At 33.8% G+C, this 72,089-nt stretch overlaps 1 protein-coding gene and 1 long non-coding RNA gene across 2 annotated transcripts; both read left to right on the forward strand.

The window, feature by feature from the left end:
* Positions 1 to 8,205: 8,205 nt before the first annotated feature.
* On the forward strand, positions 8,206 to 38,854 carry LOC148946632 (neuroglian-like). The gene is made up of 7 exons (XM_089096374.1): positions 8,206 to 8,300; positions 14,862 to 14,980; positions 16,579 to 16,778; positions 18,367 to 18,472; positions 27,382 to 27,569; positions 31,957 to 32,136; positions 38,846 to 38,854. The coding sequence occupies exons 2-7, from the start codon at positions 14,920 to 14,922 to the stop codon at positions 38,852 to 38,854; spliced, it is 744 nt and encodes a 247-aa protein (XP_088952500.1). The 5' UTR covers positions 8,206 to 8,300; positions 14,862 to 14,919.
* Positions 38,855 to 41,139: 2,285 nt separating this feature from the next.
* Positions 41,140 to 47,309, forward strand: LOC148946633 (uncharacterized). The gene is made up of 2 exons (XR_016142438.1): positions 41,140 to 41,210; positions 44,761 to 47,309. It is a non-coding gene; the product is annotated as an uncharacterized LOC148946633 (long non-coding RNA).
* The last annotated feature ends 24,780 nt before the right edge of the window (positions 47,310 to 72,089 follow it).

Raw genomic sequence — 72,089 nt, forward strand, 5'->3', positions numbered from 1 at the left:
AAAACAAAAACACACACACATAGACTAACACACACACAAAAACACAGACACAAAAACACACACACACACTCACACACAAACACACACACACACAGACACACCATGCACAGAGACGACACACACACACACACACACACAGAGTCCACTCAAACAGAGAGAGCACAAACACACAGAGACGACAGACACAAAGAGACGAATCACTTGCCTTTCCTTGGCACCTTTCCAAACGAGCGGGGATTCCTCACTGATTCCTACACATCGTAAAAAAGTGACCAGCACGAAAACTCCACGTTTTCAACCAGACTGGTTTTTGACACAACACACAACCAGAGTCATAGTGAGAGAGATATCCAAAAAGTTGGGGTTAATCTAGGTTCACTTAGAGTGGCGCGCCATCTGATGTAGTCACGGCTATGTTTGATCAAGAAAATATCTGAATGCATTTAAGGTATAGCGTGAATGGCTTGCAAAAAAAAACACGAAAATACTACTACTAGTAACAACACACTGCACTACAAAACCATCTGATTTAGTCACGGCTATGTTTTATAAAGAAAATATATGAAAGCATTTAAGGTATAGTATGAATGGCTTGCAAAAAACACAAAAGTGCTACTACTAGTAACAACTCACTGCATCACAAAACCATCTGATGTAGTCACGACTATGTTTTATTAAGAAAATGTCTGAATGCATTTAAGGTAGAGTAAGAATTGCTTGAAAAAAACAATAAAATACTAATACTATTAAAAAATAACTGCACAACAAAACCATATGATTTAGTCACGGCTATTTTTTATCAAGAAAATATCTGAATGCATTTAAGGTATAGTATTAATGGCTTGCAAAAAACACTAAAATACTACTACTAGTAACAACTCACTGCACTACAAATGCATCACAAAACCATCTGATTTAGTCACGACTATGTTTTATAAAGAAAATATCTGAATTAATTTAAGGTATAGTATGAATTGCTTGCAAAAAAACACTAAAATACTACTACTAGTAACAACTCACTGCACTACAACTGCATCACAAAACCATCTGATGTAGTCACGACTATGTTTTATCAAGAAAATATCTGAATGCCTTTAAGGTATAGTATGAATTTCTTGCAAAAAACACGAAAATACTACTACTAGTAACAACTCACTGCACTACAAAACCATCTGATGTAGTCACGGTTATGTTTTATCAAGAAAATATCTGAATGCATTTAAGGTATAGTGTGAATGGCTTGCAAAAAACACGAAGATACTACTACTAGTAACAACTCACTGCACTACAAAACCATCTGATGTGATCACAACTATGCTTGATTAAGAAAATATCTGAATGCATTTAAGGTATAGTATGAATGGTTTGCAAAAAAAAAAAACGAAAATACTACTACTACTATTAAAAACTCACTGCAATAAAAAACCTTCTTTTTTATTCAGGGATATTTTTTATAAATAAAATATATGAATGCATTTATGTTTTTTTATTATTGGCTTGAGAAAAAAAAACATGAAAATAAAACAACAAGTAACAGCACACTGCACTACAAAACAATCTGATGTAGTCACGGCTATGTTTTATCAAGAAAATATCTGAATGCATTTAAGGTATAGTATGAATGGCTTGCAAAAACACGAAAGTGCTACTACTACTAGTAACAACTCACTGCATCATAAAACCATATTATGAAGTCAAGACTATGTTTTATCAATAAAATATCTGAATTCATTTAAGTTATATTATGAATTGATTGCAAAAAAAACAAAAATACTACTACTAGTAACAGCTCACTGCACTACAACTGCATCACAAAACCATCTGATGTAGTCACGACTATGTTTTTTAAAAGATACAAAAACTACTTATTTAACACAAACTACTAGTAACAACTCACTGCACTAAAAAACCATCTGATGTAGTAACGGCTATGTTTTATCAAGAAAATATCTGAATGCATTTAAGGTATAGTATGAATGGCCTGCAAAAAACACGAAAGTGCTACTACTAGTAACAGCTCACTGCACTACAACTGCATCACAAAACCATCTGATGTAGTCACGACTATGTTTTATCAAGAAAATATCAGAATGAATTTAAGGTATAGTATGAATTGCTAGCAAAAAACACGAAATAATACTACTACTACGTAGTAACAACTCATTGCGCTACAAAAACATGTTATTTATTATAGTCTTTTTTTGATAATGAATATATTTGAATGATAATGATGTTGATCATGACTTTCCTTCAAAAAACACGAAGATCCTGCTGCACGTAAAAAATCACTTCAAAAAAACACACCATAACTATATCAAAAATCATCGTTATTAATAAAATATATGCATTATTTTATTTTATTTAAGTTATTTCTTGCAAAAAAAACCGAAAAAAATAAAACTATTAAAAGAAAAAAGAAAAAAAATCTACTAAGTTTGATAATTAATATGTTTTGAAGATTAATAACATTTAATTAAGTTAATTACTATAAGTAATGGCTTGGAAAAAACACGAAATAGATACTAATATTAAAAACTCACTGCATCACAAAACCATCTGATGTAGTCATGGCTATGTTTTATCAAGAAAATATCTGAATGCATTTAAGGTATAGTATGAATGGCTTGCAAAAAAAAAAACACTAAAAAAATAATAATAGTAACAACTAACTTAACTAAAAAACCATATTATGTATTCACGACTATGTTTTATCAAGAAACTATATGAATGAGTTTAAGGTATATTATTTCTTGCTTTAAAAAAACACAAAAGTGCTGCTACTAGTAACAGCTCACAGCATCACAAAACCATCTGATGTAGTCAAGACTATGTTTTATTAAGAAAATATCTGAATATATTTAAGGTATATTCTGAATTTCTAGCAAAAACATGAAAATACTACTACTAGTAACAACTCACTGCATCACAAAAACATCTGATGTAGTCACGACTATGTTTTATCAAGACTTATTTAACACAAAAATTTCGTTTTTAACGACCATCACGTAAAGAAAAATCACACTGAATTAGACAACTGAGACTCTCAATCCGCGAAAAGATCATTTAAAAGATAAAAAAACAACTAATGTAAAAAAAAAATATAGATTTTAATTACCACCAAGTAAAGAAAATTCACACGGAATTAGGCAACTGAGTCTCTCAATCCCCGTAAAGATCTTTTAAAAGATGAAAAAAACTACTTATTTAACACAAAAATTTCGTTTTTAATGACCATCAAGTAAAGTAAAATCACATGGAATTAGCCAACTGAGTCTCTCAATCTCCGTAAAGCTCTTTTAAAAGATACAAGAACTACTTATTTAACGCAAAAATTTCGTTTTTAATGACCATCAAGTAAAAAAAAAAAATTTTAATGACTATCACGTAAAGAAAAATCACACGGAATTAGGCGACTGACTCTCTCAATCCCCGTAAAGCTCCTTTAAAAGATACAATAACTACTTATTTAACACAAAAATTTCGTTTTTTAATGACCATCAAGTAAAGAAAAATCACATGGACTTAGGCAACTGAGTCTCTCAATCCCCCGTAAAGATCATTTAAAAGATACAATAATTACTTATTTAACAATAATAGTTCGATTTTAATTACCACCAAGTAAAGAAAAATAACATGGAATTATTAAAATGACTATAACAAACCCCTTTACTTAATTATTATTTTTGCAAAAAACTACTTAAATAACACAAATTGTTCGTTTTTTTTTTGTATCTCGTCAAAAATAATCACACGGAATTATGCGTCTGACTCTATACATCCCCATAAAGTTACTTTAAAAGTTACAAAAAACAAATACTTAAAAACAAAAATTAAGAATTAAATTACTACCACGTAAAGAAAAATCACACGGAATTAGCCAACTGAGTCTCTCAATCTCCGTAAAGCTCTTTTAAAAGATACAAAAACTACTTATTTAACGCAAAAATTTCGTTTTTAATGACCATCAAGTAAAAAAAAAAAATTTTAATGACCATCAATTAAAGAAAAAACACACGGAGTTAGGTGACTGACTCTCTCAATCCCCATAAATCTCCTTTAAAAGTTACAATAACTAATGATTTAACAAGAAAATTTCGTTTTTTAATGAGCACCCCGTAAAGAAAAAACACACGGACGTAAGCAACTGAGTCTCTCAATCCCCGAAAAGTTATATTAAAAGATACAAAAACTACTTATTTAACACAAAGAACCCCCATGTAACTGAACCCCTGTATAACTGAAACCCTGTACAACTGAACCTCCGTGCTAAATTTCATTACGTTTAATATCTAGCCACCAAATGCTCCAAGCCTCAGAAGAAAAAGGGATTTGGAAAACAGGGGGCCCGATTTTTTAAACAAAGGGATACCCCCCGAGCCACTGAACCCCCCTGGTCTAGGACCCCGTGTTTTACCTTAAACCTTCATGCCACTGGCTCCCCTGGAACTGCAACCGAGGTCCACACACCCATCTCTTCCACCCACCCCCCTCAACCCACAGTTCAGCCCTTTATTTTTAAATTTACAATATTTTTAAAGAGTTACTTACGTATTATACAGACCACAACGGCGAGGTAAAGCTAGGTCAAGTCACAATGTCATTCTATCGTTACTTTTCAATTAAGCTATTGAATACTTTCTAGCTCGTTTTTAATGACCTTCAAGTAAAGAAAAATCACACCCAATTAGGCAACAGAGTCTCTCAAAAACAGTAAATCTCTTTTAAAATATACAAAAACTAATTATTTAACAAAAAAATTTCGTTTTTTATGACCATCAAGTAAAAAAAAAAATCACATGGAATTAGGCAACTGAGTGTCTCAATCCCCGTAAAGTTCTTTTAAAAGATACAAAAACTACTTATTTAACTCGAAAATTTCGTTTTTAATGACCATCAAGTAAAGAAAAATCACATGGAATTAGGCAACTGAGTCTCTCAATCCCCGTAAAGCTCTTTTAAAAGATACAAAAAATACTTAATAAAAACAAAATTTTCTTTTTATATTACCATAATGTAAAGAAAAATCACACTTAATTATGCAACTGAGTCTCTCAATCCCCTTAAAGCTCTTTTAAAAGATACAAAAACTACTTATTTAACACAAAAAACCCCCATGTAACTGAACTCCCTGTATAACTGAAACCCTGTACAACTGAACCTCCGTGCTAAATTTCATTACGTTTAATATCTAGCCACCAAATGCTCCAAGCCTCGGAAGAAAAAGGGATTTTGAAAACAGGGGGCCCGATTTACGAAAAAAAAAAAGGGGTACCCCCCGTGCAACTGAACCCCCCTTTTTACTGAACCCGTGTATAACCGAAACCCTTCATGAAACTGTATCCTCTGTAACTGAATCCACGGGCCCCGCACTCCTAGAGGCAACCCACCCCCCTCATAACCATGGTACTACCAGTTTTTTGAAATTTTAAAAAATTTTAAAAAGTTAATTAATTATTTTAAATAAAAAAAACGAGAGGTAAAGCAATGTCAAGTAAAAAATTAATTATATTGTTACTTTTCAATTAAGCTATTGAATACTTTCTAGCAATGTCCCTTGTAAGCGTCAAATCTATTAAATATCTGAGCTTATTCTTTTGTATTGTTGATGTAAGCATCTCATTCTTTAATTACCCTTGAGGCACATTCTTAACTTTCGCAATACCTTTACGCAAATATCTTTTCGCAAAAAATTCGCAAATCTCGTGAACTAAAGAAGTAATTACCCTTTTCATAAACATTAGTCCTTCTATTAATGAACCCATGAAGCGAAACCAGTCTTATAGCATCACACAATCTCGCTCCTAGTTCCAAAAATGGAATGCATGTAGCGTTCGTAGTAATAGGTTTAAAAACCTATTAGCCAAGTTTAAAAAAAAAAAAAACCTACTAATCAACTTACTAAAAACCTGTAGACTGAACTTTGAAATTGTGTCATTCCCAGAGTGTAAAGACCTATAGACCTGTTTGTACGGGGGCGTACGCAAAGGCTCAGAATAGCATAGGAAGGAACGTAAAGTAGTAGAATAACATGGAAATTGCTATATGTCTGCGCAAATAACATGGAAATTGCTATATGTCTGCGCAAATTCAAAAGAAGCAATCTACTCCTAATTTTGTGTTGTCCTATCAGCTGAATATAGGAAAAAAAGTTAATTTGTAGGGCTGTTGAAAATAGTCACGTCAATGTGAGGGGGCACATGCTCCCCTTAGATTTAAAAATACATTTTCTGGAGTGTTTTCGTTGAAAAATGCCTCGTTTTGTATTTCCATTAGGAAAATAGAAAAACACTAGTTTGCCCACCCCCCTCCTGATTTTGAAAATGCATTTTGCCCCCCTCCCTCCATCCCAAGTTTTTTGTGAATTGACACCACTGAGGTGAACAACGATAAAAGGCAATATATGAACGATCTCTCGCAAAATATAAATGCTGGAAGAATCGAATTACCTGTAGACCCGGTTGGAGCTGAGCTACCAAAAAAGAAAAAAATGAAAAAAAAAATCTTGGAAGGACTCTCAGAAGCTTATCAATGTTCATTTGTAGGGCACTGAGGTCGGATCGCATTCAAAATCTTCAACCATATATGGCAACAATAGATCCCCTGATCAATCGCTTTAATCCCCCTTCCTCCTTTAAAGCCTTTAAAAGGGCTCTAAACTGTCAATGATTGTTTACATCTAATGCACTGAATCAAATAGTTCGTGGTAACGATCTGTATATAAGGAGCGATGCGGCTCAGTAGTAACCGAAACTAAGAAACAGAGTTGTGATAACAGCAGATACATAAAAAGAATCGAATTTCGATGCTTATTCCAATTATTTAAAATTTTTCAAATTTATTGGCTCCCCATCAAACGTTACGAGCCTGAGAATATTTGCGCAAATTTTGAAAAAAGAGGGGAAACACACCCAAAACCTTACGTGATCTTAATGAAAATCACTGCATCCAATTCAGCATACCAGAGAACCCTACTGTAGAGGTTTCAAGCAGTGGTGGATCTAGGCCCCCCCCCCCTTACATAGTCTAACGTAGTGTAATTTACTTAATTAACGCAAGTCTGCGTTAATTAAACTTGCTCCTAGCGCAAGTTTATCGTATCGGCCTATTTTGCCCCCCCCCCCAAAAAAAAAGAAAATCCTGGATCCGCCCTTGGTTTCAAGCTCCTATGTACAAAAATATGGAATTTTGCATTTTTTTTTTCCCAGAAGAAAGATCACGGATGCATATTTTTTCGGGAAGACGTCATAACATCTAACCGTCAGGAGCACTACAAAATCTGTCATAACATCGACAAAAAAATCCGTCAGAACCACTAACCGTCATAACATCTAAAATTTTAAAACATTAGTTTTTTGGGGTTTAGAGGGGGGGAGGTACCTAGGTTAGGTTACGTATTTAATATATGCTATGTTATACCCCCTCCCCCCTGATGTGCAAATATATAGCCGAAGTTTGTTTCTAAGCTATTATATACTTATTACTATTATATAGACTTATAAAAAAATTTAGATGTTATGACGGTTAGTGGTTCTGACGGATTTTCCATTTAGATGTTATGACGTTTAGTGCTTGTGGACGGTTAGTCGAAATGGTAGCACCCCGTTTTTTCAGGGGTGATCATATTGAACCAGTGATCGGAAGAGATCGAGAGAGGGCTCATTTGATTGGAAATCAAAGGTTCTAGTGCCCTTTTTAAGTGACCAAAAATATTGGATGGCAGATAATCCCCCTACCACGCTTATTTTTCCCCAAAGTCACCCGTCAACATTGTTGAAATAGCCATTTTGTTTAGCATAGTCGAAAAATTTAGCAAAATTTTTAGCAAATATCCTCAACTCTTTCGTGGATTGGCGCCATTAATTCAGAGCTACTCTGTAAAAATAACAACTTATATGGTCATTAGCTCTCAAGAAAAAGTAGCAATAAATTGGACTTGGACTGGAAAATTGGAAAGGATTTTTAGGTAAATTGCTATAAAAACAAAAAGTCGCTATTTTAAAAATATTGTCACTAGATGACATAATAAACACTGTTCCATACAAAAATTTGAAATAATAAACATCCAAAAATTCTTGTTGCAATCATTGTTTGGTGTTTGCTATTGAAGTTTTGCAATATATGACGCAGAATACATAACCAATAGAAAGATCGAGAACATTCCAGAAATCCAATGAAAATTACGTCAGAAGAATAATTCTGGCTATAAAAACCGCCATTTTGAAAAATTGATCATTGTTTGGAAAACTGTTAAGACTATTGAGACGTGTTGATAAAGGATATCTTATATTTGAGCTTCGAAGGTAATTTTTTACGTTTATGAAGATTGATTTATGAGTCAATGAAGAATGCTTTTATTTTTCTGTAGACTGTGGGCTAGGCTCTGTTTGGTTTCCACTGAATTAGCCTAGGCTACCTGAAAACAAATTAAAATTATTTTCTCTTATAATCTATGCTAACCCAGGATTGTGGACAAGTAACATTCTAGTTTTAGGAGCTTTTTCGCTATCTTGGAACGTGAATGGGTTATGAAAATGAGATTTTCAGGCAGATCTATGGTCTAAAATAGGCCTAGGCTATGCCTAGCCCATGTCATGGGAAGGTATTTGGGTAAACATTAAGCAGTTAATATTATTGACCTTCAAAAAAGTGAGCATAGGCCTAACACTAGATGCTATTTTTATGTTCTCTCTGAGTAAAATAATCACTTCCTTCTAGAGGGAGGGAGGACTGGAGGAAGGTAGGCTACATCAGAATAGGCTACCTGTTAAATTTCAGCCCCCCCATATATACAAATTCAGGGTATATATTTCTACAGCCTAACCTAACCCTGAATTGGCATATATAGGGGGGGGGGCTGAAATTCATTTCTGATAGAAATGATTAGGCTATCAGGGTATTGGCTATTGTAAGAACTCAGTTTCACCACCACTGCTATATAGGCTAGGCCTAATGGTAAATTTTTGCAGTTCAAATTATTGACTTAAAAATATAGTAAACATAGGCTACCACTCAATGCCTTTTTTTATGTTCTTTCAAAATATAATAATCATTATTGTCCGAACTCAGTTTCACCCCCACTGCTATATATACCAATTCAGGGTAGCCGAGCAGGTAAATATCTACCAAATCATATTATTGAGTTAGGACAAAAGTGAATACACCATTTTGATGCCTTTTTTATTCTGATTACAAATATAGCCTAATAATCATTTCTATCAGAAATGAATTTCAGCCCCCCCCTAAATATGCCAATTCAGGGTTAGGTTAGGCATATAGGTCAATATCTACAAAATCATATTATTGAATTAGGAATAAAGTGAATACACCATTTGATGCCTTTTTTATGCTGATTACAAATATAATAAGCATTTCTATTGGAAATGAATTTCAGCCCCCCCCCCCTGTATAGGCTATACCTAACATAACCTAAATCTGAATTGGCCTATATAGGGGGTGGGGGGCTGAAACTCATTTCCAATAGAAATGCATATTATATTTGTAATCAGCATAAAAAAAGGCATCAAATGGTGTATTCATTTTTGTCCTTACTCAATAATATGATTTTGTAGATATTGACTGGTATATAGGGGGGCTGAAATTCATTTCTGATAGAAATGATTATTATATGTTGACAATTCATGAGGAAAAGAATTGAGGACATACTCTGGATAGGGTAGGCTGCCTAATAAGTGTCAAGTGATGACCTTTAGTCCTAGTTCTTATTTCCCACCAACAGTGGGAACTAATGCTGGGAGTATATTAGCCCTATTTAACTTATAATAGCATCACCTCTTTTTCTCCTGTATATAAGTGTTGGGAGTTTCAGCTTTGCAGTTTCCACAAAGGAAAGTTCCTATATGCCAGATATCACTTTGGTGTCTTCCAGCACTTTTGTCTTTTAAAATAAGGGGAGGCTAGAGACATTCTAACTTCAAGCTCAGGATGCACAAGTCCCTTATGCAGAAGACTTATGACTTTAGGGGAATAAGTGGAATTTTACTTAGTACTTAGGTCCTCTTGAGCCATCTGGGGCACATAGGGCATTGACAATGCCTTGGTAAACATCATGTATTGGTACTGTGGCAAGTACAACCTCCCACTGGGGTTCTAGTGATGTGTAAGCACTGGGTAAATCATGATCAATTAAGTAAAAATATTATGCTTAATCAGCCCCATGGTTGAACTAGCACCAGCAGCAGACTTCTTAGCATGAGTGCTGAATTTTAATTCATTATCAATAGCTAGCATTTACAGAGAAAAGTAAAATACCTGAGAAAAAATAAGAGTGACCAGGATTCATTTTGCCATAGTGAATGACATGGCACTTGACAACATTAAATTTAAGTAAATTTAGTTAATTTAAGAAGGATTTGAACTCATGCTTTCCACTTCTTGTTTATTTATGTTACACCTAATATCTCCAGCTTTTCAAAAATTTGTGCCAAATTTCTGATAGTAATAAAGAAAATGACAAAACAAATGAGAAAAATGAATAAGGGAAAGAAAAACAAAAGATATGACCAAAGTCCACTAAAAACTGGGTTGAGTATAATGTGTCTGTAAGAGAATACTTATTGAAGCTGTGCTCATAAGATTACAGTAAGAATTTTGCTAATATTGTTGCTAATTTAGAAGGGAAATGTTCCAATAAAGAATTGTTTGATTTGTTATAAGTAGTGGAGGAAATAATGATGTAGTTATAGTGGATATAGAGGTACATCATTGATTGGTATATAAATCTTCTTTTTGTTATTGGCTTTCTGTTGAAATTTGACAAAAATTATGAAAAGTATTATGCAAGGAGTGATTACTATCCCTATATTCTAGGGCCCTGTTGTTTAACCTTCTATCTTAACAATAGTCTAACTAAGGCTGTTGCACACAATATAGTCATTGTCTAAAGTCGATTTTTGCCATCATATAGGCTCACTCCATATAAAATTAGAATTTTCTAGACTTTGGAAAAATACCTTCTTATTTCTATTTCATAGCTATTTTCCATTTTAGCTATATACTATATGAAAGCAGTAAGACTGGCTAACTGGTCATTTTTACTTCTCACCCCTGTGCTTTGTTTTTTCACAGCTATTAAATAGCAACTGTACTGCTAAAACTGCTAAAATCATGTCAGGTCAAAACACAAATTATACCATTAAAACCTCCGTGTCCATATATTGAAAGCATCTTTTTTCTTGCTTCTTCTTTTCTGTTGCTAGCAGGACACTGAAAAATACTAAAGAGCTGTTTAATGGCTCTTTCTAAAGGAAATTGCTATATAATGGGCTCTTTGTATTTAACAAAAAAGTTTTTAGAAATAATTTTGATAATTGTTATAGTGGTAGTTGCAACCTTGTAAATTGTTGTATGATTTGCTAGCTGCTAATTAACATAATCAAAATCTATTGGCTACTGTATTCATTACAAGAAATTTAAAATCCTTGCCCCCTCCGCCTTATGTTTTTGTGAATTGGCACCACTTTCTGATTCTAAAGAAGGTGTTTCAGACCCCAATAGTGGTATGCAGCTTGATGACAGACTTGTGTGCCTCCTTGTGTTCTCTTGCAATTTAGTTGAATTCAGATTTTAGTTTGCAGACTATTTATTAGCTTGTGTGTTTTTAGAACACTAAATGCTTGTTTGGTGCAGAACTCTGGCCTCACTTTGACTCTTAAAGCATTAAGCTTAAGCATATCCAAAAGTAAGCATGCAAAATTATTCTAGAAACCCATCCTGTGAGCATAGTTTCAGGGTAATATGTCTACCAATCCTTTAAGAAAGAAGACATGATTTGAAAATAAAATTTAGCTTGAAATGTCAGTTTTTGGAAACTTCACAAGATTTCCCCTCTAATTATCTGTCTATTTCACATTTGAACAACCAAACAGGAACCTGGAATAACCAAACAGTTAGGCCAGTTGGCTGGTCTTCTAAAAACTAAGTCTGTAACCTGTTCATTTAACAGACCAATACTTGTCTGTCTTCTTAAATTACAATGTGTATAATTCTGACTCTAATTATTTATTAGTTAATGTAAAGTTAAAGTAGATGGTGCTAGACTCCATTGTCCAAACTAGTGGTGCTCATCTGTTTCATATTCATTAATGTGTTCTGAGGCTGCCTTATCCTTGTTCAGTGCTGGTGCAGCTGTGATAGAGCCTTAGTCAAGTTTAGTTCTAAGAAGAGCTCTAATGGCTTAGTCAGGGCTACTGGACAATGACTGAATATTTTGCATTTTGTAATATCAAGGCCACAGGTGGCAGTTCAAGCACTGTTTTTTTTGGGGGGGATGCTATTCCATAGCCCCTAAGTTTCTCTATATATGATGCAGTTACATTATGGATCAGCTTGTTACTACTTGAAATTGTATGAATAAGCCTGGGGGTTGTCTTTGTGTTTTCTTTATGAAAAGCTTTGTGCTTCAAGTTTTGGGAGAGAGACCCATATTTGGTCATTAAACATTCATTTTCAGTATGGTTACTTTATAGCCCTCTAAGTTTCTTTGTTTTCAATAAGGTTATTTTTATAGCCCTCTAAATTTCTTTGTTCTCAGTAAGGTTACTTTTATAGCCCTCTAAATTGCTTTGTATCTTTAGATGGGGCAGTTCCCATCTGATTTCTTAGAAAATTTTTGGAACAACTTTCTACCATAAAATGATGATCTATTGTTCCCCATGGATCATTATTCACCAATAATGGTACATATAGAGCAAATGGGATTTATATCATGTTAGAAATTGGGAATTATTTTTTAGAAGAAAACCTTTAAATTCACCTAGTTGAATTAACAATAAATTTTTGGCTTTCATATTATTGACTTACAAATAAAGTAAAAATACCACTTGATGCCTTTATTATGCTCTTTCTAAATACATTAATCATTTTACAGCAAATGAATTTTGCTCCCTCCCCTATATATACCGAATTAGGGTATATATTTGCACATTAGGGGTTGGGGTGTGTGTGTAAAATTCATTTCTGATGTCAATGAGAGGTCAGTTGAAACTTCACAATGAGAGGTAAGTTTATAGCTGTGATGTGGGGGGGGGGCACAGGAATATATTTTAGAATACATTTTCTTAGGATTAAGTTTATTTTTCAACAAATTTATAAAAAAAAATGCTGAAATAAATAGAGTAACTGAATTTGCATGCAAAGTGAAACAAAACTCAGCGAATTTTAAACGGTAAAGATTCTTGGCAAAAGGATAAATCAATTTAATCTATAATGTATTTAATTCTAATATATTATGTCCAAACCCTAGTACAAAAGAGGATCAGACTCAATCCAAAATTATGGAAAATTCATTGTATCACAAGATTGCAACAGGTGTAGACTAGTCTTTATGTAATTTTCTAAGCCTTAGATTAAGCTACAGAAGGAGTAGAGACCTTACAAACAGCTTCCAGGGGATATTTTAGCCTCTGATTTCAATTGTTGAAATTTCATTTATCTTTCCTCAATCAACAGACCTCTAAGATCTCAAAAGCCTATAAAATGGAGTTTTGCTAAGTTCCTCCCATATCCAAGGGCTTTTACTAAAAACTCACCCTGCCTGCAGTGATACCATACTTTGATTTTATAATGACATTGTTGAATATACCTCTTTTATAACAGGACAATTCCTCTTGTCAAATTGAAATTCTTTATATCTCCAGACATTTGAAAAAAGTTACAGAACAGGAAAAGAACTAAATTTAAACTTAAAATTCAAGTGTCAAATAGACCCTCTTTTTTGGTACTTAAATTCAACTGAATAAAATGAGAACATTTAAATAAAATTGTTTGTCCCAAGAGCATCTTGTCAAATAGTCTGTTATTAAAAAAACTACAAGCAAGGGCATATCTCTACATTGATCGTACCAGAGAACTCTACTGTATATTCTTCAAACTCCAATCTACAAAATGTGGAATTTTATATTTTTTTCAATAAGAAAGATTTTGGATATATGTTTATTTGATAAGTTTTACTCTCAGGGATGATTGTAAAAGCAAGTAATCTTAATGAAAATTACTTGATTAGATTCATCCCTACCAAAGAGGTTTCAAGCTGCTATGTACTAAATGTGGACTTTGGCTTGATTTCAGAAGAAATATTATAGATGCATGTTTGTTGGTTGTTTTTTTTTTTGGGGGGGGGGGGTGATTGTGTCAAATCAATGGCCCTAGAAAATTGGGAAAAGTCACCATAAAGATTGTGCCACAGGAAAGTGCTATTTTTCTGCCATTTTATTGCACTAAACTTTGAACTTTTCTTCAAAGGGGACCAATTTGCAATCAATTTAAAATTTGAAGAAACTAATTGATTTAAAGATGCTAAAAACTATATTTAATGCTCCCCAGCTGCATAGGAAGTAATGCTACATAGTCAAAGTAATGGATTTAACTAGTTGATTCACTATTTTTCACAAAATTACATTTGGTGATGTGTTCGCAGTATACTAGCGAACAGTTGTTTGGTAGTATCCGTCGATGGCAGTTCATATTTTTTTGGATTTTGTGCAAATCGCGGATATTGGCGAATAACTCGCTTTTATGGTTGTTTGGTAGTTGGTTTTAATTCTTTTAATTTTTGGCTTTTATTAATCCATCGTTTCGTTTCGCGCTGAAGAAGAGAGGCGTTTGTCCTCTCGAAATATTTGCTTTGTTTTTTCAGTATCTTCATTTGGCCTATAAAAACCCCATTTTTGCTCGATTTTCTTTCTTTATGTGATGTCAGGCCAATGTGGTTTAAGAAATTATGTGTCTGTTGGTTGCTAAGTAGTAGTCAGATATCAACAGCTAATTGTAATCAATAACTGTCTCTTCTCTAAATGCCTCTTAAAACTAATATATGCACTATTTGTAATCGAGTGATTTTTCAGAAATTTTCAAACGTCAAGAAATAATAGGAACCACCCATTAAGTTGAGCCATCTGGAGTATGAAGGGGCGACAATTGTTGATTGTCTTTATCTCCATTTGTACCGCATTTTTTGGAGAAGGTAAGCAGAGTTTTAAGTCGTAGTTCTGTTGCTTTTATTTTTTCTTTTGAAACTTAAGCTGCTTGATAAGGTTGTGACTCAACTTAATATCTGCTAACTGAGGAAACTAAGCAGGGAAAACCAAAAAGACCAACTCTGCAGTACCTAACAGTCCAGAGCACCCCTACTTGTTTAAAAAATATGAAGAAGTTGTTGTAATCAATAGTGTTTTTATGCGATTTGCCTTTTTGCATATGTTATTGTCAATTTACTGATAGTTAAGATTTGTTCGGAAGCCTGACTTGGTTTGTCAAAGAAAAATTAAGTAATGGAGACAATCTGGATCAATAATCTGTAGGCAAACAGGGCATGCGTCCTGAAAATCAGATCATTGGCCTCTTCTTTCTTGTTTGGGCTGACAATGTCTCCCAATCTTTGAATGTTTCTTCTTTTCTCAGGATAAATACTTTTCTTCTTAAAACCCTAATCCATTCTTGAGATAGACCCTTTTGACAAACTGTATCCACGTGGTAGTTTGTTCGGACTTTGAGTTTCATAATATTAGCCTTAGTAGTACTAGTATAAAGTGGTGGTAGTAGTAGTACTAACAGTAGTGGGTGTAGGAGGAGTAGTAGAAGTAATATTCTGTATTTGTAGTTGTAGTAACAGCAGCAATAGTAGTATTCATATTTCGCCTTTCGGTAAGAAGAATATTTCCTTCATGATGCCCTGAAAGTTTCAGCTTGACATTGTTAGCCGATCTTGACATATTGCTGATATGCCCATTTAACAATCTATATATACACATCACATGTTTACCTCGTCCCTCAACATTTATTCAAAATTTCATTTCAATATCTTCAGCCTTACTAGTAGTTGCTACAAAAGTAGTTCCTTGTAGTAGCAGTAGCCGTCTGCAAATATTTCCTTTTTGGTCAATCCTTCTCATCATTCCGTGAAATTCCAACTTAACACCCTCAGATATTCCAAAGTTGTGCTCTTTTGGCAACCTCTATGCACATTGGGTTTTGATTCGGTTCAACACTCGCCGTAGTAAATTATTATTTGATGTACTGGGGGAAGTAATGGATCTGAAAGGGGGGAGGCGGTTGCCCTCCATTCACTTTTGATTCTTAAAAAAGGCACTAGAAATTTCATTTTTCAATTAGCTCTTTTCATAATTTCTGCAATAAGCTCCTCTATATGGAAATGTGTTGGCGAAAAAGACTTTTTCTTAGAATTATTTTTTTATTGATTCGTTAAATTTAGTTCTTCTTACATTAACTTCCGTATATCTGTACACAAGGTGAGAGATAAGAAGGCGGCCCCTATAAACCGATACGAAGGATCCCTTCCTAGAAAGCTAAAAACTAATTTGCCTAAAATGCACATCTTGTATCTTGACTTTGTCCAATATTAATTCGGTTATGGAAAATAGTTTTATTTTTACTTTTTGAGTTTCTGTGTTGTATTCAGTACAGTCGTAAACACTGCAAATAAAATAGTTCGGGTTACCTAGCTTCGTTTCCGGAGTAATAATAATAATGTAATTTATACTTCAGTGGTGGTTTTAAAGCAACATGCTTACAAGTAAATAATATTTTGTTTTATATACATAGATCGGACGAAGACTGACATAAAGATCAAGCAATACTACGAAGTTAATGCTTCGTCTACAATCATTTTAAAGTGTCCATTTGAAAGGATCCTGGAGAATGAAGGAGATGATGGGGGATTCCATCTGATATTGTGGAGGAGCAACAAAAACCAGACCCTGCCACCAGACCAACCAGACATACAGAAATATTTCCAGGGAACGGTATATGTAGAAACAATTTTCTCCCTCAATGCTACTCTGTATTTTTATTTTAATTTGATTTAATTTTTGTGTCTCTGGGTGACCTGTGTCAGCGATATACTTTGGATCTTGGGCGAGGGAAGAGTAAAAACCAAAAAGGAAAATATAGAAACAACGCGTCATATTATGATTTTTTTCCTCTTTTTCCTTGGGTATAGAATTCTTTGTTTCATTTTATTGATATTTTTGTGTGACTTTGCTGTTTGTTCTTGTTTTTCTTCATATGCTAACATGGCACAGATACTTCAAATGCAGCTAGTATTTTCATCATTGTTCATAAACTGAAAAGATGTATCTAATGCTATTATGAATCCACCAGCAATAAATGACATAATTAGACAGCAATGTTTTAAAAAATCAACAGACAACTGAAAAACTTAATTGTTATGTAATTCAAAATTACATGTGGTACTCTTGGAGCTAAAGGTAGAAACACACTTTTTGTACCAATCTTGTTTGGTCTCTAAGAAAATAAAAGAAATAAAAATAAAGAAATAAATAAAAGATGGTCTTTTATTCCTTCATCATTTACAGTGGCAAAGGCTATGATGATAATATACCCTCTTATTGGTTTTTTGTTCCGAGTTCAAGGGGAGAGGTGAAGTAAATTTAGTGAATTAAAAAACAAGAGCGAAATTTTATTTTTATATATTATTGAAAATAGAAATTGCTAAAATAGCTTTAATAATGCAGTGAGTGTGAGGTTAATGAAAGAATGTGTGGCTCGATTTAGTAAATGTGGTGTGTACCAAAGTGTATGGGTAACTTCTAAGATCGGAAACTAGTACCAACGCACAAAACATCCACACTTAATGTTTCTTGCATTTTTTTTTCAAGAATCGTAATTTCATTGCCTTTATTTTTCAGCAACTGAGATCATAAGACATAGGATATTACTAAACCATTATTGCAAATTACACTAATAACGCTAATTATGCCTAGTTATTACACTGAAAAGTCACAAGAAGTGCCCAAGGCTAGATAGAATTGGTGATTTTTGTTGCCACTTAAAAGTATTCGCTATTGCAGGTTACCGACATTCGTTGGTTTTTACGATGGAGATGCGTTTTTTTTTGCATCATTAGCTCGTGTACAATGTTTTTTTATTTTTTCTTGTGGAATCTGATATTTAGACAAAATAAAATTATTTACATATCCTAAAAAGATGGTGGGAAGATCAATGCCAATTTATGACCAATAATTCCACTGGATTTACGGTAGGAGAACAGGCTAAAAACTGATAACCAACACGTCTAGTGTCCTTGCAGTGGAAAATTGCAATACTGAAGAAGAAAGAACGGTGAATAGGAGAAACTCTAAAGGCCTGTCTGTTTTAATGCACTTTGAAGCACATAAAAATTGTATGGAAAATTGGCAAGAGTTGCTAAAGAAGCTGCCTTACAAGCTCAGAACCTCCTCTGCCGTAACAATGGTGAGCCTATGGTTAAAAAAAGTTCCATGGCCCATCTGAATTTCAGATGCGAGGTGAGGAGAAAAACGCCTGGTCCTGCTAAAAAAAATACTTTACTAATACTCTTCTTCATTTAAGGATGGTTCCCTAACGATTGCCAATACTTCATTAAATGACACTGGATATTACTACTGCTTCCATGAAAAGGACTCAGCTGCAGCGCAAGTCAGTCTCGTCGTCAAAGGTATCTTTTTTCTTATTTTTCTAAAATGTTATCGCATATACAAGATGTTTTTTCATCCCTTTTCCAATGTGGGCCCTCTAAAATAACATGCTTGATTCACTAAGCACTTAAAATTTAATTTAGTTACAGGAGCATTGACGAAGTTAATACAATAAAGTGATTTTGTGCTGTAAGTATGATCAATAAATATTAGGCCACCCACTCTACTCTGTAAATAATGAGCAAGATCTTGGTGTCACTATTGACAATGAACTAAAACTCAGCACTCGTGGCTAAGAGGTCTGCTTCTGAGGCTAGTTCGACCTTGGTATTTATTAAGCATAATATTTCCTCTCGTTCCCCTAAAGTCATCAGTCTTCTTTATAAGGGACTTATGCGTCCTAAGCTTGAAGTTGTCTCTTGCCTCTCCATATTTTAAAGAAGACATGAAAGTTCTTGAAGATGTGCAGAGACGTGCTACTAAAGGGATATCTGGCATGCAAGAGCTTTCCTGCCCTTTTGGACTATCAATGCTAAATCTCCCGACACTTGTTTACAGGACAAAAATAGGGGATGCCATTTTAACCTTTAAGTTATTGAGGGCAATATTCTCCCAGCATTATTCCCTACTGTTGGTACCAATTCAAGAACTAGAGGGCATCACCTGAAACTTGTCAAGTAGTCTACAACTTCTAGAGTCAGTACTCAATTCTTCTCAACACGTATTGTTAATAATTAGAACAAATTATCTAATGAAACAGCTACTGCTGAATCTGTTGATGTTTTTAAATGAAGGCTGGATGCTGAGTGGTTCTCTAGAGAGTGTAAACTCAATTGGGATGCTACTGAAAATGTAACAGCACCTCGTCACCAGTGAACCTGTATACAACTAGAATCATCGTCCCGGAACTCTACAAGCAGAAATCCTTAGATTGCTCCTAGCTGCAATTTAAGGTAATAGTGGGGAATTTACCCATTTTTTTTTCTTCGTTTGATGAAGGATTTGGGACCAAAAGCTTCTAGGTTCTCATTATTGCATTAGATTAATATTCTCATTATTGGTCTGGCATTTGTTGCAAAACCTTTCCGAACTAGTTGTAGCTACTTTTTGTGAAAAGGTCCTTACTCCCTCTAAAAATGTTTAATCTATAATGTTGTTTATTTTTTACATAATATGATAATTTTATAATTTTTTCAACCCTCTTCTGTCGCTGCAAACAGAACCTTCATACGTGCCAAGAAATGACGTAACTGATAGTACAGATGATCCATTGATGTTCTTTTTTTAAGCGACTGCTCGTTACATAACCCACTGTTTTTGAATTTAGCCCTCAATGGCAAAACTAAATTTAAATTAGGTGTTATCACTTTTGACATGTTACTGTGTTGCTACATACTTCCTATAATTTTATTTTACCCAAAATGTCGGGACTATTCTGTTTATTCATATCATGTACTAAAGTTTCAGATAATTAGTGTGTTGTAGTATTCACACAGAAGGCCTTCGGTCCTTTCTAAACCTTAAAAAGCTATTATTTCCTTTTTTGTAGCATAATTTTTATTGTGTTTTAATTTATTAGAGTACGAGTTTTTCTTACACAAACAATGTTTTAAAGCAAAGATATTTGTTCCTACATATGTTCAAAACTTGGATCCCATTAGACCATTCGTTGACTTATTAAAGTTAAGTTGTCACTCAAGTTAAAACTAAAGAAACACTCAGATTTTTGGACGAAGTTGGTGAGAAAATCCAAAGAGATTGGCTGGAAATGGTTTTCTGTGTCATTTTTGTGGAAAAGGCCAGATCACTTTGTTTAGAAGGGGTTGTCGTAGAAACTCTGAAAGAAGCTTATTCAATTGAAAATCGCAAATGCTAGTTAACTTTTTCATGGTGTGCGTGTTACTGAACCCCAAGCAATTGAACCCCTGTAGTTGAACCTGCATGCAACTGAACCCCCCCCCCCCCCTCCGTACAACTAAATCCCCTTGCAACTGAAGCCCTGTACCTTCGTGCAGCTGAACCCCTGTACTTGGTTTTTCAGTATTCCCAAAATATGAGGCATTATCTTGGGGTAAACCATAAAAAATCTTTACATATTCGACCTTGTTGTTATGGTTTATTTTTTAAAGTCTTAATGTAAATGCCTGTCAATATCATAAATAAAACAACTCTGTTTTGTTGTCGAAGGTCAACAGTTACAGTGCCTTTTTTTAAAGTTATAAGTGACCACCCTGTGCCCCCTTTTTCTCCCGATTCCATCCGATGAAAATTTTGAGTTATCCATTTAATTTAAAACAGTCCAAAGTTGAAATAACGGTGTCCCTAGGGTTCATAACCCTCAGTCCGTGTTGCAAGGGCTGTAAGTTATGCACGTTGCCTACTGCTAGCATATAAGGGTTTTCTTTTCAAGAAAAGAGGGTGTATTTGATCCTGGATATTCAAAAAAGCATGGGCAATCTTAAGAGAAATGTCAAAAAGAATGACAAAGACAATAAAAAAATCACTTCCTCCTTTATTGGTTTTGAAAAGGAAATACCAGCAATATCTAAAGACCGGGTGATGGTGTCAGCCGTCACATCGTTCGTAAAATATTCAAGGGCATCTTCAACTAAATCAAAAGATGCTAGGAGGTGCATCCATTTTTTCAAGAAGACGTATCTGCAGTATGTCGAGAACAGCTGAGGGTATTAAGTTTAAACTTACAGTGCATGTTGAGGGAATCTTGAAAAAGGCTGAAATACAACTAGTCCCATACCCATTCCCTTTTTAGCTGCAATCTCTCGAAGGACATCTGATCAAATTCTTTATCTAAACTCACAAAGTCCAAAGATTTTAATACAGATGTTTATTACTCAACGTTCAAAAAAAAGGTCTGATTCATCTGAAAAGGGAGAAATAAATCTGCTTCAATGGTTTGTGACGATTTTCTTTTTTTTTGCGATAAGTGGTATGTTCAACCGACTAAAAGGGAAAATGTTCTTGCTACTACCACTACCACTGCTATGACTAACTACTACTACAACCACTACTAAAGTTAAGGGTATTAAGGAGAAAAATTTGGGAAATGCTGATGTGGAAGTTGAACTAAATGAAAACACTCTGTGCATGCAGTTGCAAAAGGGTGCATTAGCAATACCATGTGAAGCGCTTTAAGTTTTATGTTGGAACTTTCAGGTATGTTGATTGGGATGCTGAACTAACCAAAGGGCACTACGTATATACTTCTAATACTATCTTTACTTCTACGACGATTGCCCCATTTTCAGGACTCCTTCCTATCTTAAACGGGGACAAGTTCCTGCATATGCCTATATCCTCTCAAGTTATTAACATGCGAGTACTAGATGAAACTATTATGCCGTCTGGCTTCATCTTCCAAATCTTGACCAGTGTCATCCATGGCCACTACTTAAATCACACCTCCTCTATTCACATTTTAATGCTTTCTCCACTCTCTTTACATTCCTCTTATTTTCTTCTATCACTCTATCACTCATATAATTCTTGTATTGGCCCCTCCTCCTCTCCATTAAACATAAGGCATTTTCACTAACATCTTTAGCTGCGTTTATAACTTTCTCTCCTAAGACACCAATCAGCAACTTCTCAAACAATCTTCCTTGCATTAGTCCATTCATCTTCTATATTTTCAAATTTTAAACTCTACAGGTTAAACGGAGAGTTTTTAAACTGTCCGTTCCTGGAAAGTTTCTCTCGAATTCATAGCTTCTAGTCTATCACGGCGACAATAAAACAGAGCTTTTTGATTGTTCACCTTGACAGGCATTTCTTTAATGACTTCAAAATACGAAACTAAAAAAATTCGAGATAGGACATGTAAAGATTCTAGTGGTGTTTTAGCCCATGATGTTATCTTGCATTTTTAGAATACTGAAAAATTAAGTATGAAGGTTCAGTTGCAAGGAGGTTAAGTTGCACGTGGGTTTAGTTACATGGAGGTTAAGTTGTACGGGGGTTCGGTTACAGGGATTCAGTTGCTTGGATTTCAGTTAATTGGACGACAGCCCCCCCTTATGCCCATCATTTCTCCAAATACATCCAATCAAGATTTTGAGATATCAATTTTAATAAGCATAACTGAAAATCCAGTAATTATGTTTTTGAAGATGACAACTTTCCCACAACCCTCGGGGTAAGGGTTGTAAGTTATGCCCCGGGGAGATATAAGGTATGTACAAAAAGGATGGTCGTATTACCCTCGAAGGGCGCTCATTGGATTGGAAATCAGAAGTTTTAGTGCCCCTTCTAATTGTTGGAAGTGATTGGAGGGCAATCAGCCCCCCTCCTTCCTGCCAATCATTTCCCCAAACATATCCAATCAAAATTTTGAGATATCCATTTTATTGTGCATATTTGAAAGGTCCAGTAAGTACGTCTTTAGGGATGACCCTTCCCCCTGGTTCTCGGGGGTTTTTCTGGAAAAGGTGGGTGTTTATCGTATTAACATTATATGTGCATCGTTCAGTTGGAAATCAGAAGTCCTAGTTTCCTTTTTGAATGTCAAAGTAATTGGAAGGCAACTAGACCCCCCCTCTCTCTCTTGCGTTTTTTTCCCCTCAGATGTATCAGATATAAATTTTGAGATAGCTTCGGAGTTATCTTCGGAGGGGTCACATTGGATTGAAAATCAGAACTTCTAGCACCCTTTTTTAAGAGTCAAAGTGATCGGGGGCAACTAGTATTTCTCCCTTCCCTCACGTCTTATTTCCCTCAAACGTATCCGATAGAAATTTTGAGATATTTTTTGCTGAAAAAAATTGTCCTAAGATCTCATAATAAGGCTTTTGGGTTTAACACACTTCCCTAGAGCCCAGGGGCAAGGGTTGTAAGCTCTGCTCTGGGACATATAAGTTCTTTTGGAACAGGTGGTCGCATAAACTTCGGATTGGATAAGACTCATTTGATTGGAAGTTCTAGCGCCATTTTTAAGAGTTGAAAGTGACTGGAGGGCAACCAGCCTCGCTCACAAGCCCATCATACCCCGAAACAAATCCCATCAAAATTTTAAGAGAACTATTTGTTCAGTTTTGTTGAAAGGTTCAGTTTGCATACAAATAGCAAGCGAAACTATGGATTTTTAAGTGGGAAAAAATATATAAATTTTATTTTTCATAGAAATACTATATCAGGAAAAAACGACCAGAAATTAATAAGAAAAAAAACTTCCCACAAAACAAGTTTTTCAAAGAAAAGTAAAAAGTTCCATCCAACCAAAAATGAGGAGAAATTAAGATAAATAATCTTCCAAGCGTAAAATTATCACAATAAATAAATAAATGAAACTTAAAATGAAAACGAACAGAAAGTACAATAAAAAACAGAGTCAAACCCAAAACGAGCAAAAATTAGCATGTGTAGGGCTGACAACCTCCCAGTATTCTAAAGGACACCCTAGACAGTCAATCATTTTCATCAAAAGCCTCTGTCAATCCATTGATGTGGGCTTCAATCAACCTTCAATCGACTCGAAAATCAACTCTTCAATCTTGACCAAAGCTAATCTCACGGCCATATTTTTAGTTTCAGTTCAGAGCCGGGTAGTGAATTTCTATCGTGTGTGAAATGTAGAATAATAATGATTTGGCTATTCTAGTATGTACTTTGGTTGCGCTAAATCGGGAAAAAATTTCATGAGGCCTTAAAATAGACCTATTTTGACGGACGTGAAAACAATTTTCTACTATAGATTGTCTCATGCAAGGAGAGTAGTCTAAATTTTTTTGGGAATTCTAACAAAACGATTCAAAATATTTAAGAGAGAAATTAAATTTGAGCCAAACAAAGCAAGAAAAATTGTTTTGGTATGCTGTCATCTGCACAATAATTTGCTGTCATCTGCACAATAATTTGAGCTGGAGATGTAGACCTCACTATTTATAAAATCAAGACGTTGATGTTGAAGAAGTCTGAACAGGTGCTGTGGAACCTGGATCATGAAGACAAGACACTAAACTGATGTCACAACTTCAAAAAACCAAAGGCAACTCTACAATTGAGGGAAGGGACAACTGCTGCGAATGTTTTAACATCGGCGGATCTGTACCATGGCAAAGCAAGTGTCTGGACAATTAGCCACCAACGTTATAGTTTTTTGTTAGTTTTCTTAATTTGTATAAAATGTCGTATGAACAGATAAAATGTTGAAAAAAAATCTGAATTAATAATGAAAGAATGGGTGTGTTTTTTTATTGTATTTCGTGCCCCTCCATACATAAATGCAATAGTAACTTGATTATTCGTCAATCTTTAACAGTTGTTTTCTGTGTGATTATTGTGTTATGGACAAAGGAAATCGAGTTAAACAACAGGCAACGAAAAGGTTCGCTCGTAGCATAGAAAAAAAAAACTGGTGTTGTGGTTGAGAAGAGCATCTTCAAAATGTACCAATTAAGGGTAGAAAGAAAGCAACTAACTTAACCTGGCCATCCTTATTTCCAAATGGACTAAATAATCGGTTCTTGGCGTTTAACCCCCGGAAACCCCCCCCCCCCCCTCACAGAAAATATGGTTTTTAAATTGAAGAATTTTATGAGTTTTTTAGTTTCGGTGAGAAGTGCTAAGGAAAGGGAAAAAGAGGAATTTACATCATAAATATCTTAAAACTTAAAACCGCAAATCGATTTTAGTTGAAATGACTCTCATAGGGACTTCTGCAATTTTTCGCAGTAGCGGGTGCCAAATTAGTAAAAAAGAAAAGAAAAATAATGGCAAAAAATCACCAAATTGAGCTAAAAACATGGTACCAAAAGGTTAAAAGGGTTTAGCTTGCCTTCGAAAGGATAGTTGGCTTTGGGAACCAAGAAGTTCTTATTGTTCAAGTTATTACGGACAAAAGCGTTATCAAATTCTACGAGTTTTTTACGGGTGGTGGCAAAGTTTTGTCTAGAATTAAAAAAAGCTTATCATTTGAATTAAACGGTCATTGTGTTCCAGGAATAGTTCTTAAAGAATTGGGACAAAAACTCAAAACTTTAACGTAAAGAGAAAGGTCTTGAGGAGGGGCCAACCCTTTTTATATACCAATAATTTCTATTCGTTTTAATATTCTTAAAGAATTGGGACAAAAACTCAAAACTTTAACGTAAAGAGAAAGGTCTTGAGGAGGTGCCAACCCTTTTTATATATCAATAATTTCTATTCGTTTTAAGTGTTGATATTGCTCCTTACTTTCAGTGTAAAAACTGTTGTTTCTAAATTTAATTTCTGATCATTTTTAAATATTAAAAGGAAGTCCGGCTCTCCCTTCAGAAATTTCCTTTCTCCTATGGAAAATCACTCCACGGAATGTTCTTTTCACGCAAAATGGCCTCCCCCTCCCTCACTGGGGAAATTTCCCCCAGGCAATTGCATTCTAGCTGAAAATTCCACCGAAAAAGTTTCTTGCAGATGAACTTGAGTGAATTTTTTTTAGCACACTTCAATTTGCAAAAAAAACTTTAATTTTTGATGGGTTTTAAAGTCATGCCGGTAATCTCCTCCGTGGAAACTTTTTCCATGAAAAACCCAGCAAAAGGGTATTTTCCAGCAAAGGTTTTTTGGGAGGCGAGAGGTGTACAAAAGAAACTTTAAAAACTCCCTCATGATTTCTGTGAATAATTCTGGTCTACGCTGATATTATGTAAGTAAAGAGTAACATTAATTCCCAAAATGAGCAGAATATATTTTGTATAGAAGGGGTACAGCTCCTTCCTCCACGTCATGATCGCAGAAATTTCGGAGTGTGCTCATTAGATCAGAAATTGAGAGTTCTAGTCCTTTTTTGTAAAGTGCAAAGGGATTAGAGACCAACCAGGCGCATAGGGGTGTTATTTTCCGTGGGTGGTATTTTCCAGAGGGAGGGGGGAAACACCGCCCACCGAATAATCGGGTTTCTACTGCTAGTACAGTAAAGTAAAATTCTTACGTCTGGTGCTTCTGTTTCAGCAATTTCAATCTGATCCCTGATGAATAAAAGGTCATTGTAGTGCCACAGGGACGGTTGTGGGATGTCATCTGCTGACGCTCCAGACTTCTTTTTTTGGTCGATCGCCTTGTATTCGCGATTGAAATTGGTTCTTAAAGCATTAATTTCTTTTTTAGTATAAGAACTGTATAATCGGGTATCAATATCTTTACCGCCTGCAATATCCTGCCCAATGCTGCCCTTTTCTTGTCTCGGCTAGAATAGTCTTTACTTTTAACATTCCAAAACTCAGGATTTTCCTTGTATAACTCAATTAATAAACAAACAAACTCGCGCTCCACATTTTTGTTTATATCTTCCATGCTGTTGACGGGTAATCACCCTCGTCAACCGATTGGGTCATTCAAACTTTCTATCAGTCGCCGTCAACGCTTGACAGAAACGTCAAACAGGTTCCAAGACGGTCAATCATGCTTACGTCAATCGATTGACAGAGGTTTTTGATAAAAATGATTGACCGTCTAGGGTGTCCTCAAAGGTCAGAACATAATTGACACTTTACTGAAAACAAAATACCTAAAGGGTATTTTCACTTTTGTTCATTTTCATAAATAAAAAATTATTTAGAATTCCAGTAATAAATATCAGTATATATATATTAAACTGACAGTCCATGATATGTTTTCCAACAAAGTGCTAATTATGTTCTGGTCTTAAGAGAGCATGGGGGATGTCAACCCTACTAATGTTAGTTTTTGCTCGTTTTGAATTTGGCTTGCTGATTTATTGTAATTTGTGTTCGTTTTGAGTTTCATTTTTTATTGATGATGATTTGTGGTATTTTTACACTTGGAAGCTTGTTTGACCTTATTTCTCCTAATTTTTGGTTTAATGGAGCTTTTTGCTTTTCTTTGTAAGACTTATTTTAAGGAAAAAGTTTTTAACTTTTGAACAGGAAAGAGGGTTTTATGTTGCAATTTTTTGTAAAGTTCTCTTCGTTTTCAGATGTACCTAATGCTCCCAAGTTGGTTGATGTACAGTGCAACCCAAGAAATGCCATTATTGAATGGATTCCTCAGGGCGACAATCACAGCCCAATTATCTATTTCACAATTGAAGTACGAAATTCGTTTACTCCGGAGTTATGGTATAGTCCCTTTGAAAGTGTTCCTGCTACTGATAGAATATTTACTGTAAGTATTCTAAGTTAAGTTTAATTTCAGTATTATTCTGATGACGGTCTATCTAAAGTAAGAGAAATAATGTCCTATTTTTTAACGTCCTATTCTTTAAGTTTTTGGATTTATGTGCTTAGATATGAAACAGTTTGTAATAACGAACAGTAAGAATGGAGCGAAAATAGTAAATAAATAGAATGGTAAATAACTAATAGTAAATGAATAAATAGAAAATAAATAGAATAAATAGAAATAGAGAATAGAATGGAGCGAAAATAATCTTTGTAAAGAGCCCCGGGAATAAAAACGTGATTAAACATAATTGCATCGTATTAACGAAAAGGATTAATTCCAGTAAAAAAAAAACGATGAAAGACGCGAAAAAGAATATTACTGCTTTTTCAAAGATTGAGACTAGTTTTTGGCTTATCAATTCATGAACCCCAAATTTGTTCAGTCTCAAATAGTCTTGATACTTTAGAGTGTGTGTGTGGACAGGGCCAGGTAGACCCTAATAAAGACATAACATTTGGAAGTTTGGTTGAATCAGTATTAAGTGCCTAAAACTGGCAAAAAAAACTTTCCCTAGTCGCCTAAAACCTAAAGGGTATTTAGGCAGGAGCAATGGAGGCCCCTTTTGATCAGCATATAAAGGCAAAGAAAGTATTTAAAAATATTGGTTACATCAATTTCGGACACGTGAGTTTTTGGAAACGTGAAATTCTCCTCTTTTTGGAAAATCGAATATATTTCAAGAAATTTAGCCCGTATTGATCCGTGCTGCCACTAGGCTCTCAAAGTCCCTTAACTTTTCATTAAAAAGCTCTAAATACACAAGAAGTCCCTTTTTTAATGGAAACCCATGTACATACTTCATCCAAAAAGTCTTTTAATTGTGTTACTAACCGTTAGTCTCTTCGAGAAATCAGATAACCTTGTTTTTTTCTGTGTCAATCTAGAAGTCTTTAATTGGCGTTAATTGAAAGATTGTTAGTTTTTACAAAACTCACATGGGAGCCCCGAAACAACCATCTGATGATCGAAGGATCTTGATTTACATGAGTCCAGCTCAATAGAACCGTTCCGTCGGTAAATTACTTAAGAGTCAAAATTATAGGAGCCTCTACACTAACTAGAATGAAAAAGGGATGTATTTTTGAAAGGATATCTATTCTTTGTTTGTCCTCTAGCATCATTCCCACAGACCACGACACCGGCAGCATCGTTTTTTGTACATGATTGTTAGATTATTTTTACTTGTGTTTTGCACACCGTTTTTACAATTAAAATTAATAAAGTTCTCTGTGGTTTACAACAGTATCCCCCCGGTAGAAACCCCGACACATTAGATAAAATAAAAAACTTGAATACTTTAAATGGGGACGCTCTGGTCGACAGCAAAAAAAAACAAATAAAAACACTTTTTTGGCCACCGTGAACTAAAAAATTCAAAAAAAAACTAACACTGATTAATCGTGTTAATCAACTAGGTTATATTTTATTTTTTAATTTTTTTTATTACATGGTTCTTTGTTTTCAGGCTGGTAAACACTACTTACCAAACAACTGCTCAATTGCTTAGTGAAGTCTTTTACATTAAAATATAACTCAACTCCCATTTCCCCCAAATTTTTAAGATAAAAGTGGTTTTATAATATTTATCGTTAAAAATAAAAAAAAGCAGATTTTAGTTTATCTATTGTTGGTAAGATACCGCTAGAGTAAGAGATGCTATTATATTCCCTTTAAGTTTCATATATTCTTTAGCGTAATTATTCTTTTGATAGTAAAACGAACAGAAATTATTGGTATATAAAAAGGGTTGGCCCCTCCTCAAGACCTTTCTCTTTACGTTAAAGTTTTGAGTTTTTGTCCCAATTCTTTAAGAACTATTCCTGGAACACAATGACCGTTTAATTCAAATGATAAGCTTTTTTTAATTCTATACAAAACTTTACCACCACCCGTAAAAAACTCGTAGAATTTGATAACGTTTTTGTCCGTAAAACCTTGAACAATAAAAACTTCTTGGTTCCCAAAGCCAACTATCCTTTCGAAGGCAAGCTAAACCCTTTTAAACTTTTTGGTACCATGTTTTTAACTTAATTTTGATGATTTTTTGCTATTACTTTTCTCTTCTTTTTTTTTACTAATTTGGCACCCACTACTGCGAAAAATTGCGTAAGTCCCTATGGGAGTCATTTCAACTAAAATGGATTTGCAGTTTTAAGTTTTAAGATACTTATGATTTAAATTCCTCTTTTTCCCTTTCCTTAGCACTTCTCACCGAAATTAACAAACTCATAAAATTCTTAAATTTAAAAATCTTATTTTCTGTGAGGGGGTGGGGGGGATTTTCCGGGGGTTTAACGCCAAGAACCGATTATTCAGTCCATTTGGAAATAAGGAAAGCCGGGTTAAGTTAGTTGCTTTCTTTCTACCCTTAATTGGCAAATTTTGAAGATGCTCTTCTCAACCACCACACCAGTTTTTTTTTCTATGCTACGAGCGAACCTTTTCGTTGCCTGTTGTTTAACTCGATTTTCTTTGTCCATAACACACTAATCACACACAGGAAACAACTATTAAAGATTGACGAATAATCGAGTTACTATTGCATTTATGTACGGAGGGGCACGAAATACGATAAAAAAAACACCCCTATTCTTTCATTAATACTTCAGATTTTTTTTCAACATTTTATCTGTTCATACGACATTTTATACAAATTAAGAAAACTAACAAAAACACTATAACGTTGATGGCTAATTGTCCAGACACTTGCTTTGCCATGGTAGAGATCCGCCGATGTTAAAGAATTCGCAGCAGTTGTCCCTTGTTTTTTTGCCTCAATTGTAGAGTTGCCTTTGGTTTTTTTAAGTTGTGACATCAGTTTAGTGTCTCGTCTTCATGATCCAGGTTCCACAGCACCTGTCCAGACTTCTTCAACATCAACGTCTTGATTTTATAAATAGTGAGGTCTAGTTCTCCAGCTCAAATTATTGTGCAGATGACAGCATGCCAAAAACAATTTTTCTTTCTTTGTTTGACTCAAATTTAATTTCTCTTTGAAATATTTTGAATCGTTTTGTTAGAATTCCGAAAAAAATTTAGACTACTCTCCTTGCATGAGACAATCTATAGTAGAAAATAAATAGCTCTATTTTAAGGCTTCATGAAATTTTTTCCCGCTTTAGCGCAACCAAAGTACATACTACAATAGCCAAATCATTATTCTGCATTTCACACACGATAGAAATTCACTACCCGGCTCTGAACTGAAACTATAAATATGGCCGTGAGATTAGCTTTGGTCAAGATTGAAGAGTCTATTTTCGAGTCGATTGAAGGTTGATTGAAGCCCACATCAATGGATTGACAGGCTTTTGATAAAAATTATTGAACGTCTAGGGTGTCCTTTAGAATACTGGGAGGTTGTCAGCCCTACACATGCTAATTTTTGCTCGTTTTGGGTTTGACTCTGTTATTTATTGTACTTTCTGTTCGTTTTCATTTTAAGTTTCATTTATTTATTGATTTTGATAATTTTACGCTTGGAAGATTATTCATCTTAATTTCTCCTCATTTTTGGTTTAATGGAACTTTTTAATTTTCTTTGAAAAACTTGTTTTGTGGGAAGTTTTTTTTCTTATTAATTTCTGGTTGTTTTTTTCTGACATAGTATTTCTATGAAAAATAAAATTTATATATTTTTCCCCACTTAAAAATCCATAGTTTCGCTTGCTATTTGTATGTAAACTGAACCTTTCAACAAAACTGAACATATAGTTTATGCCCTCCTCAACGCCTCGCTCTTTACGCTAAAGCATTTTACTGTTTAACAAAAATAGTGTTGTGAGAAAGTCAAACGTTAGCGTAAAGAGCGAGGCGTTGAGGAGGGGACAGCCCCTTTTATATACGGAATAATTTCTGTTCGTTTTAAGTTTTAATGTCGCTCCTTACTTTCAGTTTAAAAAACTTGTGGGAAGTTCACCTGCTTTTCTCATATATACAACCATAAGTTATTTTATATATCGTCCCAAAACAACCCATTGTATTCCTATGGGTCGTCTAGTGTGTATGTTAGGAACATTTGCAGAGACATTTTTTACTTCGTTAAAGGTAGGAGGGACCAGCCGTGATTTGGCCAAATATTTCAACCGAAAATTTTGTCAGCACCTCTGTTTGAAAGACTCTTAAATAATGCATTATAGAATGTACCAAAAAAGTTTTTTTTTTTTTGTTTTCAGATTGAGTGTGACATGTTAAAGCGAGCATTCTCCTTCCTATGTCTGTGAGGCTTATGGATAGTATGCAGGAGGGGCTATTAATTTTTTGGTTATTCTTAGGATTTCTTGCAAGTGTATATTTAAGTTTTCATTTGAAGGTGTTTGAATTTCAGGCACCACTGTCTCCGTGGTCGAACAGCAGTTTCCGTGTCAAGGCAGCCAATATTATAGGAGGATCCATCCCCTCAGAACAGTCTGAGGTTTGCACAGCTCCACCAGATGTGCCATATTCAAATCCCAAAAATATTCGTTTCAAGAATTACAAGGCAAATGTGTTGAAAATCAAGTGGGAAGTAAGTATTTTTTTCAAGAGTTTATAGAATATTTCTAGGCTACTTTTTACGCTTGTCTGTCTTTCTTTACTTCATTTCTTCCTTTTGTCTCTGTTTCTGATTTATGCACGATTTTAAGGTGGGATTTGTGGAAGCTGAATCTACTATCTACAAAGAAATGGGGGTTTTCAGAGTAGAAATAAAGCGTAATCAGTGCAAGTGGTAAAACTTTCCGAAAAATAAGTTTTTCAAAGAAAAGTAAAGGCCATTTTAAACTTAAAGCTCAGAAGATACAAATACATACTAAAATACAAACTTAAAACGAACAGAAATTAATTAAAGAATCATAGCAAAAAACATACAACAAGTAATATTATAAATGAGTAAATAGCTCTTAAAGAGAGTAAAACTTGATTGAACATGAAAATCAAGCTTAAAATGAAAAAAAAATATTTTGCTATTGAAGTGTAAATGAAACTTAAAACTAACAGAAATTAAATAAACAATCAATGTTAGCACACATACAATAGATATTAATGTAAATTATTAAATAAATCTTAAAACGAGTGAAACTTGAATAGAATATGAAAATCCAGCTTGGAACGAACAAAAATCACTACAAACAAGAGTTTGGGTACTGCCTCTTTCTATCACTGTAAAAGTCTAAAACCTACTGCGTCATTGGCACTACTGAAAACCAATTTTATGACAAATATTTTCTTTTGTGCTTAATATTGAAAATAAACATTAAAATTATACTAAAATTTTGAACTGATGAGCTTTCAGTAATTAATATCATTATACATCAAATATTCAGTTTAATTTATTAGCTCTTTCTAAAGTTGTTCAAGACGAAAATAGCTTTACTACAAACAAGAGCTTGAATACAGCCCCCTTCCTTGACTGTAAATAAAAAGCAAAAGCCTACTGCGTCATTTGCGCTTAACTGAAAACGAATTATATTACAAATATTTCATTTTCCAGTTCTTACAGCATTGAAAATAAAAATAAAATCAGTGAAATAAATTTTTAAACTGATGTTTAAGCTTGATTTGCATATTCAGTTTAAGTTTCACTCGTTTTAAGATTTGCGTATTCATTTATATTACTATCCATTGTATGTCTGTTTCATTTATTGTTTATTTAATTTCTGTTCGTTTCAAGTTTTAATTTATACTTCAATAGCCAAATTTTTTTTTCGTCTTCAGCTTGATTTTCATATTCAATCTAAGCATTACTTGCTTTAAGATCTATTTATTCATTTATATTATTACTTGTTGTATGTTTTTTGCTATGATAGTTCATTTAATTTATGATTATTTTGGGTTTTATTTATTCTTTAATAGTAATTTCTGTCCGTTTTGAGTTTGAATTTTAACAAATATTTGTATCTGCTGAACTTATGTTTAAAAGGGCCTTTACTTTTCTTTGAAAAACTTGTTTTTCAGAAAGTTTTTTTTTAATTAATTTTTGTTCGTTTTTGATTAGAACAAGTTTCAAGTTTTTAAAAATTTCTTGTTTCAAAATCAAACTTAAAAAAAAAATTAAATGTTCATCAAAGTGTCAAAACTGGTATCAAAGCAGCAATATCAAAGTGACAAAATGGGTTTGGGTCAACCTCGGAGATTTTATTATCTGCTGTTTGATCTATTTTTAACAAAATGGCTATCTCAAAATTCTTATCGGATGGGTTGGGGGAAACAGGGCTTTGGGGGGGGGGGCTAATTGCTCTTCAGTCTCTTCTGACTCTTAAAAAGTGAACTATAACTTCCTATTTTCAGTTAAATGAGCCCTCTCTGAAGTTTATACGAATATCCCTCATATAAGAACCATATATATCCCCAGAGTATAACTTACAACACGTGTCCCTGGGCCCTGGGGGGGTTGTGTCGACCCCGGAGTTTTAACATGTGATATTTGAACTATTTTTGACAAAACAATGCCTGCGCCCCGGGCCCTGGGGGGTGTTTCGACACTGGAGTTTTTGTTATCTGACCTTTGAACTATTTAAAAAAAATTACTATCTCAAAGTTCTTATCGGATGAGTTTGAGGAAAAAAAAAGCATGGAGGAGGTGGGTTAATTGCCCTCAGATATCTTTTCTTTATTCTTTATTTTCTTTACTTCATTTCTTCCTTTTGTCTCTGTTTCTGATTTATGCACAATTTTAAGGTGGGATTTGTCGACATTGTTTTTGCTAGATTTTTTTTTTATTATTATTCTTCATCAAGTTATAAGCTGTTATTCCCAGAGAGTATAGGTAATTTATCCAAGGGGAAGCTGAATCTACTATCTACTAAGAAATGGGGGTTTTCAGAGTAGAAATATGGTGAAATCAGTGCAAGTGGTGTTCATTTGATTTATGTTCGTTTTGGGTTTCATTTATTCTTTAATAGTAATTTCTGTCCGTTTTGAGTTTGAATTTTAACAAATATTTGTATCTGCTGAACTTATGTTTAAAAGGGACTTTACTTTTCTTTGAAAAACTTTTGTTTCAGAAAGTTTTTTTTAAATTAATTTTTGTTCGTTTTTGATTAGAACAAGTTTCAAGTTTTTAAACATTTCTTGTTTCAAAATCAAACTTAAAAAAAAAAATCAAATGTTCATCAAAGTGTCAAAACTGGTATCAAAGCAGCAATATCAAAGTGACAAAATGGGTTTCGGTCAACCTCGGAGATTTTATTATCTGATGTTTGATCTATTTTTAACAAAATGGCTATGTCAAAATTTTTATCTCATGGGTTTGGGGAAAAAGGGCTTTGGGGGGGGGGGGGGCTAATTGCTCTTCAGTCTCTGACTCTTTAAAAGTGAACTATAACTTTCTATTTTCAATTAAATGAGCCCTCTCTGAAGTTTTTTACGAATATCCCTCATATAAGAACCATATATATCCCCAGAGTATAACATACAACACGTGTCCCTGGGACCTGGGGGGTTGCGTCGACCCGGAGTTTTAACATGTGATGTTTGAACTATTTCTGACAAAAAAATGCCTGCGCCCCGGGTCCTGGGGGGTTGTTTTGACACTGAAGTTTTTTTTTATCTGACCTTTGAACTATTAAAAAAAAAATTACTATCTCTAAGTTCTTATCGGATGAGTTTGAGGAAAAAAAGCATGGAGGAGGTGGGTTAGTTGCCAACAGATATCTTTTGACTCTTTACAAGTGAACTACAACTTACAATTTCCAATCAAATGTGCCCTCTGAAGTTTATGGGAGAATAGCTTCCATAAGAACCCTATATGCCCCCAGAGCACTACTTACAACGCCGTCTCCGGGCCCGGAGGGGGGGTGCATTGACACAGGAGGTTTTCTTATCTGACATTTAAGCAATTTTTAACGAAATGGACATACGTAAAGGAGTTTTTGTTATATGATCATTGAACCATTTTTAACAAAATGGCTAACTAGAATTTTTTATCAGATGTATTTGGGGAAAAAAGGCTTGGGAGGGGGCTAGTTGCCATCTGATCACTTTTGACTCTTAAAAAGGGCACTAGAGCTCTAAATTTCCAATCGAATGAGCCCCCTTTGAAGTTCATATGACGATCCCTTCTATATGAAGTGCCTCTGGGAAAAAAAATAAATGGAGATTGGGGGGAGGCTACCTGCCCTCCAATCCTTTTTTACTTTTAAAAAGTGAATTACAACTTTATCTGATGCATTTAGGGCGTGAATGGGGGGGGGGCTAGTTGCCCTCCACTTTTTGACTCTCAAAAAGCGAACAAGAACTTTCAATTTCCAATTAAACGAGCCCTCTCCGAAGTTTATACGAGCATCCCTTCCATAAGAACTATATATGCCCCCAGAGCATTACTCATAATGCCTGCCACAGGGCCCTGGGGGTTAGTGTTGACACCGGAGTTTCGATATATGATCTTTGAACTATTTTCTAACAAAATAGCTGTCACAAAATTTTTATCGATGCATTGGGTAAAAAAGGGTTTGGGGGGGCGGGTTACCCTCTGATATCTTTTGACACTTTAAAAGTCAAGTAGAACGTTCAATTTCCAATCAAATGATTCCTCTTTGAAGTATATATGAGCACTCCTTTTATAAGAACCATATATGCCCCCTTGGCATAACTTATAACCCTCACCCTGAAGAGTCTGGGGGGAGTGCCCTGCTCAAATATATAATTTCCAGAAGTTTCAAGTACGTTGAACAAAATGAACATCTCAAAATCTTTATTTGATGTGTTTGGGGAAATGGTGGGCTTGGAAGCGGTGTTAGTTGACTTTCAATTACTTTTCGACTACTAAAAAGAGCACTATCCATTTAAATTTCCAATCAACTTAGCCCTTTTTAAAGTTTCTAAGGCAACGCTTTCTATAAAAGCCTCATATGCCCCCAGCGCATAACTTACCCCCCTTGCCCTGAGGGCTATGGGGGGTTTCATCCACAAAACCTAATGTCCAGCACTTTTAACACCGTAGAAAAAAAGTACTCTAAAAAGTTTGTTTGGATGCCGTAGGGGAAAAGGGGGGCGGAAGATGGGGGGGGGGTTTATTGCCCACCAAAGACTTTCGACTATTAGAAATGGCACTAGCCCTTTGAATTTCCAAACTAATTAGTCCTGTTTTAAGTTTATGCGACAAATCTAAAAAAAAAACTTATATTCCCCTGGGCTTAACTTACAACCCATGCCCTGAGGGCCGTGGGGGAGTGTCCTCCTCAAAAACATAATTTCTGTCTGGAAATCAACTACGTAGAACAAAATGGCTATCTGAAAATTTTGATTGGATGTGTTTGGGGAAATGGTGGGCGCGGAAGGGGTGTTAGTTGCCTTCCAAACACTTTTGACACGTAGTAATGGCACTATAAGTATCAATTTCAATTTTATATAGCTCTCTTTTTCTCTTAAATTCTTCCCACGTCAATGTGATTTTCTAATGGAAAAAAAAAAATAAATCAGACCAACGTTGAGACGCCTGGCCGTTATAGCTTAAAAAATCTAAAGGTGCCTGTGATATATATATTTTAATTTTTATGTTTGTCTTCAAATATTAGAACACATTGTTATTATCTATAAAATGCTTGAGATCTATCACAATGGTCATGGATTTTTCTACAAATTTTCTTGGCGAATATATAAGGTTACAAACTGGAAAATCAAAAATATCACCGACTGGCAGCACTCATCTGTAATGATCCTAACTCAGCCCTCATACACACTTTATAAAATAAATGTTGCTGCTGTGAATGAGAGATGAGATTATAATGGTACTGCTGATTACGTCACTTGATGGTCCTGTGACGATAGTCATGATTAACTTTTTATTTAAATTTATTTATATTGGGTATTTAGTGACTCATTTTAGATCTGCCTTATTGGAAATCAATATTGACTTTTAAATCATGATGATTCACATTAATATGTTTGAATTTTAATTAATGCAATTTGAATATCTGCATGCGTGTTGATCTTTTAAAACAACTGTTAGTCGAATAATGCACCCTCATCTGCAGTATTACCTGATCTCCAGATTCATTCTGTGAAAGTTATAAACCAATTACAGCTGGTGTTTTTTATTTATTTTTATTATTTTATTTATAAATGCTTTTCTAATAGAAATAATTCCTTTTATTAGACAGTATAATGCAATGACTAAAAAATTATGGATATTTCAATCACATATACAGCAACCGTCATCAGCGGATATACTAAAGTAATAAATTTAAAACCAACGATTTGCATACAAAATAAAATAGTTGGACAGGATTGCGAGAGATGACAATTTAAGTATTTTAGTTTTTTCTGTTATTAAATATATATATATTTCTTTCATTTTCAATTTGAATTTATATTGTCTACAAAAACCTTATATGCCCCTAATGCATAAATTTAAACCCTTGCCCTCAGGGGGTGTCATTCTCAAAGACCTAATTTCCAGACATTTCAACTATGTTAAACAACAGGGATCGATCACAAGTGTGTTTTGCTGTGTTTTTGGAAAAGGTAGGCGTTGAGAAAAAATTATTCAATGTTTGTTCGTGTGTCACTTTGTACTTTTCAGACTGAAGAGAAACCAGATTTACCTACCCATTTAAAGTAGCACGATGCTTATCTGTTTATTTTGTGAAATCACCTCCTAAAAATCAAACCGTAAATGGAGAAACTTATTCTGGAATTCTTCTACTTGGGAATCCAAGTCTTTAGCTGAAGTGACTGTGACCCAGTTTTCTTCCGTCATTCAGTCACCTAAGTGCAGCATACCCTGGTCAGTGACCGGCCTTGAATTAACTTTGGTTACTGAATATTTAATTTTTAATTTTTCCAAGGGGTTCCACTGTAACATATAATGATAACTTCCACCAAGTGGTGCTAGTTTACTTGGATTCTGGTAATATTCCGAAAGATTTGTCAGGATTACATTCAAAATACCCAAATTACACAAAAATACCCTCAAAAAACGTAACAATTTTTTATATCTATTTTTATTACGTTTTTAATAGTCAGGCAAACATTTCGGGGGGGGGGCGGTGGTTTAAAAACCCAAAAATTCCTTTAACCCTGATTTTTTACACAAAAAATTTAATCAGACCGTCCTCAGACCTTCTGCCTCATCCCGATCCACCAAAATCGTTTTAAATTTTCTGTTATTACCTTTTCTGCTTTATTAGACTTATATGTTTTTTTTTTCTTTAATTTAATAACCTAGGTACTACAAACACCTACGTTGTTTATACTGTGAGTTTATATATTTTAAATTAAAGTTAATTTTTTCAAAGGTTGTTTAAAATCGAATTACAAATGATTAAAGCGGCTCAGAAGATCCTTATAGCTCGAGGTGACCTTTGACCTTGATTTCATAGTAGGCATCTTATCGTAAATCTACCATCAGATGTTTCTGATTGACACTACCGAATGTGTCTTCCAGCTCTCTTACTTCTCCTGAATCAATGGCTCATTAAAAATCACTAGATTGGTAATATTGTGTTATAGATATAAAATTTGTTTTACGCTGTCAAATGTATAATTACGCTAAAGTGTAGCTGAAAAGATGTAAAAATAGTGTACTGTAGCGCTAGCTGTAAAAATAATCTACAAAACACGGTAACAAGCTTAAGACGGTGGAGTTGTCTTTGGGAATGATGCTCGAGGACAAACCAAGAATAGATCTAATTTCAAAAACAAATCTCTTTTTCATTCAAGTTACTGTAGATGCTCCTAAAAATTTGACTGTTAATTAATTTATCGACGGAAATGTTCTCTTGAGCTTGACTCATGTAAATCAATATCCATCGATGATCAGGTGGCGGTTTATGGTCTCCCATGTGAGTTTTTTAAAAACTAACAATCTTTCAAGTAACGCCAATTAAAGACTTCTAGATTGACACAGAAAAAAACTATGTTCTCTGATTTATCGAAGAGACTATCGGTTAGTAACACATTTAAAAGACTTCTTGGATGAAGTCTTGACATGCCTTAACCTTCAACAAGTGATTTCTGGTGTATTTAGATCTTTTTAAGGAAAAGTGTTGTAATTTGAGAGACGCTGGGAAGTTCGGTTTTAGATATTTGTTTTGTGATTAAAATCTAAAAATAAAAAAAGGAATTTTTTTTTTTGCATGGACCGACAAAAAAAAAATAATTTACGTAATGATGGTAACATCGAGTAAATAAAAAATAACAAAAAGAATAATAACTTTTAACTAGTAAGGTAGTTCAAGACGTGTGCACCGCAGTGTCTATAAAAATATTACGAGTTAGTTAGCCCCCGTCGCCCCCGATTGCTTATTTGGCCAGAGGATCCTGTTTTTTCTTCTTTTTTTGCAAATTTTTGTTACTAAATTTTTAAATTCTGTATCTGATTTTACAAAGTTTAAAATTTATAGTAACGTGTGAGTGAGTATTAATAGAAATTTTTGAGTTTGTAAATTAAATAATGTACAATTTAAAAAACGCTCACGCAATTCAACCTGTATTAAAAATATTACGTAACTGAGTTAATTAACCGTTATTTCTAATTCTTTGAATGTCTGTTGTTTTTTGTTTTTTTGTTTTATTGTACTTTAAAACGAAAAAAACAAAAAAAACGCATTAATAATAATGTGTTGTAATCTGTTTTAAGTTTGTAAGTTTAGGTCCCTAATTTATAAGGGATGGGGGGCCCTCACAGCTCCTCATCACGACGCCCATTGCTCCGGTCTTGCTCGGGACACCAAATAACCTAGAAGTCTGACTATCCGGAATATATGTAGCCTCGACTGCTGTTTAATTATTTAATTGGCATTAGGTGGACGGGTGTTAAAACTGGTGGATCTTATAGTACAAAAGAGGTCTCAGTATGCTATATCTATGAGTACAGTCTTTTTTGCAATAAACTGTCAACACAATGTTTATAAAGTTTATTTTTTAAGTTCATGACCATTGATAGAAATTCTTCTCTCTCTCTCTCAAACATTAGGAAAGAATAAGAATAACTTTCTGAAATTTAGTATAAATATATTATCATACTCACACGTGTTGGAATATTAATTCTAATTGTTACATAGTTTTTTTTTATTCTTATATTTGCTACTCATCAAGAGATATAATAGACTCACAGTAAAAAATATGATTTTAGGGTTAATATGGTCAAGACCCTAGTGACAACTAAGGGCTTGAACTGGTTTTCTTTTTTTTATTTCTTTTTCAAAATTTATGGGAGTTTGGCAAAAACTAACCTTCTGAACATCACACTCTCATGATCACACTCAACTAGCTACACGACTCTCTCTAGTCATCAATCAATTTCTAAATATTATATTAATATTATTTACAGATGTATTTATTGTTTAATTCATTTATTTTTGTTCAATATTCAGACATTTAATTAAATTAAAAAAATTAAGAAGGAAGTTGTGAAAATCTATACTCGTGTCATACCATATAAAAAAAAAAATAACAAAACGGTGCGTTCTATCCACAGGGAGAACGCGTGCCCTACTAAAATTAGCTATACATGTATTCACTATTGAACAATTGAACAATTGGAATAAAACTGAGGTAAATTAAAGCTGTTATTAATTTTGTTAAGCCATGGGGCAGCAATGGTGTTTTTCCTTTTAGGAGCGACTCTCTGCTATACCTTGATGCGTAACAAATAAATGAGTAAGTCATTTCTTCTTCACCTAGTTTTTTAGATACAAAAAAAAATTATAAAAAAGATTTTATATTTTATAAAATTATTAGAAGTATTTAGTAGAGTTTGAGTATTTTTTTTCTTTTAGTGTTTTAAAACAGTGTAACACTGAAAATTTATCTAATGTGAGCTTGCATATGTATGAAAATCATGCCTCAAGTATTTTTGTTTATTAATATATTTTTTTTTTTGAATTTATGAAGAAATTTTTAAGTAAATAACTTCTGTTAAAGTTATATGACAATTTGCTTTAAATTTGTATATTTTTATTTAAAAACACAGTACATATACAATAAAAATGTTAAAGCATAAATGTAAATGTACCTTCTTTTCACAAACCTTAGTAACATTCAGACCTCTTTCATATTCTTTTCTAAGAGTACGTTTAATTTTGATCTAGTTTTTATCAGGTTTTAAAATTCTGTTATTTTACTACGTCTATGAAAAAACATTAAAACTAGTTTATTTTTTTAATTTTTTTTTGCAAACTCACACACCTCTTTTATTTCGTCTCCCAATGGTAGCATTTCACACATATTTCTACTTATTTGGATATTTAAAATGTTAAAAAAGTAAACTATCCACTGACATGACAATAAAATGTAATTTTCAGTTTCTGTGTACGTTGTCACTTTTTCTACAAAACTGTTCAACTTCATTGCCACATTTTCTATTATAACGCCATTTATTTCCTTTTCTAGATATTTTATTAATTGCTCAAAATACAGTTCAAACAGTGATAGACTCGGCAGCCATCCTTGGCATACTCCAGTTTCTGCTTCAAATCCTCCCATGATGCTATTCAGACAAAATACTTGTAATGTTTTTTTATTTATCCTATTTATCCATTTTATGAATATCTCTTGGAAACCGTAGTAATTCATAGTCCATTCTAATTTTTTCTTCATGTTTTATTGAATGCTTTATTAACATCATAACTCGTTATCCTGTGTTTTATTTCCTTTTTTTGTTTTGACTTCTTGCTTGCATTATTACATCTCTTACATTAGCCAACCCATCTCCTGTTTTCTGGTTTCCTAGTTCTCCTCTTCGGTTTTATCTTAGTACCGATGGTTACACTGATATTTAGACGGTTTTCTAATACGTCAGATACAATTCTACAATAGCAATTGGTGATTTTAACTGGCCTCCAGTTGTTGAGATCTTCAGGGTTACCTATTTTTGGTGTCATCCCTAAGCACTTTATCTTGATATCATCATTGTTTAGTAGATCATTAAAGATATCTTAATTTCTTCAACAGGTAAAATTTCATCTCAGATAACCTTAACCGTGATGATTTGAATAAACATCATATAATAAGATATTATGATTATATTCATGACAAATAGATTTCGTATCCGAAAAGACTATTTTTTTAATATTAAATCCTCCCGGGGGGATACATTTCGATGTTATTTTCAGCAAACTAGATTATTATTCAAATATTACAAATGTTTGTATTTCAATTTTGATTTGAATTTTTGTTAACTGGCAGTAGGCCCAAAATCAATAGACTTGAGTGCTAGTAATAAATAAAGCTGACGGGAATCTTCAGAAATTATTAACTACCTTTATCCTTTATCCTCTCCAACCACTCTGTAACAATAAACTTTTCCTCAAAGTTTTTAATCGACCCCAAAGCCCTGAGAAAAACTAAATAAAATTTTAATTAAACTTTCTTACCTATTTAATCAAAACTTATGTTTTGTAATTACGGTTTAACAAATTACATCTTCTGTAATTTCTTTTTTGTTGTAAGTAACGTGGTACTTATTAATTATTGGCGATATTTATGTAGGCTATGCGGGATAAATTTGTTTACATATTTGTCTTAAAAATTTTACTAAACAGGATAAATTATAAATTTGTATTTCTTATGGTGCTTTTTTTAGCATTGATTTTAACAATGTTTCTATATTTGTATTAAATTTTGTTTCTCAAATAGTTATGGACCGGGTTAAAGTTGACAACAAATCAAATTTTGTTGTGTAAAGCAGAAAGGATGTTCCACATTGCTTACATAGTAAATAACCATACCATCCACTTAACCTTTCAGACATTGATTGTCTGTTATCTCCCCAAGTATCAATTTACTTCAGGTTTATCAGTTAACTAATGAATAGGATCAATTGTTGCAACAAGCAGACATGGAATTTGGTCATCTGCCTAACAAGCTTAACCCAAATAATTGGAAACCCCAAAAATGCTTTTCAGAATCACCCAAATTTATGTCCAAGTTATCTGCTCTTCAAACACACTGCAATCTGAGAGTGATCTTCCATTAACCATATATTTCTTCCATGTTTTAATAGTTCCGGCTGACGTTCAACGTTGGACAAAAGAGAATCTCTGGGACTAAGACTTTGCTTGTTCCCATTCATAATGGTAACACACCTATTAAAAATGCATAGAAAATACGTGATCCAAACAGCTGAATTGCTTAAAAAACAAAATAATGCTTAACTATGTCTTCCTTGTTTAAATGGTTCGGCCTAATGGTAGCCTATTGATTACTAACTCTTTTTCAGCGTTTTGCTGCCAAGCCTTAGTTCTCTCAGTTTAAAAAGAAAGCTGTAAATTAATGTACCATTGTCCAATGGCTTGTTAAAATGATGCAGAGTTCGAGCACAAGCATGGTATTCGCGGTACTCTTTTGGCAAAAAAAGCAGTTTGTTGAAAGTATTTTATATTGAATAAATTTTCACACATCACCCCAAATTATTCTGTGAAACAAATGGCCTAAGTCTTTCCTGTTCTATAGCTGAGTCATAGCTATACACAATCCCCAGATAAAGAAAAAAAAAATATTATTCTACACAGCTATAACTAACAGCAAATTCATGTTAATATTTATTTCGATATTCTAAAATCATGTGGTTTACTCTCCCTTTCTGGCGATCTCCAATCGGATCCCTCTTGGGACTGAGGTAACGAGAATATTTTGATTTACCAGATAACAAGATGGCATAATCACCCCTACCAGCTGATGTTTTTTTTTCTTGCGTCATAATGAATTTGAAATACAACATGATTCATGTCTAATGAGATTAAAAAACAAATAGATCTTTTGCCCAGCTGTGTTTTGCCAAATAATCAAAAATGTGATCGATTGACTTCTATGGAACTAAAGCACAACAAGGTACACTGATGCTTGAACCATTAAGGTCAAACTTGTAATAGTCAGGTTTGACCCGTTTCGAGTTATAAATTAGATCAATATTGAAATTTGCTATATCCCTGTTTATTGAAACATTTGCAAACGTACATTTTTTTTTTATTTCCATAGCTTCCCTCGCCCATTGAGCATAACCTCTGTCATTATGGCCCTGGCATCGTCAAATTTAATATGATGGTTAGGGTTGAAGAAAATGTGCTCAGCTACCTTAGAAACAAAAGTTTTAAGAGGCTTGCCTAATTTTAGAGCTTTTCTTTCGGTGTTGGCAGAGTGTAAGCGTATTCAGGTTGTCAAAGAGTATAAATAGAATCTTTTGGGAATGATATTAAGTTTTATTTTCCAGGTCAACTTAAGGAGCCGTAACTGCGAAATCCCAGGTATTTTTGTCAGTGCTGCCATGTATTCTCGAGTTTTGAATCTCTGGTGCTTTGTGACTGTTGCCGTAAATTTATGACTTGATAAATAAGTTATGTAACCCTTGAATTTTTTTTTATCAGTGCTGCCATAGGTTCTCGAGTTTTGAATCCCAGGTGTTTGTCAGTGCTGCCATAGATTTATTTTGTAATCCTAGTTGTCTTTGTCAGTGTTGCCGGGCTAATGCAATGGTCAATAATCTTTGGTGCATAGATAAAGAAAGAAGACCAAAACAGTTCTTTAGATATTATATCATGTTGAGGGTATTTGTCTGTCTTTTGCAACTTAAAAATAAATTGGTGCTCTTAATTACAACTTACTCTTCAGTTAAATCTATATTAAAGCTGTCGTGTCGGTTTTAATAACCTCTATATAAATCTATATTGCATAGGCCTTAGACATTTAAGAAAAGTTTTGTAATTTCCTTCAAAAGAAATAAACATATTAATTTTCTTTGATCAAAAATGGGTGTCATCTTGATTAAATGGTAATGCAGGTAATCATAACTATTAATCTTAAGTAAGCTGTAATTTATTCTTCAACACACAGAAAATTCTTGGTATATTTATTTATCAGTATAATCTAACAATTAGGTTACTTCAAAGATTCTATGGGTTTGCATGAGCTTTTTAATTTTTTACAAAAAATTAAATTTATATTCAAGTGCCGTTCAGTAGAGCACAGTCGTTACCCGTATTAATAAAGTTATTGCAATTAATTGCCTTAATCTCTGTTAAATTCGGGGAAGGTTGTTTATTTCCTTAGTAGATAATCATTAACCTATTAATCTTGTAACTAGAGTTGTCATATAGTGTCAAAATAGTGGACTATGTCCACCCTTAAAAGACACTTGTGTCTGTCCAATGCAGAATGTGTCCACCTCTGCCCGTCCCGTTAGTTTAGAGTTTAGTCTTTAATATAGTAATACCCGAAAATACCTATATAAATGCCTGGATCTGTTTTCCCTGATATAAGTCCCTATTTTACGAAGTAAAAATGTTGTGGCTTCGTAAATATTTGGAATTAGACTGCATTTTCAAATTATTTTCTTTATCTTGCACATGACTTTGTATACAATTTTGTATTTTGAATATGTTAAAATTACGCTAAATCACTTCTTTTGAATGTCTTTGTTATCAAATATCGTTTGATAAGATTTTTCTCTGTCTAAAAGCTGAATCTTGAATGTTTTTAACCTCCCCCTTCCCTACCCGGGGTCTTTTTATTTATTTTATTTACGCTAGACATAACTGGTGAAAAATCATAACCAGAAATTTTGCGAAGCGGAATGAACCCTTTTTGTCTTTTTAGGGCCAGGGGAAAGAATTGTACCGTCTTTTTGGCAGGGTCGGAGGGGAGATAGATGTCTCTCCTAGATGTCAACCTGCTTCTTAAAACCTTCAGCACTCTCTAAGAAAAAGCTATTGAGACCATTTTTTGAAGTTCTATGAACCTCTACTTTTGAAAACTCCGAGTACGGCGTCAATCAATTTTTTAAATAGGGCCATATCATACCTACGCAACAGATGGGGGGAATTCCTTCGGGTCTGAGTGTTCTCCTGTAAAGACCCTCATGCTACAAAAACACAATTTTGCGTGTTGTGATTACCTAATTAAAGGAAAACTATTTTAACAGTTTGTTGATATTTTCCTAAGCGTATTTGAATTAACATATTTTACACTTTATATTTAATTGTGAATTTGTTGAAAGTCTTAAGCTGACAGGTCTTTCGCTGGTGTTTTTTGTTCTTGCTGATTTGGATTTGTTCCTATGAATAGGTATGTTATACTTAGCCCCTTGAAGCAAGCATAATTTTGAAGAAAAAAATATTCAATATTTTAGCTTTGTTTTGTAAAAAAACGGTCAAACAGGAACTGTCCATTTGAATTAATTTTGACTAAGTATTTTATGTTTCTTATTGTTTACAGGCTTTAACAAAAGTTGAAAACTTCCATATAATAAACAATTTGTTCACATATAGAAAATATTTTTCAAATTTTATGACAAATATAAAAAGTAGATGCAAAAATGAATGTGACTGTCTTATCATAAATTATAAAGCTGCAACGTTTGTTGTTCATCTTTTACTATTATTTCTAATTGGCCCAATGCCAAACTTACAATAAGAGACGTAGAAATTGAATTCATTATGTATTTAATTATCGTAAAATGCTAATATGTATCGAGTTTAAGTTGGCTCCAACACGAAGTAAACCACTCTCGGAAATTAATTCAGATTTAGGTTGCAAATTGCTAGAATCAGACTTATTGCTTTCACTGTAAGACTTAATGTTTGTACTCTCATAACAAAATCACTGTAAGCAGCTAGACATATTTATGTGACAACACAAGTGTTGAACCAATTACAATAGTAAGGACTAGGTTTCTTCGTAACCGTTTAATCTAGTGTTTACTCTGAGTTGTAATAAATATTTCTTATATATTTAATTTTCTTAAGAATAAATTATCAATGATAATGTTCCTACGTTATTGTTGATAGAACCCTAGGACATAAGGCTTGTTTCATGGTCCAATTTGTTTCTCAGAATTTGAAAATTCATTGCTAAAATTTGCAAGGTCTATTGTCAGCCAATCGAGGTACTTGTTCAAACTTCTGGATTAGCTGACATATTTTGGAAGTGGTCAAAGGGGTCTAGGCTACTTGTGGAAGGACAAAATGATTCCAGTGAATGAGCCCTTTTTCAATATTGGGTCAGGGGATTTACTTTTGCTTCAACTTTTTTTGGAAAATAAGCTCACAATATTGCTTAACTTGTCACCATGTTAAAAAATCTCTTCATTTATTATGAGGAGGTAACAATTTAGTTGTATTGCGTCTGCGGATGGAGAAAAATTGCCAAATATTGTCCTTTTCGGCCAACCGTATAGGGCTAAACAAAAAAGCAGGTTGTCCGTGGCCAGGGTGGGAGGATGTCATAAAGAAAGGTTTAAGAGAAATGGAAACTTCCTTGGAGGGCGTGAAGAGGGAGCCTTTGAATAGATTGGGATGAAGGAGGAGCATGCGTAATTGTGTTGGCCTCAGGCGGCTTGGTGCTGTGGTAAGCTGTTAGAAGTATTAGTTCTTTTTTACCTAGTTTGCCAATTACAACTTGCTGCTAGAAAGAGGGAAGGGTCTGACATCTGTAGTTTTTATGGGAAGTGTCGACCTCAGGCTGGATCGATGATTATGACGTCATATTTTGGAAAGTTGCATATTATTCATACTTGGGGCCGAGTAATTTTTCTAGTATTTGAGCCAGAGCCTATAGTGTGTAAATTAATGGGGACTTATATAGTTTGCACAGGAGAAATGCATCATGAAATGGATATAAACAAATTTTGCATGCGTTTTTGGTTTTTTTTTGTACCCCCCCCCCCCCCCCGAAAAAAAATCTGAGTAAACCCCCCTCCGAAAAAAAAAACCTAGGTACGGCCTTGGAGTTATCGTTCCAATGAGCCACGTTTTTGCTTTCAACCTGTAAATTCTGTTCTAGTAGTTAAGCGGACAGGCACCAGTTTCAAGTCAAATTTGGACTAAAATTAAAAGATCCCTCAGATGTGAAACAGTTATCAGGCCCAATCGTCAAAACGTTTGAAGCTTTTCCTTTGCTCCTTTCTAAGTACTGATATTAGAACATTGGCAGATTTTTCTTCTACTGTTGATCAGTAGTCCTTGAAAGGGTTATCATTTTTTTTATTGACACCTGACAACTTTTATGTTGTGGGACGCGTTAAAAACAAAACTGATTCAAATTATAAGACAAAGGGAGGGACATGTAAGTAACAATTACCTGTGTACCGTATTCATCTTTGCAATGAGGGCTGGCATCTCTTGGTAGATAATGTATCTATTATTTGCTTGTGATTCTTTTGAGGATACGAAAAGTTTGGTTATGTACTCTCTACGCTAAGTGACATACAAGTAAGAATAGTATGTTAGAGAACAGTTAATTTCTTGGTTAAGGGGTTAGATATAAAATAAAACCTGGGGTTTACAATTTCAGTTTTTTAGTTCGTATTGAACAAAAATTTGGTTTAAATCTTAGGAGAGGGGGGGGCTGGAAGGAGAAAGGGACTGTGAAACCTTGGTCATTTTTGAGTGAGGATTTTCTTTTACTTTTTTTTGTGCCTGATAGTGGTTCCTGATATGCATTTTAGGCTGACGTCATTAATTTGTCTACATGCCGTTTGTATCTATGGGAAAATTACCACTTATTAAGCGGACAAGTATGGTTTACAGTTAGTTGTAGTCCGACTGTTGTCAACAGCACTATTTATAAATTTAAAACACCATTCAGGTTGTTTCTGTGTGGTCCATCAGTGTCTGGGAAAACGACACTTTTAGCTAAAATAATTCAAAATTGTAATAAATTTTTTTTTGAAAAACCAAAGAAAATTTATTATTGCTATAGTATTCGGCAAAAATCCTACGATCGAATAAAAGCTATTGCCACATCTATACCAATACAAATCATACGGGGACTTGATGTTTTCAATAGTATTGAACCAAACTCATGGCTGATTATTGATGATTTGGCTGAATCCATTGAACAGTTTTCACAGGAAATGCTACAGCTGTTTACCGTTCGCTCTCATCATGAACACATTTCCGTTATTCTAGTTCTACACAACCTCTTTCATCAGAGCTAATGTATGAGAACCCTTGCTTTGAATTGTACCATCTATATTATCTACCGAGTTGTTCGTGACTCTAGCTTGCTAATAACTCTCAATAAGCAAATATACCCCGGCGCTCCCAAATTTCTGCTGTCAGCGTACACTCAAGCGACAAATAAGCCCTACGGGTACATTTTGCTAGATCTTAATCAGAGCACACCCAAGGATCTACGCGTAGTCACAGATATTTTCGACAATGAAATTACTGCATATCTTCCGGTGAACAGTAGAAAAAGCTATTAGTTGCCATTATGACACTGAAAAAACTACACGAACAACGTCATTAATTTTCCGTTTTAGGCACTTCAAAACCACCGCCCAGGAAGGCCATACTCAAACATGGTGTTGACAGTGATTTCATTAATCTAATATCTGAACTTCGTTTAAATTTAACTGAGGGAAATGTAGACTTGCCAAATGGTGTTAGACAACAAACAAACCGACATCATTCCACTGTATGCGCCTTGGCTTGCAAAAACCAGAGAAAAATATTTAAAAGAAAACGTCTCCTTCAAGCAGGCAGTAGCTTTTTTACACTTTTACTGCTAATAATAGCAGGACTTGTAAACAGTTTTCTCTAGAGAATGGCTAAACCATATAAATTGACACCATTTGAACTTGTCCTCTCGCCCGTGGAACTTTTTGAAGACAATCTAAGCAAATTCATTAATGATAAGAATATTGGTGATGATAAAAAGCTAGTTTTACTTCAAGATGCATTGCAACGCGTGGACAAACATGGACCTTATCGCCGTCACCGTCACACCGATGCCTCTAAACAGGAAACATCTCAAGATTTTGCAGCGCAATCAAAGCAGAAGGAATTCAATTCTCTAGTGACAACAATTGGAAACCTATTGCCAGTGACCTATCGAGATCAGAGTAAACGAGTATTAACATATCTCATGTTGGAAAGTGGTGGTGATCATCAAGTTCAAATTGACAACGCAGGGAAACGAATTATATTTTAGGGAAAAAGTTATAATCTACTCGATTTGATTTGTTATATGGTTACGAATCGTAAAGGACTTTTATATTTTGACAATAATCTATACACCTTTCTAAATGCATCAAACTTCCCCAAAATTCATATTGGCAATAAGCAAATTCTAAAGAAACTAAGAGAATATAGTCCTACAACAACACCAACACAACCATTTAAAAAAGAAGATTCATTATTGGAAAATACTAGCAGCAGCAGCAGCAATGATTTTACAACACCAACGATGGTGGGTAGTCAAAAGCGAAGACGGATTGATTCACCCTCCAATATGCAAAAGGGGAGTGGACATTGCAGTACATGTTTGTTTTCAAAATGGTTGAAGTTCTGAAACGTGTCTATGAACATGTTGGTGAAGCGGGAACTCTAAGATCCCCCACAACGCTTTGTCAAGTTGCCTCTGACACAGATGGTAGCACATTAAAAAAAGCAAAAGATTATCCACAGAATGAACCGAGTTTCACACTGCATCAGAATCGCAGGCTTCGTGACAAACAATATCGTCAAACTAAAGCCTTTTTCCTTCTGCATGTAATGAAAACTGATCTTTTAACTTTAGACGCCATTCAACGGCGTCAAAATGAACCCAACAAATATATTCTAGTGGCAATCAGTGTCTTTAATTGCTATGCCTATGCCATTCCGTTGCAATCAAAGAGAGGTGTTAAAGTTGCTCATGCTTTAGAAAGTATTCTTGAACAGGATTCATATAAAAAAATTCAATCAGATCGCGGTAGCGAATTTGTTAATCCTTATGTGCAAAGGGTTCTATTGAAATATAATACAACACTTTTACAACACTTGCAGCCCGATAAAGGCTGCATTGGCTGAACAATTGATAAGAACTATTCGTCTATAATTTCAAGATATTGTACTCTGAAAAATACTGCTGCTTTTATTCACGATTTAGATAAAATCATGCAAATATACAACCATCGATCCCTGTCCAACTCAAGCCCTCGGGAAGTTCATTGCAATGAAAACACATTTGATGCTTTTCTTAAACAATATTCCAATGGCAATGAGAAGAAGAAAAAGAAGAAATTCAATGTTGGTTATACTGTTCGAATTAGTAGAACCACCAATATTTTTGAAAAGGGGAATTATTTATGGAGCACTGAACTTTTTAAAGTGTCCAAAAATCCTTGGCACTAAACCCACGACATATCGACTGCGAGACACCAAAGATGATGAGATTCTCGGTGGTTTTTATGAATATGAACTGCAAAAAGTTAGAAACACTAGTGAAATTTTTCAAATTGAAAAGATATAAAAGAGTCGTACTCGTAGAGGCCAGAGACAGTTGCTTGTTCGCTGTCTAGGATACATCTCAGATTTTGATTCTTTGGTTGTTGCTCAAGACATTGAGAATGCCCAATGATTTCTTTTTGACTTTTATGCCCAATGGTTCCGATCCTCTCTATAACGATTTGGATAGAACAAGTGATTTTTGGACGAAACTTCCCCGCCATCAAATTCTATGATGGAAAGTATGAAGTGGCTCTTGTCGACTGTATTCTCAAAAATACATATGACATCCTGAGAAAAGATCGTAAATATGAGCTAAAAGTTATACCATTCGATTGGTCCTCTTTGCCGAGTATGAATGGGTTGAAGCACTTAAATGTAGTGAATATCCTCATGTCACATTGAAATATCAAGAATATGGTAATATGATGGATTTGTGTGCACAAATTAATAGAAAAATCTCATATCGTAGGAATGGTTCATTCCATTTTAGTTATTCAATGGAATACGATAGGATTTACATTACCTCACCTGTTTTGGTTTAAATCTTAGGAGACGGGGGGGGGGGGGGTGTAAGGAGCGATTGACTGTTAAACCTTGGTCATTTTTGAGTGAGGATTTTCTTTTACTTGTTTTTGTGCCTAATATTCGTTCCTGATATGCATTTTAGGCTGACGTCATTAATTTGTCTACATGTCGTTTGTCTCCGATACATTGAGGGTGGTAAAGTTTCCACCCTTATTGTATTTAAGTGCGGTGTAGACAGGGACTAGGAACAAAAGGGTGGCGTTTACCTTGGGAAACCGTAGAATCCTCAACCAAATTTTGAAGTCATCAGTGGCAGGCATATAACAAGGAACCATGCTTTTATATCTGCATAATAGAATTTAAGGTAATATAATTTCTGATCATTTTTAGAATTGTGCTGGAAAATTTCCTACATTAGGAAATTCTCCCCAAAAACTTTATTCCCATTGAAAAATTCTGCAACCCTGCCACCCCAATAAAATGTGTCTAAATATTTTTCAATGTTAAATACTAATATATACATTGGGCAAATTGCATGACTTATGGCACTTTCCCCAGGGATTCTTGGGGGGTCATCTCATCCCCTGGGCATATATATTGGACCTTTGAATTCAAAGATTCTTGTCTGTTTGTTTTTTTTATTTGCTGTTTGTTTTTTTATTTTACTATCGATCATTAGAAGTTTGTTTTTTTTATTAAAAATCGATCATTAGAAGAACAAACCATTGCATACATTGGACTTAGCTAGCTGCCTGATTCTTTGAGAGTCGACTCTTACTACTCCAAATTACTACTGTTTGTAATCAGGGTTTATATTACATTAAAAGACGATTATTGGAATAACAAATTCTTAAATAAAGGGTGAATAATGTAAATTGAAATTTTGTAAGTATCATGAGTATCATGGTTTTATTGATAGCTGAATTACAAACTAAAAGGAGTTAACCCCAGGTTGCCTTGAACCAGCAACCTTTTGGTTAACAGCCGATCTTGTTTGCCGCTTGTGCAACGACGTCATTAATTCAAGTTGAAAATTAATAATATGATACATAAACGATACATACAGCTCATTATAAATGGGAACTATGTAGGTTTTATTAGATATAGCTGAAACTTAGTAAAGATTACATATATTACATTAAAGAACAAACTGTAGTCCATAGTAACTTAAGCTATGTTAAATTACGATCATTAGTAGATCATAAATGAGAGATCGATACTGTAAATTGGAATTTTGTAACTATCGTCTGTATCATGTTTTTACTAATAGCTGAATTGCAAACTTAAGGAAATTGACCCCGGGTGGCTTTGAACCACCAACCTTACGGTTAACCGCCGATCATGCTAGCCACTTGCACTATGAAATCATTTGTTAAATCAAAAGGTTCGTGGTAAGGAACTGTATAGAAAGAGTGACTCGTCTCAGAAGTAATCCGGGTTGCAGCGATAGCTAGCAACCTAGTAAGAGACGATCACGTCCAATATATATATATATATATATATATATATATATATATATATATATATATATATATATATATATATATATATATATATATATATATATATATATATATATATATATATTTAAAAGAGATAAAATGCCACCGAACGCAATAAAGCTCGAGAACGCGTAAGGATTGCTACTAAGATGTCTTGTGATCCAGAATTTAAGAAAATGAAATATGACAGAGCAAAAAGGAGGTATGTTACGGATCAGGGGTATCGAGAAGGGAAAATTGAGACAGCCAAACAAAAGAGCAAGGAACAGTATGATAACGATATAGATTACCGAAACAAACATAAGAAAAAAGTTGCTACCAGAATAATGGGTAGATACTGGGGTGACAAAAGCTATAATGAAAAAATTAAATTCTCTGCGAGGTTGTACCGAAAAACGCAAAAGGACAAAGGGAAAAATTACATTCAGAAATACAAGAAGATGGCAAAATGCAGGCTGATCTTTGTAAATTGAGAAACATTTTACGCATGTTTTATCGGGATCACGAAAAGTATTCAAAATTACAGATTAAAATTCTCTTTGAAAGAGCGGATGCTGTTGAAAAGTCGGCTAGAAATGCTTTGGCAAAGCTTCATAGCAATATCCAAAAGAAATGTTGTCAGTTTAATGAAAAGCTTCCAAGGTATTGACTGGAAACTGCGGAACAGTTTATAGATACAATGGAAAATGTTGGACAACACAGTGAATATACAGAGGTGTACTTCTTAGAAAGTTTGTATATTAATTTTGGAAGGAGCAATTGCAGTTTATGTAGCAGCAATAAAAATATATATACAAGCATACCTATCAACAGCGAAGGAAAAGCAATGTTTTTCAATTACGGTGAAAACGAGCCTGTTAGGGTTATTAGTATATGTGTTTGTAAGACTAATGATTTAGAACAAATTCCTGGAACACCGAATCAAGAAAAAAGTATTTCTAACTGTGTTTTAGTCCGGGTTGCAGCGGTAAATAGCAACCTAGTAAGAGACGATCACGTCCAATGTTAAGAAATATAAAAACCCATAGTTCCTAAAAAAGGAGTCAGATCAAAACAAAAAGTACACCATTAGAACCGCCTTGTCCGAAACCCCTGTATAGGAAACTTTTTGTCCCTTGGCTTGAACAGCAAGGGAAATATATTGGCTTGAAAATCAAAAAAAGTGGCAGCTACTACAACATTCTGCCTAAACGGTATATTTTTTTCTCTTTTCTCTTTTCTTTGTTTCCAGAGATAGCTTGGCACTGAAACATCATAGAGGGTTGTTCAATAGCTCATTTTAAAGGAAATTAATTGGGTTAAAAACTTTTTGTAACTAAAATAAATTTTTTCTAAAAGAGAATAAATTTTTCCACCAAAAACTGCATTTTCCATGTCTTTTCACGCTGCAGACTTTCAAACATAATCGTATACCAGTTTACAGTAAAGAACGATCTCTCATCCATAGTAACTGATAAATGGTGGTTCCAGGGGTAGCTACTTGAGGCTCGTCTCTTACTATTTCAAAGAAGAAAAAGCCATAGGCTTTTTCCTGTTTGTAATGATATAGCATAAAAGAAAACCCAAGTGGAAATTTTATAATAAAGATCGAACTCTTCCCTATACTAACTTGCATACGCAACTTCACTATAGTTAAGATTACAGTATTTATATTATGCACCGGGAATCGAACCCGAGCCCGTTAGGTGAAAGTTAACTATCCTAGCCACTAGACCATATGGAACCATAATGAAGTATGATTTAAGAGCAATATGCATATTATTATTTCACCATACCAATTATAATATCCGGGTTGCAGCGGTAGCTAGCAATCCGGGTTGCAGCGGTAGCTAGCAACCTAGTAAGAGACGATCACGTCCAATGTTAAGAAATATAAAAACCCATAGTTCCTAAAAATTTTATAATAAAGAACGACCTCTTGCCTATAGTAAATTTTATACGCCACTTAATCTGGGTTGCAGCGGTAGCTAGCAACCTAGTAAGAGACGATCACGTCCAATGTTAAGAAATATAAAAACCCATAACTCCTAAAAAAAGAGTCAGATCAAAACAAAAAGTACACCATTAGTATCGCCTTGTTCAAAATTCCTATAAGGGAAACTTACCGCCCTTTGGCTTGAATAACAAAGAATATATATTGGCTTGAAAATCAAGAAAATTGACTTTTACCACGTTATTCTCCACAAAGGGGATATTTTTTCTTTCTTCTTCTTTTCCACAGATAGCTTGGCACTGGAACTTCGTAGAGAGTTGTTCAATGGCTTATTTTAAAGGAAATTAATTGGGTTAAAAACATTTTGTACTTAAAACAATTTATTTTTAAAATAAAATCAGTTTTTTACGAAAAATCACATATTTCATATTAAAGATTGATCAATGACGTCATAATCGTATACCAGTGGTAGGATTTGAACCCACATTTCCGAAGAGACTAGTGACTAACACCAGCACCTTGGACCAATCGGCCAAGAAAAATATCCCACAAACGGGATATTTTTTCTTTCTTTTTTCTTCTTCTTCTTCTTTTCCAGAGATAGCTTGGCACTGGGACATTGTAGAGAGTTGTTCAATGGCTCATTTTAAAGAAAATCTCTAGATCTAGTGCTATTTTTACTTAATTTTCTTTTAAATTAATTATTTTTTACAGAAAACTTAATTTTTATTATAATAAAGAACGAACTCTATTATTATAATAAAGAACGAATATTTTACCGATTATCTACTAATAACCATATATGACGTAATAAGTGAAATGATGTAATATCTAAAAGTTAGCTGGAAGTTAGTTCTTTACTGTACCTTGAAATAGTAAGAGACGGACCTCTTAAAATCAAGTAGCTAACGAAGTCCGATGTATGCAATTGTTTGTTATTCCAATGATCGTCTTTTAATGTAAATACAGTTTACATAATAATGAATAATTATATAACATTGGATGTGATCGTCTCTTACTAGGTGGCTCGCTACCGCTGCAACCCTGATTCTAATGATTGTCTTTTAATAAGATTTATATTCAATTTTGTTATATTCATTTCAAATTTATTATTTTGAGTCAAACAAACACTTCGGGGGAGGAGGGTTCAAATCCACTAAACCCTCTGGATATGTCCTTGAATGTTACTCTTGACTGACACATTTTATGATGAACCATTTATGATGAGCTATATCGGTAGTTTATGTAACTACCCTTTGAACCACCATATATCAGTTACTATGGGCGAGAGATCGTTCTTTACTGTACGGCTTACAGCTCCTGTTGCAACCCAGATACCGCTGATATCTGGATAGCTTGTAACTACTCCTGGAACCACCATATATCAGTTACTATGGGCAAGAGATCGTTCATTACTGTAGGATCTAAAATTAGTTTTGTTTTTTGTTAGGTTTTTGTTTAATAACAAACCGACATATTTTATTTGTTGTTTAAGCAAAGAGACTCCGGGTTACAGCTGCCGCTGCAACCCGAATACCGCTGCAATCTAGATATTTTGCAACTACCTCTGGAACCACCATATATCAGTTACTAAGGGCGAGAGATCATTCTTTACTGTTCATTTATGATGAACTATATCACTCCTTTATGTAAGTTTCTAGCTACCACTGCAACCTGGATAATAAACTGATTACAAACAGGAAAAAGCCTACGGCTTTTTCTTCTTTGAAATAGTAAGAGACGAACCTCAAACAATCAAGTTGCTAACTAATTCCAGTGTATGCAATTGTTTGTTATTCCAATGATCGTCTTTTAATGTAAACGTAAAAAATGGATTCTGTTTAATTTTTTTTTTAATTTCAAAACCTTTTTTTTGGTAGTACTGTTTTTTTAATTTGCGTGTAGCTTGCTTGATTGAAACCATTATGTAACCGTTAGTTAAATGTTTATGTCACGTATCAAGTATCAAGAACCTAACAAAAAATTAAACTAAATTTTAAATTTTTAGGTATTTTTCTAGTCTAAATTAAAAGATTAAAACCATTGTTCAGACACCATAAATATTTTTGCAGTTTATAACTTTAGCGATTATGAACTAAAAACGAAAATAAAAAAATTAATTTTTTCAATTTTTACGTCACGTCACTCATTAAGTCGTGTATGGTCATTAGTAAAAAATAGGTTTTAGATATTACATCATTTCACTTATTACGTCATATATGGTTATTAGTAGATAATCGGTAAAATATTCGTTCTTTATTATAATAATAGAGTTCGTTCTTTATTATAATAAAAAATTAAGTTTTCCGTAAAAAATAATTAATTTAAAAGAAAATTAAGTAAAAATAGCACTAGATCTAGAGATTTCCTTTAAAATGAGCCATTGAACAACTCTCTACAATGTCCCAGTGCCAAGCTATCTGTGGAAAAGAAGAAGAAGAAGAAGAAAGAAAGAAAAAATATCCCGTTTGTGGGATATTTTTCCTGGCCGAGTGGTCCAAGGTGCTGGTGTTAGTCATTAGTCTCTTCGGAAATGTGGGTTCAAATCCTACCACTGGTATACGATTATGACGTCATTGATCAATCTTTAATATGAAATATGTGATTTTTCGTAAAAAACTGATTCTATTTTAAAAATACATTGTTTTAAGCACAAAAGGTTTTTAACCCAATTAATTTCCTTTAAAATGAGCCATTGAACAACTCTCTACGATGTTCCAGTGCCAAGCTATCTGTGGAAAAGAAGAAGAAAGAAAAAAATATCCCCTTTGTGGAGAATAACGTGGTAAAAGTCATTTTTCTTGATTTTCTAGCCAATATATATTCTTTGTTATTCAAGCCAAATGGCGGTAAGTTTCCCTTATAGGAATTTTGGACAAGGCGATACTAATGGTGTACTTTTTGTTTTGATCTGACTCTTTTTTTAGGAGTTATGGGCTTTTATATTTCTTAACATTGGACGTGATCGTCTCTTACTAGGTTGCTAGCTACAGCTGCAACCCGGATTAAGTGGCGTATAAAATTTACTATAGGCAAGAGGCCGTTCTTTATTATAAAATTTTTAGGAACTATGGGTTTTTATATTTCTTAACACTGGACGTGATCGTCTCTTACTAGGTTGCTAGCTACCGCTGCAACCCGGATTGCTAGCTACTGCTGCAACCCGGATATTATAATTGGTATGGTGAAATAATGATATGCATATTGCTCTTAAATCATACATCATTATGGTTCCATATGGTCTAGTGGCTAGGATAGTTAACTTTCACTTAACAGGCTCGGGTTCGATTCCCGGTGTGGAAAAAATTTTTAACTCTATAATCTTCGAACATTTGAACCTTTTATAATTTATAATGATGCATAATATAAATACTGTAATCTTAACTATAGTGAAGTTGCGTATGCAAGTTAGTATAGGGAAGAGTTCGATCTTTATTATAAAATTTCCACTTGGGTTTTCTTTTATGCTATATCATGACAAACAGGAAAAAGCCTATGGCTTTTTCTTCTTTGAAATAGTAAGAGACGAACCTCAGGTAGCTACCCCTGGAACCACCATTTATCAGTTACTATGGATGAGAGATCGTTCTTTACTGTAAACTGGTATACGATTATGTTTGAAAGACTGCAGCGTGAAAAGACATGGAAAATGAAGTTTTTGGTGTAAAAATTTATTCTCTTTTAGAAATAATTTATTTTAGTTACAAAAAGTTTTAAACCCAATTAATTTCCTTTAAAAAGAGCTATTGAACAACCCTTTACGATGTTCCAGTGCCAAGCTATCTCTGGAATCAAAGAAAAGAGAAAAAAATATCCCGTTTAGGCAGAATGTTGTAGTAGCTGCCACTTTTCTTGATTTTCAAGCCAATATATTTCCCTTGCTGTTCAAGCCAAGGGACAGAAAGTTTCCTATACAGGGGTTTCGGACAAGGCGGTTCTAATGGTGTACTTTTTGTTTTGATCTGACTCCTTTTTTAGGGGCTATGGGTTTTTATTTTTCTTAACATTGGTTTCTTAACTCTGTTTTGCTCTGTCATATTTCATTTTCTTAAATTCTGGATCACAAGACATCTTAGTAGCAATCCTTACGCGTTCTCGAGCTTTATTGCGTTCGGTGGCATTTTATCTCTTTTAAATAAACTTTTCCTATATTTCAGGATGTTAGCTTTATTTTTTGTGTAGTAAAGTTTTCTATTATTAGAAATTTGGATTGATATATTTTGATAGTTTTTTTGGTTATTATTTCTTTTTTTCCACTCGCTTGAGACCATATTTTTTCAAGGTTTAAAATTATTAAGTACACAATACCCCGTGTCGAGTATCTAAAACCTAGCATAAAAAAAACTAATTTTTAAATTTTCAGGTATATATCTTGTTTGAATTACAAAATTAGTATTATTGGTCAGACACCATAAATATTTTTGCAGTTTACATAATAAGTTTAGCGATTTTGGACTGAAAACTAAAATAATTGGAAATATAAGACAATAATATGGAGATACGTACTTTACGGGATCCAAACCGAAAAAGGTTTGGTTCCAGGATACAATAATAACTTTCAACTGAGATGAAAAAAAAATTTTTCCAGGAGACAAAAAGTAAAACTAATTATAAAATTTTCATGTATTTTTTTGTTTAAATTAAGAAATTACTATTACTGATTAGGCATAATAGATATTTTTGCAGTTTACATAGTAATTTTAGCGATTAAGCCAAAAAAGAAAATTTTGGTTCCAGGAGTTTCGGTTACTATTGAGACAAGTAGCTATTATTACTATAGAGATCATTACCATGAACTGTTTGATTGCTTCAAAATTGAAATATCTTTGAAAAGACTGCAGCATGAAAATACATCAAAAATGCAATTCTTTTGACAAAATTGATTCTACTTTAAAAAGTATTTTATTTTTAATTACAAAAGTGACTAGATGTTGCAATTTCCTTTAAAATGAGCTATTATACAGCTCTCTATGATTTTCCAGTGCCCAGCTAGCTGAGAAGAAAAATCAAGCGGAAAGAAAAAAATATCCCTTTTGTGGAGAATAACGTGGTAAAAGTCAATTTTCTTTTTTTTTCAAGCCAATATATTTTCTTTGTTATTCAAGCCAAAGGGCGGTAAGTTTCCTTAATAGGGGTTTCGGACAAGGTGGTTCTAATGGTATACTTTTTGTTTTGATCTGACTCTTTTCTTAGGAGTTGGGTGTTTTATATTTCTTTAAATTGGAGGTGATCGTCTCTTACTAGGTTGCTAGCTACCGCTGCAACCCGGATGTTCAGACACCATAAATATATTTGCAGTTTATAACTTTAGCTATTCTGAATTAAAAACGAAAATAAAATAAAAATTAATTTTTTCAATTTTTACGTCACGTCGCTCATTAAGTCATATATGGTTATTAGTACACAATAGGTTTTAGATATTACGTCATGTCACTTATTACGTCGTATATGGTCTTTAGTAGATAACCGGTAAAATATTCGTTCTTTATTATAATAGAGTTCGTTCTTTATTATAATAAAAATTAAGTTTTCCGTAAAAAATAATTAATTTAAAAAAAATTAAGTAGAAATGGCACTAGATCTAGAGATTTCCTTTAAAATGAGCCATTGAACAACTCTCTACAATGTCCCAGTGCCAAGCTATCTATGGAAAAGAAGAAGAAGAAGAAGAAAGAAAATAATATCCCGTTTGTGGGATATTTTTCTTGGCCGAGGGGTCCAAGGCGCTGGTGTTAGTCACCAGTCTCTTCGGAGGTGTGGGTTCAAAACCTACCACTGGTTTACGATTATTACGTCATTGATCAATCTTTAATATGAAATATGCAATTTTTCGTAAGAAACTGATTCTATTTTAAAAATACATTGTTTTACGTGCAAAAAGTTTTTAACGTCATTAATTTCCTTTAAAATGAGCCATTGAACAACTCTTTACGATGTTCCAGTGCCAAGCTATCTGTGGAAAAGAAGAAGAAAGAAAAAATATCCCCTTTGTGGAGAAAAACGTGGTAAAAGTCAATTTTCTTGATTTTCAAGCCAATATATTTTCTTTGTTATTCAAGCCAAATGGCGGCAAGTTTCCCTTATAAGAATTCGGACAAGGCGATTCTAATGGTGTACTTTTTGTTTTGATCTGACTCTTTTTTTTAGGAGTTATGGGTTTTTATATTTCTTAACATTGGACGTGATCGTCTCTTACTAGGTTGCTAGCTACCGCTGCAACCCGGATATATAAGGTATGTCGTAGAAACTTGAAAAAGGGCTCATTCGATTTGAAATCCAAAGGGATAGTACCCTTTTTAATAGTCAACCGTGATTTGAGGGTAACTAGCCCCCTTCTCACGAGCATCCTTTCCCAAAACGCATCCAATTAAAAATTTTTGATAGCCATTTTATTCAACGTAGTTAAAAGTTTTTGAAATTAGGTCTTTAAGGATGAAAACCCCTCCTCCCAGAGCCCTGAGGCCGAGGGTTGTAAGTTATGTCCTGGAGCCTATAAAGTTTTTATTAAAAGCATTGTCGTAGAAGCTTTAAAAGGGCTCATTCAATTGGAAGTTGAAAGGGCTAGTGCCCTTTTAATCGTTGTGACTAACGCCCCTCTCACGCCCACCATTTTCCAAAACACATCCAATCAAAATTTTGAGATATACATTTTTTCAACGTAGTTGAACGTTCTGGAAATTAGGTCTTTTAAACTGAAAACCCCCTCAGAGCTCTCTGTGCAAGGGTTGTAAGTATGCCCTGCAGGCATATAAGGTTTGTATAGAAAGTTGTTACATAAATCATAGGCAGCAAGATCGCGCTGCCTAAGTAAAGAACGGGGACACTCGAGAACGAGACAAGAAACGGGAACTAAGTAAAGAGGAAGACACTCCCCCTTATCCCTCAGGGCAAGGGTTTTAAGTTATGCCCTGGAGGTATATAAAACGATGTTGGCACAATTTATTATTTATTAATTTTTTTCTTTAGAGCATAGCATTTCGTATCGTAGATATTGTCGTAGAAACTTCGAATAGTACTCATTCAGGCTTGTGTCCTTTTTGTTAGTCGAAAGTGATTGGAAGGTGACTAACAACCAATGGTGGGCGAAGCACGCCCACCATTTCCCAAAACACATCCAATAAAACTTTTGAGATATCCATGTTGTTTAACGTAGTTGAAAGATCTAGAAATGCGGTCTTTGAGGATGACAACCACCCTAACAGACCTTAGGGTAAGGGTTTTAATGTATGTCCTGAGAGCATATAAGGTTTTTATAGAAAGCGTTGTCGTTTCCAAAAGGGCTGATTCGATTGGAAATCGAAAGGCCTAGTGCCCTTTTCAATAGTCGAAAGTGATTGGAAGACTTGACATTTCCGGGTTGAAGCAGTAGCTTGCAACCTAGTAAGAGATGATCACTTAAAATGTTAAGAAATATAAAAACCCATAACTCCTAAAAAAAGTCAGATCAAAACAAAAAGCACACCGTTAGAATCGCCTTGTCCGAAACCCCTGTATAAAAAATATTCTGTCCCTTGGCTTGAACAGCAAGGTAAATATATTGGCTTGAAAATCAAGAAAAGTGGCAGCTACTACAACATTTTGCCTAAAAGGTATATTCTTTTTGTTTCTTTTTCACAGATAGCTTGGCAGAGGAACATCGTAGAGAGTCGTTCAATGGCTCGTTTTAAAGAAAATTTATAGGGTTAAAAATTATTTGTAACTGAAATAAATTACTTCTAAAAGAGAAGAAATTATTCCACTAAAAACTGCATTTTTGATGTCTCTTCATACTGCAGTCTTTTAAAAGATATATCATTTTTGTACATAAATCATAATCGTATACCAGTTTTATTGTACATAAATAAATCATAATCGTATGCCAGCGGTAATATTTAAACCCATGCCTCTAAAGAGAATGGTGGCTAACACCAGTGCCTTGGACCACTCGGCCACGCTGCCTCTCATAACTATATATGCAAATCCGGGTTGCAACATTAGCTAGCAACCTAGAAAGAGACGACGAGTCCAATGCTAAGAAATATAAAAAAATAGAGTCAGATCAAAACAAAAGTACATCATTAGAACCACCTTGCCTGAAAACCCTACTAGATAAATAATGAATGTTGTCATAGTTTTATTAGAGCTAAGACATGAATAGAAAAACATGACATTATGTTGTTATTTCTGAAGACGTCATGAAATAATATCATTACGCCATGATGTTATGAAATAAAATCATTACGCCATGACTTCATGATTACTATATAAAAGCCCACAAAGAAACTATGCTCTCATTCATGGGTACATAATGGTTAAATCGACTCAAGCTACACGCAAGTTAAAAACAGTTCTACGCAAAAAACAGAGATAATATCTTGAAGAGAGAAAAGCAAAGGTATTCAACCGACCAGGCGTACCAAGAAGCAAAAATTGAGAGAGCAAAACAAAACAGCAAGGAGTGTTATCACAATGATGAAGTTTATAGAATGCAAAAATTGAGACAGCCAAGCAAAAGAGCAGGGAACGGTATGATAATGATAAAGATTACCGAAAAAATATATTAAAAAAGTTGCTACCAGAAAAATGGGTTGATACTGGAGTAACAAAAACTATAATGAAAAAATTAAATTCTATGCAACTTATAGTACAGAACGACCTTTTGCCTATACTAAATTTTATAGGCCACTTAACTATAGTATAGGCTAGTACAGTTATATTTAAGGTCAATATATTAAAATTTTTCATTAAAAGACAATCATTAGAAAAAAACCATGACATACATTTGATATAGTTAGCTTTTTAATACTTTTAGGCTAGTCTCTTACTATTTCAAAGAAGAGAAGCCATAGGCTTTTTTCTGTTTGTAATCAATTAGAAAGAATTCTACCTTTAAAATGAGTTACATATAAAGGACCGATATGGTTCATCATAAATGGTATTTGTCAATTATGTTATTTTTATATAATTATCCATTATTATGTAAAATGTAGGAATTTTTTTTTTTTGTGGGGGGGGGGGTTTAACAAACAATTTATTTTTTAACTGAAAATAGAATAATTCCTGAAATGTATAGTAAGAGCGACTCGTCTCAATAGTAACCTGCTACACCTAGTTCCTTCTGTAATTAAAGATAATTTTTTTTTTAAATAGTTATGGGTTGCAGCGGTAGTTTGCAACATAATTGAAAAACGATCAATCGAAGAACGTATATATTGGATTTAGTTAGCTGCTAGATTCCTTGAAAAAAAATTTTATTTTTCAACTGAAACTAGAATAATTCCCTGAAAATTTTAAATAAAATAATTCTACTTAACTGCAAAGTGCAAAATATTTATAGTGTCTGATCAATAATTTCTGTTTTTTAATTCAAACAAGAAAAAACCTGAAAATTTAAAAATTAATTTGGGTTTCCTTTTGCCTCAAATGACTCGCTGTGCCAATTTTTACGCCTTTAATTTTATATCATCTTAGTTCAAAGCTATTACTTTATTCTGGAACCAAACTTTTTTGGTTTAGCCCTAAAGTATTTATCTCTATATTGTTGTCCGATGTTTGCAGTGAAAACTATTCAATTTTTAATTTATTTTAGTTTGTAGTTCAGATTCGCTAAAGTTACAATGTAAACTGCAAAAATATTTATGATATCTAACCAATAATACTAATTTCTTATTTCAAACTAGAATGCCATACTAGAGCGGCATAAGGGTTAAATATAATCCGGTTAATAGTCATTTAATTAATACAGAGCTGACCAAGGTAAATGAGGTTAATTAGTGGCATATGAGTAGTTGACTATTTGAATTATCACAGAATACACGAAAAAGCACATTCACCCCCTTCCTTCGAAAAAAGGGTCCGTGAGCAAGGAAACCGGGAAGAAAGGAAAAAAAATAAATTTGATCAATCCTAAAATAATCAGTGTCTCATAATTTATTAACATTAAGACCAGGTGATGCGAGAAACCAAACTACTTTCGAGGACAAACATATATGCACAATTATTGCTCATATAACTCGTATATATTCATGTATCTATTTTTTGTCAAACAATAGTTGCATATTTTTTCGGGAAATTGATATCTTGAAATATTCTCGCATAAAAATGATCTAGATAGGTCAGAAATATGAGAAAATACATTAAAAGCCTTAATTTTGGTTTTTGCAAATGACGTCAAGTACCAATATGAAAGTTTCCTTATGTTGTCATGGCGTCATATACTAATAAAAACGTTTCCTTATATAATGTTACATGATATCATTCATTATACAAATAACATAAATGAGTTTCCAACGTAATCAGTTATATATTCGTCAGTAGGAAGGCCCAAAAACTGAAAAATTTGAAGTTGCAGGTACTATAAATGACGAACTTGGAACCAATACCTCAGGTATTGGTTCTTTGGAACCAATACCTGAACTATTAAACGTGATAAGACATGAAAATCAACAACCTTGACCATCAGTTAAGACAATTAAATACAAGGACTAAAGCAAAGGCCACTGCTAAATTGTCTGAAGTAATCAAAATAAAAAATGAAGAAGATAGACAAATACGGTTAGAAGTTTGGCAACAGCGAGTATTAAAACATTTTTTTACATGGCTTAGAGTGACATAAAACCTACTTAAAACATATAAAACCAAATTTAATATTTTTGAAAGTCAAAATGAAAATGGTATAGATATGTTAGTCATGATTTTACTATTAGCAAAATAATGCTTGAAGTAGCAATTTTTTCATTGAATTCTTTTGGAAATTATTCAAATTTACTTATTACGTATCTTAAAATGACATGAAATATGCTAACGGCTCTACCAATCGTAATCTATTCTTCCTCATAGACTTGGCGCAGCTTTCTAACTTGTACGCTATGACAGGTTATCGAGACTACCTAGTTTTTTGCATTTATTAAGTCAGTATTTCTTATACAGTGAAAGGATAAACACATAATTCATGTCTATAAAAATTGAAGATGAAGCATTTTAATAAAGTGTGTTAATATAATAGTGTTATTGTAGCATTGAATGCTGACAAGGAGAGGGATTTTTACTATGAAACAAGTACAAGTGTTAGAACTATCGGAAACGTAAGTGTACGTTGTCATGACAGTAAGGATTTAAATTTCTTTGGAGTACTAAAAAAATTTAACTCTTATCAAGGTGGATATGCGAGATTGAGATCTCAGGAGATGATTAGACTCAAAAATAATACCAACATAAAAATAATAGTTGATAAAGAGGGGCATCTTCTTGCTAGTGCCTATGATAACATGTTACCCAGTATTAAACCATATAATCAGCTTTCGGGTATTAGTATTAAAATAAAAGCAAAGAAGAAAAGAAAGGCCTACTCTTTTACTAATATCATAAACAATATCTTATCTACGTGCTGAAACTGTTACCTGAGTAAAAATAATGTTGAAATAAACAGTAAAATTGCATGAAAAATAAAAAGAGCACTGGCAGAAAATATAACTAAGGAATATAAAGATGAATCGATGAAAAACAAAGTGCCACCAAACGTTACTAACATCATTGACCAAACAGTCAATGAATCAAATAATATTAAAGACGAAACGAATATTGAGCCTGTCGATGACACACCAGTAAGAATTGTGTATGACTCAAAATGGAATAATGATTATTCTACTGATTACGAACTAAGAGAAGACAATAGCTACAGTATCAAGAGAGAACATAGTGAACTATTTTATGGATTCGCCTCCTGGATACACAATACAGAAATTTGTTCATGTAATTATGAAAAAATTGTAAGTAAGTAACCAAATGCAGAAATTTCATTCATGAAATTATGAAAAAATGTAAGTAGGTAACAAACTCATTCTTGAATTCACCTCTTGAATACACAATACACACATTTCATTTAAGAAATTATGAAAAATTGTAATTAAGTACCAAACTCTTTCTTGATTTCACCCCTTGAATACACAATAAAGAAAATTCATTCAAGAAACTATGAAAAGTTGTAAGTAGCTAACAAACTCTTTATTTAAATCACCTCCTGAATACACATTGCAGAAATTTCATTCGAATAGTTTTTTAAAAAATTGTAAGAAAGTAACAAGCTCGTTCTTGAATTCACCTCTTGGATACATAATATGGGAATTTTTATTCAAAAAACTATGAAAAAATTGTATGAAAGTAACAAACTCTTACTTGAATTAATCCCTTGGATACTCAATAAGGAAATTTCATTCAAGAAATTATGAAAAAATTTTAAGTAAGCAACAAGCTCGTTCTTGAGTTCAACTCTAGTACTTACTCACAAAATTGTAAGTAAGAAGCTCGTTCTTACTTTTAATTTTTTCATAATTTCTTGAATGAAATTTCAATATTGTGTATCCAGCAGGTGAATTTAAGAAAGAGTTTGTTACTGACTTACAATAATATCATAATTTCTTGAATAAATTTCCATATTGCGTATCCAAGAGGCTAATTAAATAAAGAGTTTGTTACTTATTTACATATTTTTTATAATTTCTTGAATAAAATTTCCGTATTGTGTATGCAAGAGGTGGATTCAATAAGAGTTTACTTCTTTCTTGCAATTTGTTCATAATGACATATCCGAAAATGGATAATGATAAAGAATCTATTAATTCTAATGCATAGATTTTGTCAATGTTATCCGACGTATCCGAGAAACAATATTTATTTATTTTATTTTATTTATTTCCCTCAAAAACGAGGAGTATAAAAGATAATTAAATAAATCTTCAAAAATCCAAATAACACACCATCAAACATAGCAACAATTTACAAATTGCCCAAAAGAAAACTTAATCAAATGCAACAAATAGTAATAATGAAATCATGCACTTTTTAAACTATAGAAAAAAAAAGGAAAGAGATTATGAACATAGAGAATATTTTCAGAATTACGTTAAAAATTATTTATTTTTACCTTGGCTATTTCCAACGGCTCATTAATTTTAAATTTTGAAACTAATTCAGAATTACTAAAGGAAATTGGAAAACCAAGTAAAAACTTACAATATTTAAAATAACAAACGCGAATTGCTGAAAAATCACAAATTTTAAAATCTCGAAGAAGAAGGGAAGGATAAAGAACATGAGGGAGGGCTACTGCATTAAAAAGAGAACCTAGAATTTCACGACGATAAACACCACGTAGCCGTATTATGGAACCAAACTCCTTTCTAATTTTTTCTTGAATATGTAAAATTAGCATCGACTTAGATTCACGAGCTGAAGCAGAATAAGGTAACCCAAGATAAACAACAGCATCAGAAACCGGAAATGATATATTTCTATCGCAAATTAATTCAGCTCGGTCATTAACATTAACGGGAAAATATTGACATTTTTTAATACTAATAGAAAGGCCACGAACATTAAGCAGACTAGAAAGGGAATTAAAATTCTTAATTAGACTAGCTTTAGAACGGCTCAATAGGATAATATCATCAGCATATGCAAGAAAAGACACATCCCGTCCCCAAGAAATAAGGGTTGTAGATAAAGAACAAAGACACTCCGCCAGACATGCGTTAAATATATAAGGAGATAAAACCCCATCCTGTCTCACGCCCCGACCCACGGAAATTGGATTAGAAAGAGAATCAGAAGTATGTGCAAAAATTTTTATCCTAAGCCCCGAATACCAAGATCTAAGAACTCTAACCACAGAAAGGGGAATCCCACCAGACATAAGAGCTGAAAGAGCGGAAGCATGCGAAATATTGTCAAAAGCTCCTTTTATATCAATTAAAAGTGTATAAAGTGGGGAGCCAGTAGATCTTGACTCCTTAATTATAGTATCAAACGTTGCATGCGCATGGTCGCAACCCATTCCTTTTTTGAACCCTACTTGATTAAGACCAACATCCAAATAATCAAAAAGATCCTTTATACATAATTCAAAAAGTTTACCAATCATAGAACCCTTCGTTATCGGCCTATACGAATCACAAGAACGGAGATCTCTTTTACCAGATTTTAGAATAGGAGTTACCACCCCAATCCTAAAAGACGGGGGAACAATACCAAACTTGAGAATAAGATTAAAAAAAGTCAAAAGAAGAAGAAGAAAAGAAGTTGGAGCAAATTTCACATGATTTGAAAAAATCCCATCATGGTCTTTAGAGGATTGTGGCTTTAAATTACGGCAAGCACCCAACAAAGAATCAAACGAAATAGAAAAATCATGCGAATTAAAAGAACTGTTTAAAATTATATCAACATGCGAAAGTTGTTCAGGATCATCACAAGATTTCGAAAGGTTTACAAAATGAGTTTCCCACTCAACAAGAGAAGGGCCATTCTTTTTAGAAGGTTCATTAACTCTCTTAGTTGAACGTAGAGCTTTCCAAAGTTTCTTTTTATTCATATCAACTTCAGACGAAGCATCCATAAGCAAAATATTATTATGACGACGAAGCTCCGACTGGAAAATTGCCTTCTTTTTTTCATGCATAGAAAAGCCGGATGAAGATCACGCGGTTTTCCACTATTTTTCCAATGTCTAAAAGCTAATTTAGATTCATGATTAGCATGTACAAGAAACGGATTTGACGACCAAAAAGGTTTTTCAACATTGGGTTTACACTTTTTAACTCCAAAAGTTTCTTTAGCACCATAATTTAAGCAATGTAATAACTGAAGATATATGCAATTAAGCTCAAGCTCTATGTTATCTTTATGACACTTCAGAATATCAGGTACAACTACATTTCGAGCTAAAGAATCAACTTTATCTTGGTAAGCCGGAATCAGTTTTTCATCCCAGATAATTCTCTCAAAATATTTAGGGCGAATTGGAATAAAATTAGAAGCAGAAACAGAATCATGAATTACAGAAAACGATGTCAAAAACTGAATAGGTAAATGATCACTTATTGGGAAATCCGGGATAACTTTTACTATAATAGATGGGGAAAAATTAAAAAGTACATGGTCAATATTACTCGTACTCCCACTCCAATGAGATTAAGTAAAATCAAGTGTCTTACGGCAGATATTAAAATTTGGTAAAGATGAAAATAAAATTGTGCTACGTTCATTTACACTCTCAAGATCACATTTAAAATCACCAAAAATAAAAATACGTAAACTCGAATCTAATAGGGCAATAAAGCTACTAAGTCTATGGCAAGCTGACGTAAAGGCTTCAAAAGACGAATCAACATGATAGTCAGTAGGCAAATAGCAATTGACCAAAACACAATCAAAAAGTTTACAGGCAAGAAAAGACTCATCAGCACAAGATAAAATAGCACTAAATTCTTTAGGAACAAATGTAGCAATGCCACCCGCAGGGCGGCCACCGGTAGGCCTCGCAGGAACGGTAAATATATCATGTAGACTTGAAAGGGAACTTAACATATTCAAAGAATGGTCCAACAAATGATGCTCTTGCAAACATAGTATTGAACTATTTTCAGAAATAAATTCATTCAGCACTACAAATTTGCCAATGACTCCATTCGAATTAAAGGACGTAATCGTAGAACCAATATTCATTTAAAAAGCTTTTTCATAGCAGGGCAACTGAAACTGTAAGACGGGTGGTTAGTTGAGTTGCAATTTGCACAACAAATGGGGTTAGTACATGGAGTATTCTTCGTTGATCTATGATTTCCACTGCAACGAGCACACTTCAGAGTAGTAGAATCACAGTTTTTTTCGGTGTGAGAGGGACTTTGACATGCGAAACATCGTTTTGGAAGCACCTTGTCTATCTCAACTCTGTAGAGCTCGTAACCGAACTTAATCCCATGGACGATATAATATTTTAAAAATGTTTCGGACTCAAACGACACCTTTACTGTTCTCGACATTCCAAGGCGCCTGAACTCCAGAATCCCAGGCAAAGTGGCTGCTAGAGCTTCAATGTCGAACTCGATATCCACACCACGGATTATTCCGAAAAACTTAGGCTTTCTAGTATTGATAAGACAATCAGGGAAGGACTCCTTTAGATCACAAGAAAACTTTTTCCCAGATTCAGCCGCCACAGTGATAAAAATCAAATCAGTGGTCTTTTTTATTTGCTTGATACAGCCCGAGCCGAATTTGTCCAATTCATTTTTCCTGGAAACAGGGTCACGTAACGAGGCTGGCGGATTAGCGATAGTAATAGTCTCTACTGAATCAGAGCTGATGGGGAGAGGAGGCCAATCAGGTGAATTTAAAGGGGAGGGGGAGGGGGAGCCCAAGTTGGCTGAACACTTCGACAGCGAGGACTGTAAGTCTTGTTCAATTCTTTCAAGAGAAGTAATGGATTTCTCCAGCTTTCTGCCATAATCACTAACAAGTCGATCCAAACGTACATTGGAATCAGATTTTAATAAAGGGCAGTCTCTGAATGAGTGAGGCACTAATACAGGCCATTTGAAACCTTTCTGGTCAA

Source organism: Artemia sp. Qi Xiang Cuo, chromosome 11 (genome assembly GCF_049724085.1).
Source record: "Artemia sp. Qi Xiang Cuo chromosome 11, ASM4972408v1, whole genome shotgun sequence".
NCBI lineage: Eukaryota > Metazoa > Arthropoda > Branchiopoda > Anostraca > Artemiidae > Artemia > Artemia sp. Qi Xiang Cuo.

What these genes read in the sequence shown, in the direction of transcription:
- LOC148946632 (XM_089096374.1), top strand. Translation starts at nt 14,920, where the DNA reads ATGAAGGGGCGACAATTGTTGATTGTCTTTATCTCCATTTGTACCGCA. An exon ending in AGTCAGTCTCGTCGTCAAAG is followed by an intron (nt 18,473 to 27,381) that starts GTATCTTTTTTC and finishes CTTCGTTTTCAG; the next exon opens with ATGTACCTAATGCTCCCAAG. An exon ending in CTACTGATAGAATATTTACT is followed by an intron (nt 27,570 to 31,956) that starts GTAAGTATTCTA and finishes TTTGAATTTCAG; the next exon opens with GCACCACTGTCTCCGTGGTC.